Here is a 60948-nt window from a genome sequence, read left to right on the forward strand (position 1 = left end):
AACGTCAGCTGACATGCTTACAATGACAATGCTAACATGCTGATGTTAAGCACGTACAATGTTTACCATCTTCTCCATCTTGGTTTATTGTGTTAGCATGCTAATTAGCTGTAAACACAAGGTATACCTGAGGCTGAGGGGAAGGTTATCAGTTTTGCAAGAATTTGGTCACAAACCAAAATACTGGACAAATTATCATTTTGACCGGATGATGACACTAGATAAAATGTCAGAGGATCACAATTCATCACAAGTCATTACAATTTATTATATTGGGACCATGAATGTCTGTACAAGATTTTGTGGCAATCGATCCGATACTTATTTAGATATTTCAGTCTAGACCAAAGTTTATGACCGACCAACAGACTGATCATAAGGTCCAGCCACCAGCATAAGTAAAAAGCTATATAAATAATATGTAATACTAATACATCATTAAATAATATTCTTCACCATTAGACAGACTTTGGTTCTAAAATCAATTGGAGACATTTTCAGTTACAGTTTTACTTATTCATCTGATTGGCTTTGTAGGCATACATTTGGTTTACACAGTTTAAATGTTATGTTTAGTACTATATATGCACTTTAATTTTAAACATAACCTTGGATAATCCATATTCCCACATATGCACACAACCTGTGGGGTTTTAAACCTATAAAATGCTTTGTCTGGTAGGAATTAACCTTTCAAAATCTGTTGCCGGGGAAACTGGTTAATTCCAGCTTTTTTTTCTTTTTTTTTTCTTTTTTTTTTTTAGATTTTTGGATTATTATCTTTTTTTATTTTTTACTCTCAAACAAACACATACAATAAACATAAAGCACCCAGTACCATTACACAAAATAGCAGACAGACAGGGGAGTCAAACCCAGAACTCCCAAAAACAATCCAAAACTGCCCATCGACAACAATACATGAAAAACAGACGAAATACGAGACTGCCCCTTCTGCCAGTAGAGTCAAGGGTACAAAAAAAAAGGAAAAAAGAATGCCAGAATATCAGTCAGTATGCAAGATAAATTTCCACAGAATAAAGATACGACATAGCAGCAAAACTCATGAGTTATATAGTAAGGTCTCATCAAGCAAAGTCAGAAACGGCTTCCACACCTTCTTGAAATAGTTTTGTGAATTCCATTTGCTCTAACGAATCTGTTCTATCTTGGCAACAGAAAGCATCTTTTTGAGCCACCTCTTGAAACATGCCTACTTTGAGAGCTTGCTTTTGATGAGAGGGGAGGGCCCTTGTTCTGTCAGACGAAGCAAATATTACCAAAATACAGTCTGGCCGAGGGCTCGTTCCATATTGAGTTTTTTTTTTCTTTTAATAATATGTTATATTAAACATTGGTTAAATTTTGTTTCTAACCATGTCCCAGCACAGCACACAGAGAGTTGGAATAATTAAAAATCTCATAAATTTTTACTTCTTTTCCCCCATCAAACACATGACATCTTCCATGTAGACTGAAGTACCATAGATATGTTGGGCAAATGTTCACAAAATAATTAAGTTGACAAAAAGTTTTCTGGCATAGAGTCATACTACACAAGTATCTCAAGGCAAACAAAACCAAAACTGAAAAACTGAACTTCCCTGACCATACTGTTTATAAACACTCGTGAAAATCTCCAGTGAATTGTCATTTTCTCTCAAAACTTTCAAAATTTTGTTTATATTTTACTCTTAAACTTTTTTTTGGAAAGCACAATATGTATAAAATCAATAATGAATGTTTCACGACAAACCATCCAATAGTTGTTGAGATATTTCACAAACCACAAATGTCCTGATGGTGACACGAAAGAAAAAGTCAAGGGACCACCAGAGTCATTAGGATTCAAGATCTGGGAACCACGAATGTCTGTAGAAACATTGCGCCAAAGCATACAATAGTTTTATTTCAGAAATGGGTGGAAAGACATTGGTTTCCCTAGAGCTGTGCCACTAGCATGGCTAAAAACTAATATCAGTTGAACTGTAGACTATGAGTTATGTCTCACAGATCAAGTCAATGGAGGGAGTGCAAGCAAAGCCTTGAACTCTCCAGATATGCAGGGAGACAAGTGGAGGTTCAGGGTGGTCTGAGCTACTCTGAAAAAGCACTTAAACCATCATCCATCACATTCATCTGTCAACAAGCCCCTCATATCTCTGCAGATGAGGCTTCAACTGGCATGTCAGACTGATGGATTTTCAACAATTGAGACACATCTTATTAAACAAGTGCAGATTTATGTCTTGTGTATTTTGCAAAGAAAGAGGAAACTGCTGGGAGCTTATAGGTGTTTTCTCTATTGTATTTGTGGTTGTCTGATGAGTAAAGTATCATTCTGCTATTTTCAGTCTGTTTACTTTGAAACTTTTTCACCATACTGTCCAAAATACTGAAGTTTCCTTCCCTTTGCTTAACTTTGTGTGCATTCTGGATATCTTGGGATGTTAGTGTGTAACTTTGCAGGCTCACAATAGGTCCAGCTGGGACATTCACTTGCCATCTCAGGGGTCCAAAGATCTAATCTCCACAGAGAGATATGAACTTTCCCTGTTTTTGCTCTCAGTTCCCCTCTGAATTAGCCTCTCTGAAGATTCAAAACAAATGTAAAGACAAAAATGTGGAAGTATCAAGATGCAGTTGCCCCAAAAGGGCCAGAGTGTATCCGTATACAGATTAACTTTTTAAATATTTAGATCCATCAGTCCAGACACTTAATCCCTTCAGTGTGGGTCATTTGTTTTAATGCGAACAGAAAACAGATTATAGGTGGGATGAACTCTCACTCTCACACCAAAAATGGATGTGAAATGGAAAGAGAACTCAGCTAATCACAGTGACCTGTGAAGACTTCTCACTATTATTTTCATTATGCGATTTTTATAGCCTTCAATCCAGTTTGACCTGCAGAATTACTCCACATCCAATCAAAACACTATGTTTTTATATTATTATTATTATTATTATTACTATTACTATTATTATTATTAAATTGTGATTTAAATACTTTTGAATGACTGTGGTTTAAATCTGATTATGTTCAGAATAACACACACAAAATCACATCACATACAGTAAGCTCATGAAAATGAAAACCTACTCTACATAATGATAGGTTAAGTAGTACACTCATAGTATTAGGTTCACCTTAATAATTCTGTTTGTTTTTGGCTGGCTGGCATTAGGTAGCGCTTATCAATTAACTAAGAGGCCCAGGTCCTCATTTATAGCAGGGGGTCAACTTTGTTGAGCCATAGCTATTTTAACTTGTCATAGTATGAATAGCACATTAAGCGTCCCAATAAGCCATGCCAGTAAGCCGGGTTGCACAATACCACGCCACTGGAACTAGCTCCCCTATCCTGTCATATATAATGTTATTAATTACACCTGTTCCTGCTATGACATGCCAAAATGTCTGCTGTGAAAAAGGTCTAGTGTTGGACTGAGACAAAGCCCACACCTGTTTGCCTATTTTTCCTTTGCTGAGAACCATTAAACTAACCACCTTCTCACCTGTTTTTTTTTTTTGGGCCAACCATAAAAAGCAAAACTAGAACAAGACCAGCTGCCCCCAGCTGTTTTTTGGAACCCTTTTGTGTCTGAGTCATGAATTTGAGTCCCTGCTTTGTGGTTTAAGTTGTGATAGAGTGAACTGGCAACAATGGACTCAGCCAACTCTGTTTCTCTGCAAGCTGCCATCCGCTCTCAGGGAAGAGAGGTTAATCAACACAAAGACCAACTCACCTCTGTTGCCAGGGGATAAGAGAGCTCAACATTTGCCACATCTTATTACCAGTGGCAGACTTCCTCCTCATAATTCCCCGCCTCGTCACTCACCCTCATCAGCCACTCCAGCGCCCCTGCTGTGCTGGAGGAGCTCATGCAGCTGGGACGATCCAGGCTAATACTGGAAGAGCATCATCACCGTCTTCAGGAGGGTTGGCGCATCTACTGTGCTCAACTAGGTCACTTCATGGCTTCTTGTCCAGTAAAAACTAATTCCTCTAATTCTCCTTCTTGACCCATAACTCAGAGGACTGAATGACATCAAAAACGTGCACTCCCTCCCTCTCATTTCTTCCACATTTGAACTGTTACAAGGGGCTAAGATCTTTACTAAATCTGATTTAAGAAATGCTTACCATTTAGTCAGGATAAGGGAGGGAGACGATTGGAAAACTGTATTTAACACTCTAAGCGACCATTACGAGTACCTTGCTTTTGCTGCCGCACCCCTACATGCATTAACCTCTGCTAATGTTAAGTGTCAGTGGTCCCTCACTAAGACTGAAGAGGAGTTTCACCTCCACTCCTATCCTAACTCTCCCTGACCCTCACCTCCAGTTTGTGGTAGAAGTGGATGCTTCGGACATTGGTGTGGGGGCAGTTCTCTCCCAAAATTCCCCAGGGGACAACAAATTACATCCCTGCTCCTTCCTTTCACCGAAATTTTCCCTTGCTGAGACAAACTATGATGTGCCGCCACCTGATGAAGTGGCAGCACTGACTGGAGGCTACACCCATTCTTGGTGTGGACTGATCACAAAAACCTGAAGTAGATTCAGACCACCAAGAGATTTAACTCCAAGCAAGCTGATGCCTCATGTGAGTCCCCCTCCAACATTCTGCCCTCTACTTGTGTGGTGGGGGCAGTCACATGGGGAATTGAGTAGGTCATTGAGGCCTGTGTTGACACTCCAGTGCAGGATTGTTGCCCTCCAAACCAGCTGTTTGTTCCTGTCCCCCTCTGTTCGTCATCCACTGGGCCCACACATCTCGGCTTTCCTGTCATCCTAGAGGGAGACGATCCTCCTTCCTCATCAAACAGCACTTTTGGTGGCCTTCCATGGAGAAGGAGATGAACAAATACTTGGCAGCCTGTCCAGTGTCTTCCCAGAATAAGACTTTTTGGCACTTGCCTCCTGGTCTCCTACATCCCCTACCTGTTCCTCATCACGCCTCATCAGCCATCTCGCTGGACTTTGTCACCAGTGTGCCTGCTACAAAAGGTTGGCACAGGACAGATTCTCTAAGATGGTGCACTTTATTCCATTTCCTTCCATTTCACAAGTTCCCCTTGTGCAAAGCGACAGCAGAGGTTACATGGTGCCATATGTTCCACTTGAATGGATTTCCCAGGTATTTGGTGTCTGACCGGGAACCTCAGTTCATCTCACAGTTTTGGAAGGCATTCTACTCCATGATTAGGGCCAGAGTCAGCCTCCCCTCCGGGTAACATCCCCAATCCAATGGACAGATGTAGAGGATGAATCAAGAGCTGGAAACCTGCCTAAGCTGCCTGGGTTCCCACAATCCCCCCACCTGGAGTAAACATCTTATATAGACTGAGTTTGCGCATAACACCTTAACCTGCTCTGCTTGTGGTCTCACACCATTCCAATGTGCTTATGGTTACCAGCCTCCTCTGTTCCCTGAGTTGGTGGCCAATATGGGAGTTCCCTCAGCTCTGGCCCCTTATCCGCCCATGGCACTGCATCTGGAGCTGGACCAGGCATCAGCTGAGTCTTACAATTAAGACTCACCTGTGCTTAATTTTCAGTGCTCACATGATCTGTTTGAACCAATTAATGATGTTTTTACTGCATAAAAAGGTCCTGATTTTTTCCAGTTTCTTTTTCTCATTGGTGAGGACAACAGAGCTGTCTGTGAGCATCAGAAGTGCTGTTATCAAAAAACATGACAATTTCAAACGGCTACAGGGCAATCGCCAAAGATCTTGAAATCCCTATTTCAACAGTTTGTAATGTAACCAAGAAGTTTCACAGTCATAAAACTCTTAAGCAGCAATCTGGAGTGGTGGTTTCAGCCCGTACCACACGCCGCACAGAAAACCAAGTAGGGCTTCATAAGCGAAGACCAAGGAGAGCACCACTATTGACAGAAAGGCAAAAAAAGGCAAGACTAATATTGCAAAAACTTTCACAGAAAAGCCAGAGTTTTTTCTGGAATAATGTTCTATGGACAGATGAAACCAACGTAGAGCTTTTTCAGTATGCAGTGCATCAGTTTGTTTATAGACGACAACTTTAAGCCTATAAGAAAAAGTACACCCTACCTACAATAAAATATGGTGGAGGTTCTATCATATTGTGGGTCTGCTTTGCTGCCTCTGGTACAGGAGGCACTGAATGTATCAAAGGAATGAAGAAATCTGTCAATTCTGACTTTTGTTACTTTTGGGGAAAATTTCAGACTAAAGGCCAGTTAAACGGGCAAGGCCTGTTCAACTAGGGACAAAAGCCGTGTCCCCCATTGGAAAAAAGCTGATTTTGGATCAGTGGTTAAGGTTAGGGTTTGGATTTGGGTTGGGCAAGTAGTGGTTATGGTTAGGGTTAGAAATTAATGCAAGTCTATGTAATTTCCCCGAAAGTGAAAAAAGTAAACATGATGATGGTGTGTGTGTTTGTATGTTTGTGTGTATCTGCCGTCCTGTTAGGAAGAAGAATGGACTGCATTTATATAGCTCTTTTCTAGTCTTATCAACCACTCAAAGCCCTATACACTACAAGCCACATTCACCCATTCACACAAACATTCATACATCCCATTCACACACACACACTCACATATACTGGGGTTCAGTATCTTGTCCAAGGACACTTCGACATGCGGACTGGAGAAGCAAGGTCAAACCACCGACCTTACAATTAGTGGATGAACCGCTCTACCTCCTGAGCCGCAGCCACCCAAAAGATATGCCCCAAAAATGCGACGTAGCTCAAAGGTTTTGCTTCATTTCTGGCCTTGTACTAGTCAGATATTTAATACGTTGTATATCCACAGTAATATATGATAATGTGCTGATAATCTGTGCTGCCTGCTGGGTATGTGATAAGACAGTGAGGATTTTGAGGAAACATCTGGAGCAATTTAGTCTGACACACTTTGATTAACATCCTGATAATCAGGAAGCTGTAGTTTATCAAAAGATCACCGGTTTGGTTCTGCTAGCAGAGCATCTTCTGATAAGACTTCAAGCATCTTTTTCTCAGTTTATACAATTCCTGCTTTCATGTGAATGTCCTGAATAATTTTTCCATTACAAAACATAAATGTGGCTGCAGCTCTGAAGTGGTGACCTTTCAGAAAATACTTTGATAAAAAACCCCAGAAGTGTTGTTGCTCTACTTAGGAATTTAGTTGTTTATGCATAATGTTGATTCCATTTCCGAATGTCTATGGCATGTGTCAGATGTCAATAGATAAATGGTTCTAGATAAATATGTCTTCATGTTCCATTTTTGAAACATTACAATGCAAATAGTATTGTGTCATCTTGTTTGAATCTTTATCCAAGTGTTATTTACAATATAGAATAAATAAATCTTTTGTAAATATTGCCATATGTGACTTATTGGTTAAAGATGAGAGTTATTTTGGTGGTATTTAACTTTTCTTGTATGGCAGCCTTGTTTTTTGTTCAGTACAGCCCCTTTTTTGTGTGCTCAAGGTGTGTGCATATTGGCTGGCAGTCAGAGTGCAACATCTGCAGCTGCCCCCACATGATGCAGTTTTTCTCTTTTTGTTTAAATCCAACCCAAAAAACAAATTACAATGTGAATAACCCCTTTTTAATTTAACCATGAAACATTTCTACTATTTTTTTCCAAAGAACTCTGTCCTTTCATTTGTCATCAAACACCTGTTGGGAACTGCCCTGGACATTGGCAGGAACATTTTCTGCGGGTGCCACCATTGGTTCAAATAGCAGAGCAGAATTACAAAATAAAGAAAACCACAGAAATATTTTCCGCATGACTTAAAGAAAAGGTGTTGAGTTTTGAACGAACCAAGTAATTTTGACAATTTACTGTAAAGACTACAATTCAGAAAGGATGCTGGAGAATTTTTTTTTTTAAATTTGCTCAGATACACAACAGTGGTATGTTGTACTTGGACTTTGAAGCAATTAACTTACTGTATCTGTGGCTTAGGTCTTGAACTCACTCAGAGCCTCCTCTCCCTTCCACATACTGTTATCTTAGTGAGTTTCCCATCACTGAATGAACTGAAGGGAATAAAAAAAATGTGATCCACACAGATGTTCTCAGGAACACAAGGACAGTATTGTCCACTTGGATGAGTGTGGGAGCTGCACATCTAAGTAGAAAAATATGGAAAGTGCATTTTATTTCCCTGGATATTTTCAGTCACAGGAATCATCTACACAAGCTGTAAACCTAATTCAAACATATTTTGACAGAATAAAAGCCTGAAGGATATGAGGTCTTGGAATCTGCTGCCAATGCACAGGTCTTCAAACATTCAACTCTTCTGAGCCAATTTTGGAGAACTCATTAACCTCATAATTGATCAGATTTATTGCTTTTACTTGAAGACACAAGTCAGGTTAATAAGAATTGATCTAGAAAGTGGTATCCGGGGTTACTATATAAGGGAACTGGTTTCATAAAACATGAATTAATTAAAGTCTGTCTGTCATATAGGTTAATTTGTCTCTTCCTGAGTTTAAGGATTCTTCTTCCACATCATTGAATCTGAGCTTATGGCAGCTATGATAAATATTTTTATATGAATTATCACGACTACTTGTATTTTAAAGGAGTGGCTCCTGGTGACAAACTCACTGAGAATTATCGTCTGAACCTGTAGTTTCCTTCAGCACTACAGCACTTTCAGTGTCTTTCAGCTCATTGTTTTATTTTCTGACCCACAATTTTACTGTTGTGGTTTACTCTCATCGCTCTTATAGCGTAATTTTCAGCCATAGCAGAAAGCTATTTTCAGTGAAAAAACACTTAATACTGAACTCTAAAAACCCAGTGTACAATACCTGTCCCACAGCTAGACTAAGTTAGTGACTAGCTGATGAAACATTTAGCAGCTACACAACCAGATCAAAAACAGCTAAAAGAGAGTGCTTATTGCGCTTACATTTATCAGGTGACAAGAAACACAACTCCAAAGGAATGATAATATTGCTATGTGACTGTTGGATGTGTATATAAGCAACTGTTTCACCATATCACCTCAAAAGGTGTCTTTGCTTCCCCCAAGTGGCCAGAAAAATCTGTTATTCCAGGTTTAAAGAACAACTGCCTGTTTTAAACCTCTGTATTTGTCATAAAATGCTTATACACATTATTTATTTGGAAGGACTTGCTAATCATTCACATGGTGACAGAAGCAAATGTCAAGCAGTATAAAAAAAACCTGAAAAGCTCTGATTATTCTCTCTTTATAAGATAAAAGTCAAGAGTCCTTGACGAAAGGAAAGCCAGTATAAGCCAGTAAAGCATGAGAAGAAATCAGCTGTCCGATCTGAGGTAGGGAAAAGATGTTGTCCACACTATACAGAAACTGTAATTGTGTGTATAGAGGCATGTCAATCGATGAACAGTAGAAGAAGAAAAGAAGACTTAAATAAATCTGGCTAACTACCAGTCACTTCAACATTCCTCACCCAAATGTGTCTCCTTCTCCATTGGGTTATGGAACTGCAAGTCTGACTTAACAAAGCTGATTTTGATGCTGCCTATGGTAACCAGCTATCCCTTGAGCTACTGGCATTCACTGAGGTTTGAATCAAACCAGAAATCACTACTACCCTGGCTGTGCTCTCCCTAACTACACATTCTCTCATACCTCCTGTTCGTGGCCTCTGGCAAGGAGGTGAGACTGGCCTCCTATTTTTCAACTAACTGAAATTCACACAACTGCTGACTGGATGAGCTAGACACACTGTTGTCTTCCATTCCCAAATATGGCTGTCCTCTACTCATCCTAGGTGATATGAACATCCATTTAGACATTCCGAGCTCTGCGTACTTCCTGTCCCTGATATACTCGTTTGACATAAAACGGATTTACATTCCTCCGACACACAACCCCCTGTTGATCTCAAGGGTTATCAGTTGCTCCTATCATCCTTCTCAAACTAGCATAGTGCTACTCAATCCTCCACCACTTCAACCAGAAACAGGCAAGATATCTTTGCCTCCTTAAACAGTCTCCCCCGGTTAAGAGCAAAACACTCTGTATGTTAAGCCCTCTCATTGAAGGCAGCACATCAGCAGCCAAAGATGTAGCAATCCCTCTCTGCTCTCATGCCCTTGTCTGGTCAGTGGCTCGCCACCTCCAGCACTCTGACCTTACTGAGGGCAAAGCACCAAAAATTAAGACATGTAGTAGTCCTACTAAATGTCCTTCTCTCTCTCCTCAGGTCAATGGCGCATCACTTCTCTCATTCAACCCTGACTGAGACTGAGGTATCAAAACTCCTGACTTGTACCAATGCTACTACATGTGTGCTGGACCCCATTCCCACCAACCTCCTCCAAGCCATATCTCACAACATTGTGCCATAAATCACACACTTGATAAATGTTTCACTGGTTTCGGGAACATTTCCAATTGCCTTGGGTAACATCTCTCTTCAAAAAGCCTTCACTCGACCTTGCTTGTTGAGAACTACTGACCAGTTTTGTTACTTCCATTCTTATCTAAGGCTATCGAAGGGGTGAAAGTCAGGTCTCAGAATTCCTCTAACAGATTGCCCTCCAAATCAGTCAGGCTTTAAGACTGGCCACTCCACTGAAACAGCTCTGTTGTCCGTGAAGCTCTAAGGGCATCCAGAGCTGCAGCTTAGTCCTCTTAGTCCATATCTTGCTGGACCTATCAGCAGCCTTTGACACAGTGAATCACCGCATCTTGATTTGTACTCTCCGATATCTCTGCTTTCTTGGTTTCAATCCTATCTCACTGGTTGTTCCTTTAATGTGTGATTGCAAGGACATAGGTCTTATTCCATCCCCTCCTCACAGGGGTGCCCCAAGGCTCTGTGCTGGGGACCCTTCTCTTTGGAATAATCACTAGCTTCTTGGATCAATATCCGTTTGCATGGCTTCTCATATCACTGCTACACAGATGACACCCAACTATAACTTTCATTCCCACCAGATGACCCCTTGGCTTGATCTCAGCTTTTCTCTCAGACATATCCACATGGATGAAGGAATGCCACCCACAACTAAACTTCTGATCCAGGCCAACAAAGCTCTCCATCACAATACCAATATCAAAATCGCCTCTTCATCTCTCCCCCCAACCAAGGTCGCATGAAACCTGGGTGTCATGTTTGATGACCATCTATCCTTCTCCGGTGGTCCAGAATTCAGAGGCGCATCTGGTTTTCAATCAGCCCAAAAGTGTACATGTCACTCCGCTGCTCATTGATGACCACTGGCTACCCATGGCTGCCCAAATCAAATTCATGTGACAAATGCTTGCCTACAAAATGACTTCTGGGTCTGCACCCATCTACTTGAACTCAATCATATAGGCTTGTTTTTGGCCACTGCGTTCCCCCAAGGAACGTCATCTGTCATTCCCATTCCCTGCACACAAGGCAATCACAGTCGAGACTGTTCTCGTTTGGGGTGTAACAAGCTACCAAATGTTATCAGAGAAGGGGCGTCCCTTTCTATCTACAAGAATCTCTTTAAGACTCATCTCTTTTGAGAGCACCTCCTCTCTTGAGAGCACCTCTAACACCCTAATATGTCTAACTAGCACTTACTGTGCAATTTCGGTGCACTTCTTTACCTGATCTCCTTGAACTCCCTCTTATTGAGCAGATTTAGTACTTAGTACTTACTACAAGGTCTCCTACTGCGCTTAAGCTTTAGTTTTGTCCCTCACTTTTAAGTCGCTTTGGCCAAAAGCCAAATGAGTAAATGTAAATGTAAATGTGATTGTTATCCGGTACATCAAAGACAACATCCCAGCCAGCCTGAACCCTCACCAATTTGCTTTCAGAACCAACAGATCCACAGAAGATGCCATCTCCACTGCCCTCCACTCAGATCTCACACAAGTTGAAAATAACACCTACATCAGAATGCTGTTTTTTTTAATTCAGCTCAGCATTCAATAAAATCTCCCCCATGAAACTAAGTGCAAACTTAGCACTCTGGTCTTAATTACCGCAGTCTGCAATTGGATATTGGACTTTCTCACAAGCAGCCCCCAGAAAGTTCGGATTGGCAGTGCACCTGCTCCATTCAAGTGTTCCACACTGGAGCCCGCTCAGGGTTGTGTGCTCAATCAACATCACAGAGAACCTGTCATGATCATTGCACAACCCCAACCTGTTAAAGAAAGCTCCAAAATGACTGTACTTCTTAAGGAAGTCAAGTTTTTGTTAACAGAGGAGGTTTATCAATTGAAAGCATCCTAACTGGAAACATCACAAACTGGCATGGGATGTGCACAGCCCAGGACAGGAAGGCTCTGCAGGGGGTGATTAAAACTGCCCAGAACATCATCGGTACCCATCTTTCAAGCATCAGTGATATTGGTGAGGTGAGGTGCCTGTGCATAGACCAAAGAATACTAAAAACCAAAAACCCACCCCAGCCACAGCCTGTTCACCCTGCTGCTGTCTGTCAAGCAATACAGAAGTATCCGCTGCTGTACCACCAGACTTCAGAGCAGTTTCTTTCCTCAGGCTGGGAGACTACTGAGTTCATCCTTGAAACTCCACCATGAAAATAGTATAATTTTTATGACTTGATTATTTTTTCATTCAATAATATAACTTTTGTCTTTTGTGAGTGGTATAAAGAGATTACATTTGCAATTTTGTCATACAGTCTTGTGTTGCATAATGATAATTAAATTGAATCGTGGATCTTGAAAGTACCTTTGGCAGCGATTACAGCCTCGAGTCTTGTGTATGACGCTACAAGCTTTGCACACCTTGCACACTTCTCCCTATCCCTCATGCAGAAGAACACCCCTTTGATGTTTAGAAGGCCAAACAGTTCCATCTTGGTTTCATCAGACCAGATAATCTTGTTTCTCACAGTCTGACAGTCGTTCAGGTGTTTTTTTGCAAACTCCAAGCGGGCTTTCATGTGTCTTTCACTGAGGTGAGGCTTCTGTCACTCTGCCATTACGTCCAAATTGGTGGAGTGCTGCAGCGACGGTTGTCCTGCTGGAAGCATCTCTAATCTCAACACAGCATCTCTGTAACTCAGCCAGAGTGACTATCAGGTTCTTAGTAACCTCTCTTACCGAGGCCCTTCTCCCTTGATTGCTCAGTTTGGCTGGACGGCCAGCTCCAGGAAGAGTCCTCCTTGTTCCAAACCTCTTCCATTTAAGAATTATGGAGAGAAAGAAATGGGAGGTACCAGAGTTAAATTTAAAGTGTCATAGCTAAGGGTAGGAATACTTCTGTCAATGTGTAATGTCAATTTTTCGTTTTTGATAAATTTGAAAAAAATTTCAAAATGCTGTTTTCACTCTGTCATTATGGGATATTGAGTGTAGATTGATGAGGGAAAAAATGAGTTTAAACAATTTTAGCATAAAGTTGCAACATAACAAAACGTGAAAAAAGTGAATACTGAATATTTTCTGAATGCACTGTATTTACACATCTAGCACTCACTGCATAACATTAACATTGATTTGGAGTCATGTCAATGACTGATAAATTAAAGTTCAATATTAGCTCTCCTTTTAGCTCTGTTTTGGTCTCCACCAACAAATATAAATGCATATAGTGTAAAATATTGTATTTTTTATTTTCTAACATGGTCATATGGTATAGAAAACTTAATGTTAGGATGAAGAAACTGCAGAGAGTGGTTAATATAGCCAGTAAAAATATAAGGGTTTTTAAACACAAAGAACAAATCTCTTCACATTGTAAGTGACTCCATTGTAAGTGAGTTGTACTGTGTGGTTTAGTAGAAGACAATTTCCACATTGCAGTCAATTAAATTCTGAATTAAGGTTTATTTTCCCTGCCTTTTTAGTTTGTATTCAAGTCAAATCTGCTTGGAATTAACTATGAAAAATTATGCTTGTATTGTGCTTCCCCCTAGTGGTCAAAAACCATTACAACCAAAGAGTTGGCACACAAAGTTGGACATTACCAACAATTGTTCTCAGATCAAGGTGCACATATAGGTGATGTGCTATAATGTAACAATAAAGGATACAATGCAGTGTCTGATATTGAAATCACATTTATTGTTTGTTCTGGAGTTGATTCACTTAAAACTTAACCCTTTGTGTACAGTACAGTTCTTTCCACAACTGCATCTTTTTCTTCTTAATTCTCATTATCATCTTACTGTCTTTTTACACACTCATACACTCACTCACTCACTCACTCACTCACTCACACACACACACACACACACACACACACACACACACACACACACACACACACACACACACACACACACACACACACACACACACACACACACACACACACACACACACACACACACAAAACAGCCAGTTACACCAGCTGAGGCTTATTCAGGTAATCTTAAAAGGGAACTCTAATGCACCAGCCTCTTAATTCACATCTCACACAGTAATGCAGCCACAGACCTGTGAGAGGCTATACTTTCTATTATTCTGTGAATGCAGAGAGAGGATCATATCTCACCCTGCGAAATGGTCCCCTTTAAGGCCTGCTTATTAGAGTCTTTTGATACCAGGACGTGACAGTCACATTAAAATGTTTTCCTCACGTTCAGTCACTCGCCGTCTCGCTGACCTGCGACATTCTCACCAGCACCAGTTTCAGCTTGGAGAGACTAACAGATAAAAATAAAAAATACTCTAAGATTCACCTTGCAGGACTGCAAATACAGAAATGCACAGAGCAATAAAAAAAGCATAGCATCAAAGGTTGAAAACAAATCACACTAGAGGAATTAAGATCTTTTTTTTTTTTTTTTTTTAACTACTTTGCTATTAGAACTGCTGAAGGCTCTACTAGCATCAACAGTTTCTTAAGTACATGTAGTTATATAGTATGTGTCTATACTCCATAAAAGGGTTAGGGTATCTTTTAGATTGAACAGTCATGTTTCAAACACTGGAACAAACTTAAAAAGGTCATCAGCCTATATGGACCCTTTAGTTATTGCTTCAGTTCTCGGTTGATATGAACACAATCTGAAGCAATGTAGAAAGAAACAGATCGCAAACTTCAGCCTCAGGAGCCCAAGGTCAGATGCGTTTCTGTGTTTGGACTGAGGGCTGACAGTTTTCAAGAGCCCTGCTTGAAATCAAGTTTTATTTGTGTTCATGTTTAATTGGTATAATCTAAACCTACAGTAACAACATGAGTCCCATGAAGCTGCTGCAGTAGCCCGAGTCTTTGAAACTGAGGGAACTCGGCGGTGAATGTAGTGGATACAGATCACCACTGGTTCAGTCAACCGTTCAGTGTGGAGCCTTGGGGAACTTGATAGCTGTGCAGTTTCCCCCACGATCAGGTCCAATGTAAACAGCTGTTACAGAGCCAAGACAAGGAAGTAAACAGACTCTTTGGCACATCCTAACACAGAGATGGATGCATATAAGTCCAGATCAGACTACATACAGACAGGCTCCCAAATTTAGTTCATTTTGAGCTAACAAGTTGTCTTCCTATCAAGCAGTTTTACTTCTGTCTTTCTCTTTAAAATGGGAAAAAAATGCACATTTGCTATGTATGTATACAAACATACAAAATAAACACACTCACATTGTGCACTAGATTAAAAGTGCACCGCTGACCTATTTTCAAACATTCTAAAGATCTACTTTAGCTTTAAAATGACCTAGCTTACCACATTCAGATGCATAATAATAAATAAATAATAATTTGGGTTACATTGAAAAAGGCAGGAAGAAAATGGCAACACTGTGAATGGAGCAACTTGAAATGTGTAACCTTGAACATTTTCTATGGCCCCACTTCTAAAATCTTAAAGATTAAAAAGCAACTGTGCCTTCAACACAACAGCAGCCCTATCTGCTGAAAACAGCAAAATGTGGAGTAGCAACATCACGAAAGGTAAAACTTCAATGGCATAGTAACATGGGGCATATGTTTAATTGTGTTTGAATGTGTGCATATAAAGTATTATTAGGTGCTTTAAGCTACATTCAAGCAAAATGTATATTTTGGGGAAAGTATTACATTACATTATAAAGTTATCTAAGGGGATATCCCTTTTTGGGTGTGCTTCCACTTCTTGCTCCTTTAACCAATCGGAATTAGTCAAATTTCACCCATTTAAATGGGTGTTTTAGTAAGTGCTGAATGACAATGTCACTGTTAAAAGTGCCTTTTTTTAACACTAAGTGTTACCACATGTTTAAAGTCTAAATCACAAGACTACCATGATTATAAATGTCATTTAATCTCAGATAAGTTTGATAAAGGACTACATTAACCCCTAAATCGCCAAGGGAATGGGAGGAGAGGTACAGCAACGGTCCAAATCAACACCTGGACATTCAATTTAAACAAGTCAAACAAAAAACATTAGTTCATCTTTCCTCATAACCTTGGACAGTTCCCACAATCCCCAGTGCGCAGATAAGCCAGGAGAGCTTCATTCCCATGGTAACGGGACTTATTAACAGTCTAGAAAGCTCTTTCAAAGGTGCTTGGGGCTCAGAGGGCTCTTTGGAGGGGAAACACTCCTCCACAACAACACTTTGTGAAGGCCAAAGGAAAGAAATAGATGGACAAAAAGTGTAAAGGCAGGAGAAAACAAGATGGGGGAAAATGACAGTGAGCAATGAATTTGAGGTTACACCATCTGGGTAGGGAGAGGTATAGGAGTCGGAGTTAGGCTGGACTGCTCCTCTGATACGTTTGCTATCTCTGTGGCAGTGACGGTAGGAGCACACTCAGCCAGAGGTGTAGTGGAGCGGCTGTTAGGAGCTGTGGTGCGGGTCAGGGTGGCGGTGAGGGCAGGTGTGGTAGAGGTGGTACTGGAGGTAGAGGTGGAGGCTGGGGCAGAGGCCTGGACTGGTGTTGGGTCATCAGCTGGGGCAGGGGGTTCAGTGGAAGTTGCTTTGGGTGTAGCAGGCTTGCTGTAGTTCATCTTGCGGATGTGCTGCTGGAGGTGTCTGATCCAGTCCTCCTGTACTGACAACGGGCCGTGAAACTCCACCTCGCAGAACCTAATGCAGACAGAAAAACACATTTAAACTGAGAATTACGCAAAAAAAAAATAACACTGAAACTTATCTGTAAAATAATGAAACAACTATTGTGGCTCCAGCAAAGTTTTTGCAGTTATATCAGAACTTAAACACTCATTAGTGTTGACTTAAAAATTCCAAATGTTCACAACTCTCAATATACTGCATTAGCAATAATTACTGCTCAGCAGGGGGTAGGTGTGGTGATTGCTGTTTGGGATTAAGGGACTATTTAAAATTTAGCCAGACAGTTCTATTAATTCTGCTGTCTAACAATTTCTAATTTTAAGGTCCCTGAACATTTTCTCTTGGGCCCTGGGAAGCCCTACTTTAACATAAAGGTTTCACTCACCGGCACTTCAGGGTGTAGAATTTACCCACCAGCTTGACCAGTGGGTAGGAGGGTGGTTTGGGCACAAGGGCTGGGACGGTGCCTGTGCGGGGAGGCTTAGTAGGACCACTGTCTCTTTCTGTTCCGTCTGGACAAGACGGGTGCTTCAAGGGTCGACGCTCAAAACCTTAACAAGAGGAGGAGGTGACAAACAGGATTGGTGCAAAGTGGAACTGCACTCATATACTTGTGAGTGTATCAGTGCCGAATTGCTGGGAAGGTAATTCAATCTTTGAAAGCCAATATGGTGGAGTTTTCCTTTCTAAACACAGATGATATATAATCTGCAATAATTCTCTTTTCTCATTTAATTTTGTACTTGGTTAATTTTGCACAAATATTCTGCAATATATCAAATGTAAAAATGAGTAAAAAACTAAAAACATCATACAAGCCAATTTAATGTAAAAAAAAAAAAAAGATAAAAAGCAACTAGATGTCTCTAGAAACAAAGGCAAGCACGGTGCTGTGCCTTTACTTCAAACATTTCATTTATTTCTCCTGGTTAAACACCTCACTTTCAGCGTTTTTGTTTCTCTTTTAGCATAACTGTTCTTTTGTCTTGCATCTAATAAATCCCACAGTTAACACTGTTATTGTGTAGCTGCGGTCATTCACCTTTTTTAAAACAAGATTCTACAGCCATGCTAGCAGCTCTGTGAGGATGCACTTTGGCAGCAGTGCTGTGACCTAAATGTTAATGTCAGAATGCTAACATTCTCACAATGACAATGCTAAAATGCTACTGTTTAGCAGGTCTATTTTTTAACAATGTTCAACCTTGTTGATCATCTTAGTTTAGGGATATTCATTAGTTTTGCAGTTATTTGGTTATAAACCAAGGTATTGGCCAACTTACAATTGTGACCTGATGACGGTGCTAGCTGAAAAGTTAAAGGATCCCAAAAGTTACTACAATTCATCCTGAGGGGAGCATGAATGTGTACCAAGTTTCACACTAATCCACCCAATAGTTGTCAAGACCATTCACTGAAAAACACAAATATCAGTCTCTTGATGGGACTAGAGGAAGAGTCAGGGAATCACCAAAGTCAAAGAGATACATCTTCTGAGGACCAATAGTGTCATTTCATAGCAATCCATCCAATAGATGTATTTTAGACTGGACCAAAGTAATTGACCAAGCAACCAACATTGCCATCCCCAAAGCAATGTCATTAGCATTGCTAAAGTGTGGCTAAAACAGTCAACTAACCTAAGAATATTTCAATAGTTTAAGATTTCTGGAGTCAAACGGTAGAAATGTTTTCTGAGACTTCACCTCGACACAAATTTGAATCAATTGACAACGTACAAGGTGTACAAACGTGGATATATGATACATGCAGGCATATGTACTTGACTGAGCACATGAGAACCAAAACATATGCTGGATCCTAATATACCTCTGGGCAGGCGGACATTCAGCTCGCTACGTGCCACCTGTGCTTGAAGTGGGAGACTGCTGGCAAGCTGTGAGGGACTGGGACTGCTGCGGCCAGGCCTGATGGCAGCAGCCTGTAGGTTGGTTCCAGCTTCACCTTCTGTGGTCTTGGAAGAGCCCTGGCTGACCTCACGGCTCATTGGTCGCACCAGGCTTACAGCCAAAGAAGAAGACCACTGGGAGGAGGAGGAAGAAGAGGCCTTCTGTGATGAGATGGGGAGGATATAATCAGAATCCGATGATGCAGTCAGAGGTGAGCTGTTCTTCTGAAAGATTGAAAAAGATGAGTAATCTTTATCAGGTTTAAACTAATGACAGACACTTAAGCTGCCATGTCCTGGTGTAATTCCAGTGATACTACATTAAGCACACCTAGTTATAGTAATAAGGTCAAATAATGCGTTACACAGCGAATTTCTCTCTTAAAATATATTAATTCATATAACCCTGATAGCATGTCTGTACAGTAAATATGAAGCTACAGCCAGTAACTAGTAATCTTAGTTTACCACAAAACTACTAACAGGGGGGTAGCCTGTCTCTTTCCAAAGGTATCAAAATCTGCTGAACAGCTCTTCTAAAGCAAATTAATTAACATATTACATTTATTTTTTTATATATTTTGTATACCTGTACAAAAACTAAGTGTAAAAATGATGTGGTTTTAGGATGTGTGCTGGTCTACTTCATTGCTATTGCCTATATTATCAAGGTTATTCATAAAACGGACTGTTTAATTGGGCCTTTTCAATCAACTATTTTATTATCCAAATTTTGCTGCTATATTTAAGGGATTTTAATTGCCCACTTTCTAGTAGAGCATAAAACCTCAATCTGTTCCTTTAAAACAGTAGGCTAAGGAGTTCATGTAGGCACCTTAACATTAAATGCCTAGATCTTGATAACCAGTTGGGCAACTGGTATGGAAAACATTCTCTAGATTTGTCATACCATTAATTTAGAACTATCTGTGTTATAACATACCGTATACAGTCATAGCGGGCGACCTTTCAAGCGTATCTGTTATAAATAAAGCATTACAAGCCCAATTAAGAAAGCTTGGCAATTAAGAGATCCTTATTGTATATGCTGGCTTTATGTTTTAAGTCATCAGTATCAATGAGCTGCTTTAGAAGGCAAATAGATAAGGCTTAAAGGCCACTTACTACCTCTTTCCGGAGCTTTCAACCGCATGTCATGGTCTTCATCAGTGGTAATCTTTGATGATAATAATAATAATACTAATAATAATAATAATAATAAATAAGGCAATAGTTAACTTTCATCTGCTAATGAAAACTGCTCCACAGAAAGCTAGCAAGTGGACCTTGAGTTATAATTATATTTTTCCAAAAAAAAGGCAAGTCATTGTTACTCTGGGGAATAAAAGATTGTTTTACAGAGAAATCTCTGAAAACCTATAAAGCCCCTTCATACCTACAGTCCGCCAGCACAGGTGTCTTTACTCTTGTTTCCTGATTAGACTGAGTCTGATGGACATCTACCATTGACCTGTTAATTTTATCAATGTTATTAGTAGTTAAAAGTTTGGCAATATCACACAATGCGCATCGTAGCTCCACCCAACTTCACCCTGGCCAGGGGTTTAACCATTGTGAATGAAAAATATCTGTCGAGTGTGTGTCAATATGCATCTAAATGAACTGAAATGAACATTTTTTCAAACATAGTTTACATATTTATCACTACACTTATTTCGTTTATTTTTATTTTCTCATTTTGGGGTATTAATACACATGCACATTGCCTGAGATGTAACTAGAAATACTACTAGTACAACTATATATACTGTTCAACAAATTTTTACTGGCAGTGTACTAGAGCTGCAACTCAGCAGCGTGAGTGAGTGAGTCAATCAAATAATTTACTGAAGTGTTTCAGTTTCAATTAATTGATTAGTCAAGCGACAGAAAATTGGCAGCTAATTGATTAATCTGTTAAGTCATTTATCAGGCAAAAATAACAGCTACAAAATGTGAGTATTTTCTACTTTTGTCTGTTTTATATCACTGTAAGCTGAATATCTTTGGGTTTTGGTCTGTTGGTATGAAATCGACAAGACTTTAGACAACAAACAAAACAGTTGCCGATTAATTTCTTTCAATTGACTAATCAATAAATTGTTTATAAAATGGATAAGTACTTTTCTAATCTTGCTACCAGTCATTACTTTGTCCTTAGATGCAGACGTAACAGTCCAACAAATGTAGCTTAGTTGGGTTCAGTTTTTCAGTATGAAAAAAAAAAACAACAACTTTACAATATGATTACAAGGACATTTAAAAAGTAATCCAATCTGTATGTGTGTCAGATTAAAGCTCAGGGAAAAGGTGTGACAGTGACGCGAATACACCTGAAAGTAATTCGGGGGGGGGACTATATTTTCTTCTATCAACAACATGCCATAATTTATCTGAAGATGAAACATAAGCTGCCAGGAACCCTGGTTACTATGGCAACTATCAAGTCAATAGCTGAGTTGTTCTGGCATCTGTCCTCTCAGTGATTTTTGCTGTGTGTAAAGACACAGGATCTACAGTAAGGCTCAAAGCTGTTAGACAACACGTCTGAAGCTTTCCAAGACACAAAATGTCTGTCGAGCCACCAGCTGAGGCATGTTAGATCTCAAACGTGACACCTATTCAAAGACACTGGGAGGAAAGTGAGTGTTCAGAAAAGTAGCACAGTGGGTTATGATCTTTTATTGTATAGCTGCTCAGCTTTGTGGGAGGCAAAAGTTCTTCCACTGATATTTTACATTTTTTCTGTGAAAAAAAAACAAAAAAACATTCATACACGCAACAGTAGACCTTGCTGGAGTAAGAGGCCAAAGATAAATCTATGTAAAGCCTTAGAGTTTGCTATCTTAAAACAACACTTGCACTCACCTGAGTTATTACACTAAAATGAATTATCTGACTACTTCTCCTCACCTTCTTGAGGGCAGAGCGGTTCCCCTGCATGTAGCTACGGTGCATCTCCAACACCTTCTGTGGCCTGCTGCGCATCCAAGCGCTAAGTGTCTCGATAGGGGATCCATTTACACACCACTCAGTCACACCAAACTGCCTCAGGTGGGCTCGTGCGTGGCTGGCCAGAGCCTTACGGTTCTCAAAGTAGAACCCACACAACTCACAGCTGGGATCTGAAAAACGGAAAGGAAGTCAGTGATGGGAGATTAATAATCTGTTCAACATTGGAGAAATACAGAATAACAGTAGAAAAACAAAAACCTAACAATGACTCACCCTGGTGTCCATGCTTGTCTGGGGAGGGTTTTCTTTTGTAGGAGAAATCATGTGGCAGAGGTGAGAAAGTCTTAAGCTGATGTGGTGGTGAATGTGAACTATCCACTGGCTGGGCCTCTTCTGACAGAGGCCTTTTCCCCAGTGAGGACATCCTGAAAAGCTTTCCTGCAGGTGGGGTAGTAGATGGGCCCACAGACCCCAGGCCCTGCTTATGGAGCCTTGACCCTGACTGCAGCAAACTGAGTGGAGATTTACGGAATTTCGACGACTGGTAGCCTGAAACGCCTAAACCCTCTGAACTGCTGGCACCCCCTTTGTTCTCCCATCGGGGACTCTTTGCTCCCTGGCTCGATTCCTTCTTCACTCCCTGAACTGAGTGGGAGGAGCCGCCCACCCCTCTCTTGTGCATAACCTCCCTCAGAGTGTCGATGGGCGAGCCGTTGACAGACCATTCTGTAATGCCCATCTGGCGCAGGTGGGAGCGGGCGTGGCTGGAGAGGCCTTTACGGTTCTCAAAATATTCCCCGCAGAACTCACAGCGAATATCCCTTGTAGGCTCCACTTCATGGGCCATGGCTGAGGAAGGACCACAGGGAGAACATATTAACATATTGTAAACATATTTACTGTACAGACACAATGACACAAGCATATCGAATCAATCTTCTCATCTAATGCTTAACAAGATAGTAAATAAGTGTGTTTCCCAAAATGTTAAACAATGTATTTAAACTGCTAAATAAGCCCTGGAGACAAAACTCAAGGTTTAAGTTACCCAAGTTGAGGGGGAACACATTGTCAGAGCTGCTCCAGCTACAGCTGAGAGGTTCAGTAGAGAAGCCCCCAGATCTCCCCACAGCTCCAGGTGTGGTTACCTCCAGCTGCACTGGCTCAGGCTTCAGCTTGATGATTAGCGCACTAGAAGATGTCTGTGGAGCTGAGCTCAATTTTGATACAGCAGGCGGAGGAGGACTGGAGGGGCGGGCAAAGGCGAAGGGGAGGCGACTGAGGAGGGTGGCTGAAGGAGACGAGGAGGTTGACAGAGGGGAACGAGGGGGTCCTGGAGAGGATGGAGGTGGAGTTTTGAGAGGTTTTAGAGGAAGGGCGCAGGGCAGGCCCCGCCTTGTGATGATCTCCCTCAGGGTGTCAATTGGGGAGCCGTTGACAGACCACTCAGTAATGCCCATCTGGCGCAGGTGGGAGCGGGCATGGCTGGAGAGCCCTTTACGATTCTCAAAATATTCGCCGCAGAACTCACAGCCTATTTCCTTTGGGGGTTCACCTAAGAGTTTGATGTTGTGTTAAACAGAAAAAGCATTACACCTCATCCAACATATATGATTTTTACAGTTAAGAACCATTTTATGTGAAGGATTTATCCTTTTATACAAGAGGCAGCACTTACTGTGTGGCAGGGCCATGAGCTCCCCACTACTCAGGCGGAAGACCTGCATGGAAGAGGACTTGAGACGCTTGGCAGGCGGGCCAAGTAAAGACGAGGCAGAGGAAGAGGTAGCTTTGGATGTTGACCCACCTCCAGCTGTGGTCACCTTATACAGAAGGGAAGAAGGGGAAGAGGAGGAGAGGCTCATCAGGGACTGCTTTGGGGAGGAGAGTGTGGTGGTGAGGCCCCGTGGTTCTGTGTGGCTGTCAAGCTGCAATGCATTGGCTTTGTGCTTGAAGTCATCTGTATCAATGAGCTGGTTAAGGAGGTCAATGGGAGAGCCCTTGGATTCAGAGTACTCCACCCCAAAGTGCCGCAGATGGGCTCGCGCGTGGCTGGATAAGCCTTTCCGTGTCTCAAACCAGGCACCACATAGCTGACAAACAATGTCCTTGTTGGGGTCCATCTCCAGTGCTGCATATGAAGAAGAAATAACTAAATTGAGATTCATAAGAACAATAAACAATATAACTTTTTAAGATTTAAACAGAGATAGACTTCGGTGAGGGCAGTAACACTCACCGAGGTTGAGAGGAGCATCATTCTCCTGTGGTGCCCAGAGGGGTTTGGTTGCGATGGTGGCATGGGCAGAGAGGTTAGAAGTTAAGGTTTTCATTCCCCCAGGCTTGTGCTCCGGGGAGCGCAAGGGGGAAGACACTGGCAGCAGAGAGGAAATGGGGGCTTTCCTCACTACTGAGGAAGGGGAGCCAGAATGAGATGGAGCTGGAGAGGCACCAGGGGAAGGGGTTGGTGTGGAGGAGGAAGAGGGTGGCACTGCTTTTGCTCCTTTGGCCGGGGTGGAGAGAGGGATCGGTTTCTCGTCTAAATCCATATCTTCTAAATCCTCATCTTTCTGAGGGACAGGAGGGGAGGAGTTCTTGGCTGAAAGTGGCTCCAGAAGAGATGAGCTTATTTGGCTGTCTATGTTGCGCTCCCTGGCAATTTGGTAGAGGAGGTCGATGGGTGCCCCGCTGCTCTCTGAGACACCGATGCCCAGCTGGCGCAAGTGAGAGCGGGCGTGACTGGACAGTCCCCGTCTGGTCTCAAACTGAGCTTCACACACCTCACACTTTAAATTGTGGACTGCAAAAGTCAAGAGCAGCTGATGAGACATTATAAGAAATGTGCAGTAAAAAGTGTCATCCTATACACTTCTGAAATATTTCAAAATAACTGTTTCTGTTGACATTGTTAATGTATTAATTCATTATTTCAACCAAGTGGAGGATTAACACAAAGTTTGCAAACAACAGCAGGTGGCTCAGGTTCTTTTAGAGGCCACAGATATCCCAGAGGACATGTCACCTCACTTTACCTTCCTGTCTATATCTTCACCCAGTCTGCAGGAACACTGGCACAGTATTAGAGGTGCTTTTATGAGCCCCTTAATACATTTGTCAACCTTTCAGGATTTCCCAGGGGACAACCCTCTTCTGTGTAGTTTTGTCATGTCTCAACGCTGACCTGAGGTCAGTTTTACAATTTCCTCACTGACAGCTGTGATAAGGCTTTGCTGTAGCAAATCCAATCCCTTGTCAACACTCTGGGGTCAGTGTTCCCATATTTCTCTCTCACCCTTGGTTTCTGCATCCTCCCCGGGAGATAGGCTGTCTGTGTCCACGCTGCACAGTCCTGTTTTTCTGGGGCTGGAGCTTAGACCATCCAGAGCTGGAAGCTGCAGCTCCTCCTCATCGTCTTCCTCAGCTGCTTCCTCCTCATCCCCTGAAACATAAAACACAATATCTATATAAGTGTAAATATGCCATGTTAATTAGGCCAATTAAGTTACTGTGATAATAAATCACCTTAAAACAGATTATGATGTCTGAGGAATGTGTCTCACAACTAGATTTAATTTCTGTCTCTAAAAAAGTCACCCTTTTAAAGCATAAAAAATGTATTTTTTAGTGCCTTGAGAATAAATAAGAGTTGCAAACTGAGGGCAGAAAATTCAACCCAGTCTTGTGAGCTCATTGCCTATAATTTCTCAGTCCTTGCAATAACAGCGCATTATAACGTCTTCTGTGAGGGAATGTACATAAAAACAATTCAAGTAACGAATACCTGTCACAGAGGTAATAATTGTACTACTGTATGATACAAACATGGGTGTCTTGGTTCCCCGCAGTCAGGCTTTCCTGGGATAAAAGTGCCATTTTCTGCGACAAATCAGTAAATCAAAAGGGACGTGGAGACAGACAATGCTTTTTGTCTGGTGGGCGGCTCTGCGCTTGTCAGTTCATCTCTTGACTGTAAAAGAGCGGCGATGTGACACCTCGGAGCGCAGCGTTATAACACCATCTATTATAATAAAGACAGTACTAAATAATCAGCCGAGTATTTATAAAACGGAACAAAGTAGCAAAGCGCTAACTTGACTTTGTATCCACTCAGTCAGGGAAACACTCTGCAACCCGATACTTCCAAGTAAAAGTGATACTTCGATTATACTTCGTTGATACAGATAAGTTGTAATAAGATTATTTACTATGACCGCTTTCAGTCCATAAAGTTCCCGTGTTTCCTGTTCAATCTCACTGTTAGTTTTCTGTAAAAACATGCACAAATGCATGCACTTGAAAGCACAGCGTGTCCTCTATCAAAAATCAAAGCAAAGTAAAATGGCGAGGATTGGGCAACTGTAGGTAATTTTAGAGATCCTGCAGCATTGAAAATTCTGGACGTCATCCCAGACGTGCACAATAAAAACCCCTCAGACATTAAGAAAACACAAACTGTAACAACAATATCTCAACAGCGAAAATCATCACAATTTATCCGCGCGTGCAAGATGGGAGCACCCGAAACAATAACAATGACCAGCTTTATAAGCTTTTGACATGCATGTCATGGGCTACCTGCATGGCTGTGCGCGACATTGGTTTTCTTTACATGGTCTCATATGATAAAGAGTTGGCTGTTGTCTGGCCACAATGTGACAGAAGATGCGGCGCGAGACGCGCAGTGTAACGCCGCCGTGTGATCCGAGGGCACGCGGTGCACAGGGATTATAGCGCGCGGTACTCACCGGTCCGCAACCGCAGTGCATCGGACTCCCGGCAGCTGAAGCCAGACAGTTTTTCCGCTATTGTTTGGGTCTGCGGGGAGGTGGAAGCAGCCATTTTGCCCCCATATGCACCGCTAAGCTAAGGCGTGACCAATCGAGTGAAGGCGGAGGTTGGGATAAATGCACCGAGTGCCACATCAACCACCGGCATCAGTGACTCTCTCACTCTCTCCAACACACACACACACACACACACACACACACACACACACACACACACACACACACACACACACACACACACACACACACACACAGAGAGAGAGAGAGAGAGAGAGAGAGACAGACACACGCACTCTTTCTCTCTGTTAAGGCAGATTTTCTCAACAGCCACCATCCTAATTAAAACACTACAATGGTGTCACCCAAGTCAGTCAGTCCCGTTTTTATTCAGAGTCATCAGTATCAATCAGTATCACCTTTCCCACTTCTTTATGTATTTGTAATAGTCTTCTTCATCCCCCCTGGCATAATTACAGAGGTCTTTATACCCTCTGCCAAGTTCAAACCCTAACAGGATCACCATGTAATAGCTATCAAACACATCAGCAACCCACACAATAACAAAGCAAAAAGTAAGGTCTATGTGGCACACTACTACTTTTAAGGATGAATCAATAATGAAAACTTACCTTCACACTCTTCTCCACCGTGCTCCTCCTTCCAGTGTTGAGGAGATGCTGAAGGCAGCGCATCAGAAATGGCAGCACTCAGCTTCCTTTCACTTGTCTCCCCCTCCAGCTTTACCTGAGTGATTCCCTCCCCTTCCTCCTCTTCCTCCTCACCCTCCTCCTGTGGTGAGCTGAGGCTCCGAGGGGGAGCTGTGGGGATTACAAGGTCGGGCCTGCTGGAAAACAGCTCCCTCAGGATGTGGATCGGTGAGATGGTAACGTCCCAGTTAGTGATGCCAAAGTCGCGGAGGTGGGCCCGGGCATGACTGGACAGACCGGCCCGGGTGTCAAAGCCAGCGCTACAGAACTCACAGTGCATCACACTAAATGTGTCTGGGTCAAAGTTGGCAACTGTGGGGAGGACAGGCAATACGAGAAGTTTACACATGTGACTGAATGTGCAGTATGATACTTTACAGCTGTGAGTCCCAAATTGTTTTGGCTTGTGACCCCTTAAATCAAAGTAATTTCTTTTTACAACTTGGTTGTTGTTACCAGTTTAACTTAAGAGCAATTTTTTAGCCACATTAGCGGCAACACTCTAGGAATGTAAATACTGGTCTGTCCTTCAATTAGTCACTTCACCACTTGGTCCAGAGTGAAATATCTCAACAACTATTTGATGGATTGCCATGAAACTCTGTACAGACATTCATGGTCCCCAGAGGATGAATACTACTGACTTAAGTGGTGCCATGACATTTTCTTTAGTGCCACCAGGAGGTTGACATCTGTCGTTTTAAATGTAATGTCTAAGCACATATTGGATGGATTGACATTATGACAATCTAATGACTTTGGTGATCTTGAACTTTTCATATAGTGCCATTATCAGGTCAAACCTGCAAAATTAATGACACTCCCATCAGTCTGTACTTTGTATTTGGTGGTAATTAACAAATTTTAGCATGCCAACACACTAAACCCAGATGCTGACCATGGTCATCATACCTGATACACATCAATATGCGGGCACTGTCATTTTAGCATGCTCATGTTAACATTAAGCTCAAAGCACCACTGTGCCGAAGTACAGGCTCACAGAGCTATAAGTGTGACTGTAGACTTAGTCTTGTTTTTCTTATGTTATTTTAATATTTGTGGAGTCCTGAAGAAGTGAAATGATCCAGTAACCAACGTGAGAAAAGTAAAGATTAGAGGAAAGTCTGAAAAGACTGATTTAACTTTGTATAGCAGAAACTGTTTTTTTCTTCAGCTTTCTTATTTTGTTAATTCGCTCGTGACCCTTCAGATTAATTTTGTGTCCCTTGTGTATCCAAGGTTGGGAGCCATTGCTTTATGTTAACCACTTTTAAATGCAGGTGACAAGTGTTTCAAACATGTCAGCAAAAAAGTGAGGTTTTTCTTCATCTTGGCTGGTGTTATTTTCATTCACCCTAGATCAGGGTAATTATTCAAAGCATATTTTAAGACAAAGACATAAAAAAAGATTGTCTGCTAGGGTTTCAAAATCTGCTAAGACAACATCTACACAGTCTAAAGAAACTCGTGCAACAAGCTGCTGACCTTTTTTCTTCTTCTTCTGATAGGAGAACTTCTTCTCAATCGCATTGACTTCCTCGGGGGATATGAAGTGACGCACATTGTAGCTGACCCCCACTCGGTTCAGGTGGCCTCTCACGTGATTGGCAAGCCCAATGCCATTATGAAATCTATCCGGGCAGTAGGGGCATTTCCTCTCCACACTCTTAAGCGCCTCTGCGTCTTCATCAGTCTCATCTTTGTCTTCATCCAAGATGCCCTCTGACAGGAAATGTCGAACACGTTCCTCATCAATGTCGTCGTCATCGTCATCACTGTCAGTTTCTGCAGGAGCAGCAGTAACCCGGGTGCTCCTCCTCAAAAAGAAAACCTTTCCCTCTTTCTCCACTTCCTGCTTGCCTTCATCCTTCACACTCTTCTTAGGCGGGAGTGATAACGTAGCACTCTGCTGTGCTGAACAGTCTTCTATAAAGAAAAAAAAAAAAAATCAATCTTGAAAAAACAGACATGTCCTACTCAAACTGAATCAGTATCAGCTGAGGCTACACACCTTAAGCATGAATGTGCATGTAGGGTTTGGGGTGAGAGCTCTTGCAGAGCTCCTTTGAAAAGCACTAAAAGTCTGTCTGACCTAAGTCACCTCTGAAACTATCAACCATATCTACCATATCTCAACACTTTAAAGAATGGTTCTGATTTATTACAACTTGTTTTTATTGTTGTAGTTTTCACCATTAACCATTATTCCTGTTAGTAATTATCACATTATACTCATGAAGTTATTTGCTGGCATATGGGAACACAACAACATTGCTACAAAGAAGTGCGACAGGGCAAGAAGTACTATAATTTTATTTAACGCAGTGTAGCAATCTGACTAATCCCCAGTCATTTATATGATTACACTTTCAGGTAAAGGTATTACAGTTAGATTCAAATTTTGTTGATTTTTGAAGTGAAAAGTAGAAAATGCAACCCCTGGAACAAACAGGCTCATTAGGACTTGCAAGGCCGGGTTTAGAGTTGTCATTAGGAATTGTCAGCTGATGACAGCTCCAGAGCAGGTAAATTATCTGACTCTTCAAACCTTGTGGTGACACTCAGCAACCATGGGCTCCTCTAAACAACTGACTGAGGATCTAAAAGGAACCTAATTGATTCCTAAAAAGTAGGGGAGGCTGTAAAAAGATATCAAAGCGCTTCGAGCTTGCAATTTCCACTGTCCAAAATGTCATCAAGGAATAGGAGTTAAGGGGAACTGTGGAAGTCTTGACAAGATTTTGATGACCAAGAAAACTTTCGGACAAACCTGCACATCTATTGGACAGTGAGGCAGAGCGAAACCCCATATGACAGTAAAGGAGATGTAGAAAAGTTTAACTAACACAGGAGTGGTGGTGCACTGTTCCTCGGTCACATGGAAGAGTCATCAGAAAAAAATCTTACCTGTGAACTCTTGACAAGTCATTGTCTGAAGTCTGCAAAGCAACATCTGGTTGAGCCAGAGCTGTGGGGGTATGAAGTTTCTTGACTTACTGCTTGATATGTGCATCCAGAATTTGCTGATATTCAATGGAGTTCATTCTTCCCTCTATCCATGCAATGCTTCCTATACCACTTGCTGCCGAACAGTTGGTGAGGTGTTCTTTTCATCAAATGCTGCTCCTTTTTTTCCTCCAAACACAACTTTAGTGATTGTGGCTAAAGCGTCCACAGCACTTGTTTCCAAAATGACTCTTGCTTATCCAGATGTTTCTTTACAGACTTCAGATGTTCAGTTTTTTGCTGAGGTTGCAGATAAGATTTCCTTCTGACGACTCTTGCATGTTTGCGCATCAACGCTGTACTGTGGAATGGTGCGCCACCACTCCTGTGTAAGGGAAACCTTCCTGTAACTACTCTGCTGTCATATGGGGGCTTTGCTTTGCCTTTCTGCTCAGCAGATGTGCAGTTTTATCTGAAAGTTTTCTTGGTCGTCCAGATCTTGTCTTGACTTCCACAGTTCCCCTTAACTGCCATTTCTTAGTGATATTTCAGAGTGGAAATTTCAAAGTGGAAGGACTTTGATATCCAGTTATAGCCTCCCCTGCTTTGTAGGAATCAAACAGCTTCATTTCAGATCATCAGTTAGTTGCTTTTAGGAGCCCATGCTTGTTAATCGTCACCACAAGGTTGAAAGAGTCAAATCATTTATTAAACTCTGCAACTTTCATCAGTTGATAATTCCTAATGACAATTCTTGACCTGCCTTATAAATCCAAATGAGTTAATGAAGTTCTTAGACTTTACAAGTAGAAGGGTGTTAAAATTTTCACCACAATTACTGTTTTTTTCCCTGTTGTTTAAGTTCATGAAATAAAAAACATGTGCATCAATATTTGAGGAAAGGCTAATTAATAATGTTTGTTTGCTGCAGGGGTTGTATTTACTTCTTTTCACTTAAAAAATCTGAAAAATATGTAATTTCCCAATGGGTGCTCAAATCTTTGCATACAACTGTATGCTAACGCATCTAGATTTCTTGTAAAGAAAGTTGATTATTTATTGCCTAATTACACATCCACGATTTACAGAACAACATTAGCATTCATTTGTAGTTGTGTTGCTGGCCACCTGACAAATGTCAAATATCCAATATTTACTCTACATCCAGCTGATAAATGCTCCACTAAGTCTGCTGTCTGCTGTTTGGTGTTGGACAGGTTGTGAACAGTAGGTTTATCAAAAGTTTTTTGCTGAAAACAGCTGCCTGCCGGGTCATTGCTGATGAGAGTCGTGAGTGAACCAAAACATTAAAGCTACAGGCAAGTAAACCAAAACAATGAGCTTAGGGATGCTAAGATGTTCCATAGAGCTGAGGGGAACTACAGGGGTAGTTGATAATTATCTATGTTTTCTTCACTACAAGAAGCCCTTTTCTCATTATCCATAGTCATTTTACCGATTGTTATTGCAAATAAATATTGATTACTGCAGCTTCTCTTTCTCAGGTTCTCTGAGTAAGCAGTGCGTAAACTGTGATTTTAGAGAAATCATGCTCAAACCTGAGTACTTCAGTGCAGAGTTGCAAGAGTGGTCTTGTGATACAGAGTCTTTAGTTTGAAACTGAGCCTCACCTATGTTGGATCGTGCTCTGGTGTGCCGTTTCACTCCTCTAGGTAAGTTGGCCTGTTGTTGTGACAGTTCAGTGTCAAGCTCTGTGCTCTGATATTCATCCTCCTCTTCTTCTTCCCTCCGGGGCAGTTTGTCATCATCCAGTCTGGGATGAAACTTGGCCAAATCAGTCCAAGCCTTTCCTCTCCTGCTAAATCTCCTGTTCCTTACACACTTGAAGACCACTTGGCTTGCGGGCCGAAGCGCAGCGCTGTCTGTTGTTGTGCTGTCCTCAGAGGCAGTGACTACTTGCTGGCTTTTGCCTTGACTTGCATTGGGCAGGCATCCAGATCCAGAGAGGTGGTCAGAATCAAGGATGGGTATAGAAATTTGAGCACCCACATTAGCCTTTGAATGCTGGACAGTCTCATCCGCCTGTCCTCCACTAATGGAGAACTGTCCTGGATGAACGAGTTTCTGGTGTTCCCTCAGTACGGTTTGATTTGAGGTTAGGAAGGCACAATGACCGCAGGCCAGGGAAGTGGATGCTAGACATGATGGTGAACCAGGAGGTGGGGAGACAGCCTGGAGAGTGGGTTTTTTTCTATTGTGAGTCTTTGAGTGGTTAGCCAGTGCCTGGGAGGTTCTTGTGCTGAAGTTACACTTGGCGCAGAAAAAGCGACGGCGGTAAGCAGAGACAGCTCGGGCTTGAGCTGGAGATCGAACTGAATTTGGAGGAGTTGCATCTGAGTGAACAACTGCTGGGTCTGCTTCTAGTGAAGAAACTGGGGCTGGGGATAGAGGTGGAGATGTGACTATTTCTGGGTCTGACCCTTTGCCTGGAATCGAGACCGGGCTTGCATCTTGCATAACAGCTGGGTCTGGGCTTATATGCTTCACCACCTTATTGTCCAGTTTCTGAATCTCTCTTGCCTTCCCATTTTCATTCAGTTTCTCAATCTCCTCCAGAATCTTCAGACGGGATTCCTGGTGCCTTTTATGGTGGTCTGCCAGTGCAAGCCGATTTGGCAGGTTCCATCCACACTCAGTACATCGAAAACGACTGCTCTTTCCTAAACGTCTGTCACCCCCTGAACCACTTTGACAGTGCTCAACCATATGCTCCTGCAGGTGGACTTGCTTTTTGAAGTAAATGCTACATTCCACACAGGTGAAAATTTCTTTACCTGGCTCTACCTTACTTTCTTCTTCTTCGTCTCTTTTCCCTCCTCTGTCTCTGAACTTTATTGGCTCTTCCACTGCTCCCTCTCCAAAGCTGCCTTCCTCAAAATCATAAACCCCTCCACCTTGATTCAGCTGTGCCATCTCAGAGGTTTTTGATTTTTGAAGACTCACTTCTGCCTGCTGGCCAGTCTCAGGCAATGTGCGCTTCAACGTGCCAAGTCCAGAGAAAGGCCTGAGTAGCACTCTCTTCTTTCTGCACCGCTGAATGAATGTGCAATGAGCCCAAGGGGCAGGAGGGGGACTCTCGGGGTCTGAGTCTCCAGGGAAGGAGTACACATCTCTCTCAGACTCCTTGGTTTCCTTTCCCTTGAGCCTTTTCTCTCCCTCATCTCCCTCACTGTTGTCTGCCTCCTCCTCCATTTGGCAAACTTCCTTTGGTTTTACTTTGGACAGAAACAGCTCAGCTCCCTCAGATACATTCCAGACTTTGCTGTCTGCCACTGTGAAGAGAAAACAGAGAAATTATGAATTTAGTGAGCCTTTAGATAACAAGACTAAGTCAAAACCTAGTATATGGCTGGAGCGCCTTTTATCTGTTTGCTTCTCTCCTACTCTCTGTGCTCACATATACACTATTTTAATACAGCCAAATTTTCCAATAAAGCTGTTCTCATTAAATGTTTTTCTCTATGTCTGTTGTCAGACAATGGAACAAGTATGAAATACTGAATGAAACGCGCCCCATTAAGACTACATGGTAACGAGCAGTCACTTCCAAACCATTACCAAGCTGCTGCTCTGCACTGCTAAAACCCTGATTTTATAACCAAGACGTCGTCTGACAAAACCACAATACACATAAGTTAACTACAACGGCTGTGCTGTGATTTTGGTTATATTTACTTCTAAAATGGTCAGTCAGGTAAAGTTAGAAGCTCATTCACGTCTTTGTCAGCTGCCGCGAGGTCAACTTCGTAGAGAAGTGTGCCTGCAGAGGGAAAGCCTGACCTCGCATTCACAGGGGAATACTGGTGACTCTCTTCTACGTAAAGTAGCTAAGGTTTTTCCAAAAAGTCGCTAGATTTGTTGCTCGGTGCTTTTGTGAGGAAAAGTCACTAAAGGGTCCTGGGAAGAAGAAAAAAAAATAAAAAAATAAAAAAATCTGTAAATCTAGCAACAAAGCTGCTAAGTTGGCAACAATGCCTGGAAATTCTTACACTCGGCAGGCCATCCAATAGTGTAACTTCAGCACTCAGACACGCCACATTTGGCTGAACAATGGTGTAACTTCATCGCTCACTCACTCACTCACTCACTCACTCACGCACTCACTCACGCACTCACTCACGCACTCAGCAACATTTGCGTTTATGGGGCTGGACGCACTGTTGCGATCCAGCCATAAGAAAGATACTAAGTGTACAGGCAGATTTTGTTTCTTCCTTGTGGCACTTACATTCTGGTAGGCCAAGCTGAGATGTTTTTGGCTCTTCTGTCTTTGCACTCTCATTGTTATCGTTGTGCCCCTCCACAGGGGTAGATGTATCACTTTTACTATGCAAGTGCTGCAGTTTTTCAGGTTCTGGGTCATCTTCACTATCAAGTCTGGCAACATTGGAAGGATAAAAACATTAATGTAATTAACATTTAAATTCTGAACAAGTGAAAAGTTAGCATCTCTGCCTAAAACTAAATCACTTCATAATATTATATTCATTACAGATTGTGTGAGAGTGTTTATTTCTTATAAATTTCTTCGACATAACTACTACAGAGGACACTGAGGTCATGTCCTTGATATTTTTTCAGGGAATTTTGTACGTTTTAGCAAATTGGGTCTAGTGTACTTATAAACATACACATGGTTGGAATGTTTTTTAATGATGCCATAATTTGTAGCATCTTTCTATCTAAGGTTGACTACTTTTAGGCCAACTAAATAAATAAAGAATTTAGTATGTTCCCATCATAATTTTATTGTAGGCAGTGTGGAGAAGGCTTTGAAACTTAATTTAGACCTTCATGTTGGGAAATAAAACAGTAATGCTTTACGGGTCCGTAATTTCCCTAATAAAGAAGAAAACGTTTGCTGATAAAAACTATGTAATCTGGAATTTTGTAGCAGTTGTGGAGTTCAGTTCTTTGAAGCAATAGTTTGATATTTTGGAAAATGCATTTTTCACTTCCAAGAGTTAGATGAAAAGATTGATACCACTGTCATTTCTGTCTGTTTATATATAAGGCTACGGCCAGCTGCCAGTTAGCTGAGCTTAGCATAAAGACTGGAAACATGAGGAAACAGCTGGCCTTACAGCACCTCTAAAACTCACAAATTAACATGTTATATCTGGTTTGCTTAATCTGTACAAAAACCAAAGAGTAAAAGCATCAGGTTGTGGTTTTATGTGTGGAACTATTCATTGGTCAGGAGCTACCACACAAACACACAGACACACTCAGACACACAAACAGCTTTCTAGCTAGCTTGCAGCTAGCCTCTGTACAGTTGATACATTGTCTGTTTGGGTGAATAAACATACTGCACAAATGCTACAGCATTAAAATTCACACAAATGACACAAGAAAATTTACTTCATTTTGTGTTAATTACTGACCCTCAGATGTACTGGTAGACATCTGCTACCTTTTAACAGAGCCAGGCTAGCTGCTTCCCTGTTTCCAGTCTTTATGCAAAGCTACACTAACTGGCTGCTGACTGTAGCTTCAAATCTAACAGACAGATATGAGAGTGGTATCAATCTTTTTACTCAGTTCTCGTAAGGTAAGTGAATAGGCATATTTCTCACAATGTCAACCTATTGCTTTCAGTTTATATGCAGCTGATTCCCAAAGGAATCATGAAATATGAAAAATCATAATAATTAAAAAAAAATATGTGCTGGCTTTTTGTTGTTTGTGGGTGTTGTCTAGGAGGGCACTATGACAAAGTAACTCAGTACTTTTAATATCCTGGCTACTGCCTTGCATAAATGTTTTACAAAAGGTGTAGTGTGCCCTCTGTCTCTCAGGGAGTTTTTTTCTTGCTCATTTCACCACTAAACAAATCATCACCTTTCCTGCTATATCTCCTCCTCACCTGAGTCCAGAAGAAGGAGATCCTGGGCTGTGAGCAGCCAGACCATGAGGGTTAGAAAAGTGCTGCAGCTCCTCCTCTAACACACACAAAACACATTACCACAGGAACATCACTTCACAGCTCAACAGTTAAAATCCACGGTCAATAATACAGCGCATACTCAGGTTATATATATAGAGAGAGAGAGAGATGGGAGACTTCTGACCACAAGCAGACTGAACAACATTTAAAACAATAAGAGGACAACAATGATAGGTACACTGATGGCATCATATATTAGCTAAAATCTGTATTACTTATAGCTTTGCTGCAGATTGTAAACACTACTGTGCTACTCTTGAGAAGTGTGCAACAGGTTTCCAATAGATTTTAAACCATGTGTTACCATCTAGTGTTTCTTTCTCAGAATCAGAGTCCCAGCTTAGGGAGGAAGGAAACGCTGACGACCTGAATCTCCTCTGTGCACTCTTCCCTGGGTCTGCACTGGGTTGAGTGCCCTCAGTCTGCATGGAGCCATCATCTCCAGCGTGGCCCCACGAGCATTTGGTAGACATCAGGCCATCTCTCACATTTTGAGAACATGAGGACTAGAAGCGATAATAAAAACATTTGTATTCTTATTGTCGGATGATGGAAATCAGAACAAAAATGATAATGCTTTGATAATATCTTTAACCTGTAAGGTGCAGCTGAGAAAGGTTTGTGCTGAGGTGAAGGTTTGGGGCCCATAACTGGTCCCTGGGGTTAGGGGTCTTTCTGGCTCCATGGTCCCCCAGAGAACAGTATGGAGTCCCACTGGTGACCAGCCTGCCTACATTGTGCAGCCTCCTCTTCTTCTGGAAGCATTTACACATGAACACACAATAAAACAAAAATAAAAGTTTTTAATGGCTTAAAAGTTTCAAACTGCAACTACTTACTGTAGTAATTTGCACAAAAAAAAAAAAAAAAAAATCTTCAAACAGTCAGCTAAATTTAAGTAAGAATCAAAAAGCATACCAGACAGTATGAAAGTCTCAAATCTGCAGTCTATAGGGCTTTGGCTGCCCTCAGTATTTTTTGCCAGCTGCAGTTTTCAGATTCTCTGATCTATTTTCACAATATGTCTGGTCATAAAGAATGAAATGGGGCGCCCAAATGGTTACATAAATAAGTGGCCTTTATATTAAGGCCCATATCCTCTCGTGCTGCCCCTCTAAAAAGCAGGAAAATGTCCGGGTACATCAAGGTGTCCCCCGGGTTGGCCTTTGTTGCTTCAGAGGACGTGTCTGATATCGATCCAGTCGTTCTCAGGTCACTATAAAAACAATGCATCCCTGCACAATGCCTTTTGAACCCCAAACGCCCACAAACTGCATTTTTTATAGTGCAAATACTCACTGAAATCGGCCCTTGTTTGCGAATCGCAGTGTAAGGCTGGCTGTTTAAGCACCGTTCGTCATACTTTCAGGACGGAGCTGAAGCTTTACGCCCCGAGACGATGCTCGCAAGAGGGTTTGACTGCTCCCATGGAGAAACTTCCTCTTTTAATCGCTGCTTAGGTTTTTGCATGGATCCCTTGGAGATGCCAGAAAGACGACTCCATGTTATTTGGCTTGCAGGCACGCCACGGCTGCGTACGTAACGTCGACGGAGAGGGTGACGAGAAGAGTTTCGAGTAACCCAACAGGGCTAAGTTTATTAAGTTGAACTTTTGTGAGTGATTTGTTTTTATCCTTATTTCTATAATGATATGCTTATTTATGTAAAAAGCGTTATGTCCTTTCTGTTCTATCTTAATGACACACTGAAAATACAAGAATGAACAGTGTTCACATGTCATACTTTTAACGTTTATTATCAGTATGACGTGACAGATTATTTTAAGTACAAAGGTACAGTGTTAACTGTCACTTGTGCCTGTTTAGATTCGGTTGGTACCATCTGTTTGGCCTACATATTAACCGCAGTCGTAAATGACTTGTATAAAAAACGTATTACAGATGTATCCCTCGCTATGGGATAAATATAGTTGTATTTAGTTTGTCAATTAGTTTTTCTAACAAAATTCTCTAAATGCTGGAAATCAATAAACGCTTTACTACTGATTATTACATGGTCACCTGGCCCCCTCTACTGGTCAAAATGGAACTATGCGTTTGCATCATTAAGGCCACTTTTAAAGTTGTGGGAGAATTACAGTGTAGAAATACTAAAGTCAAGTTATTAAAAATCAAAAACTTAAATATTTCATTTACAAGAGTAATCAGACTCTTAATTCAACACTTTGAATTACAGCTCAAAGTCCTTTTGGGTAAGTCTCAACAAGCTATGCATGACCTGGATTTGGAAAGTTTATCCCATTCTTCCTGGCAGATCCACTCAAGCTCTTTCAGATTGGACGGGAGGCATCTGTGAACTGCCATCTTCAGGTCAATGACTATAGACGTTCTAAGGGGGTTTAAGTCTGGTCTTGGGCTGGGCCACTCAGTCAGAGACTTGTCCTGAACCCACTCCAGCATTTTTTGGCTGTATGCTTCAGGTCATTGTTGTGTTGAAAGGTGAACTGTCGCCACAGTCTCAGGTTGTGTGCACTCTGGGGCAGGTTTTCTTCAAGGACCTCTGTGTATTTGGCTGCATTCATCCTTCCCTCAATTCTGACCAGTCTCCCTGTCCCTGCCCCTGAGAGGCATCCCCATAACATGATGCTGCCACCACTATGCTTCACTGTAGGGATGGTATTAGCCAGGTGATGAGCAGTGCCTGGTGTTAACCAGACACAGTGTTTGGAGTATCTATGTCCAATAAAGTTCTAGTCATTTCTCAAGGATAATTGAAGCAACCAGGATGCACCTGACCAATATTTGGAGTGCCACAGTAAAGGGTCTGAGTACTACTACTACTAATACTTGTGAATTCCCCCAGGGATTAATAATGTCTTATTTTATCCTATAATAATACATAATAATTTATTTGTTGATTATATTTTGTATTATCGATCTGAATCTGCAAAGTAACTAAAGTTATCAAATAAATGTACTGGAGTAAAAAGCACAATATTGGCCTCTGAGTTGTAGTGGATTAAAACTATAATATAGCAGAAAATGTAATGGTAGTAACACCGCACTATACTAAACACTTCATTACAAGTAATGGTTCTGCATTCAAAATTTTACCCAAGTAAAAAGTACAGAGGTATTAAGAGCAAACTGGCTTAAAGTATCAAAAGTAAAAGTAGTAGTGCAAAAGTGCCCATTTTAGGGTGGTATATATTTACTGTATAACATGAAATTGTTAATTATTACTGATTGTTATTATTTGTAATGAAAAGGGCCCAGTGATAACTTTTAGTTGAATCATATAGTGACAATACAAACATTTTGTATTATTGTTCTACAAGACTGAGTTGATGATTCTGAACATATTTAAATTTTAAACTACCAAAATGATTTACTTAATGAAGAATTATATTAAATGTGGTTTATACAGCTCATAATGCTGAATATCAGTTTCATTGCTTCATATGTGCTTTTACATACATTTGCTATGATGTAACATACATCATTACTGAAAAAACACTCACAGAAACGTCATGACATTGATTTCAACCATGTCACCCAGTGCTACTGATGACTTAGTGTTTAAGCCGCATTTTAAAGCTGGTTGAAGTGGAACTACTTTTTTATCCTCATATTTTAAATGCAGATATGCTTAATGTAAAATCTTAATGTGCCCTTTAACTAGTAAATAAAGCTGTCAAATAAATGTAGTGGCGTAAAAAGTACAATAATTTCCTCTTAATTTTAGTGGAGTAGAAGTATAAAGTAGCATTACATGGAAGTACAAATACCTAACTTTAAGTACTTAAGTAAATGTACTTTACCATCCACCACTGCTTTTCACAGTAACCACACAAGATTTATGCAACACATAGGGTTCATAGTGCTCAAAAGGAAATGGCAACATTCAGAACATAAGAATAAGACAAATATTTATTGTGTGAAGTTCTGGTTATCCGAGACTCTTCCTCTTGTCTAGCAGCTCAATTTGGTATCCCCTAAAAGAAAGGAAATGAAATATGAAGGAAAATACATGAACATGTACACAGTGGTGGAAAAAGTAGTCAGATCATTTATGTAAGTAAAAGTAGCAATACAACAATGTATAAAAAACCCTCTATTATAGGTGAAAGTCCTGCATTCAAAATCTTACTTATATAAAAGTTCACAAGTACAATCAGCAAATAGTACTTATTTATCAAAAGTAAACATACTTGTTCTGTGCCTGATATTATTATGCATCAATGTGTAAGGAACATTTTACTGTTGTAGCTGGTCGAGGTAGAGCTAGTTTTAACTACTTCATATACAGGTTGTTAGTTTAGTACCTCAAAACTGTACTCCAATTAAAAGTAAAAGTTAAAAGTACTGGATAAAAGTCCAGTCCTAAATGTACTGTTACTTCCCCCCTCTGCATTTACACATACCCATGCAACATAAAAAGAACTACAAAGGCACTCAGTAGAGTGCATACCTTTACCAAGGCCAAATATTGACAAAAATGTCCGGAAAATGCAATGTTAAGAAAAGTTATTTTAAAAAATTCCACCAAGGTAATCTCAGATCGGTTCAATACTTTTATCGTAATCCTGCTAACAAATAAACAAACAAACCAACAAACAGACATGAGTGAAAACATAACCTCCTTGGACGAGGTAATCAGAGGACTGTAACCCAGAACTACTGTTAGAGCCATAACTAGATAAGTGAAATAACAATAATAATTTATAAGATTTTGAAATTCTTTACTATTGGATAATATTAACTGTTCTGTAAAACTTAGTAATGAAAAGGCTTTATTTCTATGGTTAATGTTATAGTAGTTGAAATGTTTCCGTTTTTTTGAAATGCTCCTTTACTGCTAATGCTGATGGCAGGGCCAGTAGCTCAAAGTTGGAGTTAATTAGTCTGAGGAGTAACGCAGTTTTTTGACCAAACTGAGTCTAAAAGATGGATCTTCTTAACCTGGAACTTTTAATTTTTTCCAGGGAACCTTTTTAAATTGAGATACACTCTTCTGAATATATATTTCTCTTGAAACCGGCAGCTTTTACAGACTTTAACTCAGTAGTGGTAATTTGGAAAACAGAAAACATTGCCTCTACAAATGCCAAGGTGACATTCCTTGAAATGTCTTGATATGTCCAAAAAGGATGATTAAAAAACACACAAAGATGGATGCTTTACCCTGATGAAAGAAGGCCATAGAGTCTTGCATCCTTGTCTGTGTGATATGCCAAGGCAATCAGTGCATTAAAGGCAAGCTGCAGCACGCTACACAACTTCTATTTTTTTTTTTGATACAATAAATAGTAATGTATATAACACCTGTTGATATATGTCAGTACTCCTACATACCCCAAAGTGTTCCCAGCGTTTGATCTCTTTATAGAGAGCCTCTCCGGGACAGGAAGTGTTCACCACCTGTCTGTGCCCCTGCAGGGTGAAGCTGGCTACCAATCGCCCACCACCAACAGCGCAAGATGCCAGCTGATCTCTCACCAGCCCCATGGAATGCTGGGAGGGCAGACTGTTGATGTAGTCTCCGATGAAGGCGACACCGTAGCCTATGGAGTTGTGTCCGAGGGTGTGTGCTCCTTGCCAGTGCCAACCCCTGCCCTCGTAGATGTATCCGTCAGAGCCTGCAACAAAGCTTTAGGAGCACAGAAGATCTTAATATATTGTAAGTTAGGTGCCAAATTTCATGTAGCATGTTGGTTTTGAAAAAGTGGCCTGAAGTGTGACCGTTTTTACCTATATCCTACATCATCCCAGCCTCTGTCCTCCTGGTGGAAGCGCTGCATGGAGCGCATGTCTGCAGAGCACTGCTGGAAGGTCAGACAGGGCTGGCTTGGTGTGTGGGTGTGGTGGATGTACATGAAGGAGAGAGGTAGAGACAGGTTGGTGGGCGTTCCTCTGTATGGCTCTGCACCCCACATACACCGAGGTATGATGGGTGGGCAATCTGAAACAGATGTTTAACCAGAGCTGGTTAGTAGCTGATTACATGTAATTGGAACTAAGTTAAGGGATAATGATCAGCCTTTTCTGGTCTTTTTTTGGTCTTTTGTTTGAAAAACCAGTTGTTTTAAGAATTCTTTCACTCCCTTTATCCACTCTCATGCTCACCCATGTACATATGGACAAAATCTTTCATTCCCTCCTTCAGCAAAGCCACCAGCTGCTTTTTCTCCTTCACCTCCATCTTTGATTGCCCATTTAGTCTCCGCTGCATCTCTACTGATTTCATCACCTGCCTGACTAGCACTGGAGGGACAAGAAGCCCTCTAAAGTTCTCCCTGCGGCGTCGGCTGATGAGGCGCGGGGCAGCGTCCAGTCGATCTTTGTCCAGCTGGTGGCAGTAGTACTCTGTCAACAGACTGCTGATGTTAAGAGGACGTCTGGTTTTGGCAGAGACTTCCATCCCTAGAACCACACCATCCATGCCTCCGTTGACTTGAGCAGTGGTAAGCAGAGTGGGGTTGTCCAATAGGGTGAAGACTTGAGGAGAGGTTAAACTGTCCCAGCAGCCATCAGGTCCCAGGCGGTGGGTGAGAGGAGAGCTGTGCCTGAGAGAAAGGTTGAGGTCTTTGGCCACAGTGAGCTGGTAAAGGCCCCTAACACGCCCATTAGACTTGGAAAGGAAACCAGCCTCAATGCCCAGGAGGAGTGGCCTGACGGCAACAGTGGTACCATCAGAGGTCAGAACCACACCTTCCTCTCTGGCATCATCAGTCACCCTGTGTTGCACAACTTTGCTGATGTAATCCGAGAGGCCAGCGTCCATTTCAGGACCATTGGAGTCAGCATTACCAAGGTACTGCTGAATGAATGCATCCTTTAGGCCAGCTGCCCTGCGCAGCCTCCTCAACACAACTACTGGCTCTGCACCAGGGTCCCCATCTTCCACCTGCTTCACTGCCTTGATGAAGTCATCCATGTGCCGGGAAAAAGAAGCTGGAAACAGAAAATGTATGCCTGTAAAGCCCTCTGTGATTCATATGAAAACCCATCTCTTCTACCCACATAAACCTTAAATTTGTAAGCCTTAAATTTAAGGTTTGGTTTTATCAGTAATTTTGAAAAGTTTATGTACAGTTGGGTGATAAATTGAAGGGAAAAAAAACGAGTGGGTTTTTCCTTTAATTTGTCACCCGTCTATAATTACCTTTATAAGTACTGTTACTAGAAAGGTGATTGTAATACGAATTACAAACAGTGTCATAGAATGGTTTAATAATAGTACATAATGTGACTAGATATCTAATATTATAATAGCTTGCTGACAAATGAAGCAACATTGCCTTCAGTTTGACAAACAGCCACAGAGAGTGAACCAGCTGCAGGTCCATCATCACAATGATCTCAGATCACTGACAGTGTCAGATAAACTGTGTTCAAAAAGTGTTTTAATCAGTTTTACTATTGTAGTTTCATTATGCTACTAATATGTTACAACAGACTGAGCTAGTGCTCGTTGGAAGCAGATTGACCTTAATTCTGCAAATAAAACATGATTCCAGTGAGGTCTCATTTGATTACGTTTTATTACAGTAAAACTGTGATCTTTCTCCCAGTGTAGGGGCCAGAGTTACATGGCTTTCTGCCTTTGCATTATGCCCAGGGTATAATGAAGACCTTAAAAACTGAGACGAAAATAAAGTTCTGGAACTTAATAGTGAAAGCTTCACAGCATGTGGAGAAAAGAAGGCTCAAATCTGCTGAGCTTTCAGATCATGCAGACTTTCTTAAATCTGTCACAAACACTTAATTACTGATTACCCTAATAATCACATGTATTTGTTTCTTAATTGTAAAGGGGGGCCACTGAGGTTGCATATGTACAGGGCCAAGATTTTTGTGCTAATCCACTGGTCTTCACTATGATAAGAAGAATTATCTAATGAATACAGGTTGACATGTCATCTGAAACATGACATATGGGGCTTATAAATGCTATAGATGGACTAAAAGCAAAATATTTTAGCTATTGTTCACGCTCAAAAATATAAAAAATACTAAGAGTCAACTTTGCTGGGTAGATAGACAATTACAAATCTAATCTGAAAATGTATCTGAGCAGTGGTCAGAAAAAAACATAAATTTACCAAAATCAATATCGTTTCTCAATCTTAATACATATATTGCTATTAAAATTACAGTGCATCTCACAAAACTGATGAAAGTGTAAATAAATGTTCTTACCTTCTGTATACGCGCTGGCCAAGACCCCAACAAGGGCCAGGGTCAGTTTCCAGCACCTGTTATTCATCCTGAGCCTCTTAACACCTTCAGCTCCAAGCTTCAAATGTCTGTTACCTTGTTGCCTCTCGCTTTTATAGAAGTTGACATGCAGAGTAAATGGGTGGTTACGTAACAGTCGTACACATACAGTAGATATGTTGTGTTTAATCAGCTGGTGTGGCCAACTGTGCAATGTGTGAAACTGGCACCTGTAGTGTGGGCTGCGTAGAATCATCTGTCCTTTCCGCTCAAGGTTTCCTATGCACCTCACACAGCATCAGTGTGACCAATCTGGACATTTTCGAGAAATTCACAAGTTCTGTAATAAATCTCAGTCATCACGTTTCTGTCGTTAATGTGGCTGTTACTTGTGAAACATACTCTCTGGGAATAATATCAGCTAGCAGCAAACTCTGCATTATTGTACAAATCTTTGGCACTCCTCTCTGAGGCAATAAGCATGCTCTTGTTAATGTTTAGAACACAAAGCCAGGCTGCAAAACAGAGGAAATCCCAAAACCATGAATCATGTGTGTTCTGTGTGGCAGTGATAACATTATATCTGGTTTATTAATCATTGATTTTATGTAAGATTTATATGTGCACACAGACACTGTTGAAAGAGCTATTACATTAATGTCTCCACAGACTGTTGAGATCAAAAAGTCAGAGATCAGTGCTTACAGCAGTCACATGAGGACAAGAAAAGGAAGTGGACATGGGTCTGTGGTTGAGCTGGAAAATACAATGCAGAAGGTCTGGGATGCAAATAACAAAGTTCATAATCTTTTTGCTGTAATCTGTGATAATAAAGACATTTATACGGAAGTACAAGAGAGAGAAGGTGACGCTCACAAGACTAAAAGAAATATATACAGTTTTTCAGGTTGGGGTGCAACGATTGGGGGGAAGAAATTAGATTGAAACTAACTTTGAAAAGACCTTTTTTCACAGCAGATGTTTTGAATCGTCAAAGATAAGTGTAACTAATAACATTAATAACAGATTGTTATCATCATGTTATAAGCTTCACCTATGCTTTTCCTGCCTGCAAACAACAAAGAAACAACAGTACTCTGATGTTAGCAAAACTTGTTTTAGGTTAACAAGATTTATTCAAAAAGAAAAATGGCATCTAAAGTATAAGATGAGCAGGAAAGAAAAACAAGTCAGTGAGTGCACATCAGTCAAATCTAAAATATGATGAATTCTGTGTTGCTCCCAGGTTTACCGCCAGGATTCTTGTAGACTGAATTCTTGTACATTTTGTATGTAAAAAATCTGGCAGTTTGGGCAAAGTTTAACTTGCATTTTTCGTTTGCACAACAGAAACTCAAACATGCTTCAAAATAAAAATGCTGTTCATGTGCAATCCCTGAACTGTACTATTTTGTGCATTTGTATTAATCTGTGTACTGTATATTAATTGTATCAGACATATCAGCTTATTCTAGGTTAAGGTTACCTTTTGGCACATTGACAGGGACAAGAAATGAAAATGACGCTGTAGCCTAACTCTGGTTCGTTTACAGTTCCTCTTTTCTGCTGATCTATGGGCACTGTCCTCGTCTCAGAAAAAACAAAATAAATAAAACCAAATTGAAGGTATATGATGAGATAAGGAAGCACAGTAGATTACTGTAGGTCACTGTATATTACATATTCTCAATATATTTGTAAGTACCACTCCGGTACAGTAGGTGGCGGTATACAATTTAAATTCTAGTTGCCAGTATTAAACCTTAGAGGTGGAGGAAGTAGAAAAAGAAGAAAACTGGACATAAACTGACCTACTTAAAATTAAGGTTCGTTTATCTATGAAGGCCTCACTTATAGAAATCATGGCAATTGATATCACATATTATCCACTCTGTATCTGTGATTTTAAATCGTGTAGGCCCTATGTTTCCGTTCCTGGAAGGGCTCGCATCTTGACAGCAAGAATCAGCTAACATTTGTGGCTAGATAGCTAACAGCCAGTGGTGATCAGCTGTTGGTTGGGTTTGAAGCAATGTGGTTAGATCAGCAAATCCCGTGTGTGTAAAAGCTTACAGAATGTGTAAATTGTATTTGTACTGCGAAATAACACTTGTACAAATGCCGTGGTTTTGGTGTAGGAAACAGGCTAAGTGGAGTGTGTCGATAAGAAGTAGCCACAAATGTTTTCTCAAACTATGAAAGAAGAGACTTCACCATGGAGAACGTGGTGTGAAAGAGAGATTACTGTAGCCTAATATCATTTTATGTCATTACTGGTAATGACTGGCATAATTAATGGAAGTAAATTAGCCCAGTTTTTGCCTCTGATGAGTTACCATTACTGTAGATTCGAGTCGCACAGTTAAGCAGTTTTTCCCCAAACCTCGTAATCTTTGACAAACCCAGGAGTTCCTGATTTCTGTGTGAAACAACATTGATGGATGTGGAGTCAAGTGTGCCACCAGGGAGTAAGAGGCTTCAGTCACCACTGTCGAATTTTATTTAAATTCTGGTTAGTGTGGCAAGATTAAACCACCAACGTTGCACAGTAGAAATCGTCTTGTTTTAACAGGTAACTTACTGTATAGGGGTGTTTTTTTGCTTGTTTGTTTTCTACTTGAACTGGGAGGCAGAATGTCATCATTTTATATCTCAGTCATTGTACCGTTGATTTGGTGATTTTACACTATATAAAAGGAAATGATATTTCTCAAAAGTGAGATTTTTTTTACCATACTGTTTATATCATGGTGGTATCAATTGATCATAAAATTAATGAAATAACTATATAAAAGGGGATATTTTTGTAGTATTTTATTCATACAAGTAAACTGTCATTGTTTATGTTGGTTTGGTTAAGTTTGCATTCATTCTGCCACTTGTGGCAGAAGTTGGACACCTTAATTGTTTATCAGTTACTTTTAGCTAGCTTTTTCAACGATGCATTCACCACTTTTATTTTTAGCTAATTAAGTAAACCATTTATCCATTACGTTTAGCTGAGCATTTCAACTTTTTATCCATTACTTTTAGTTAAATATTTCAACCATTAATCCATTACTTTTTAACTACCAATTTCCACTATTTATCCATTACTTGTAGCTAAATAATAAAAAAAAATATTTATCTAACTTTTAGATAACTATTTCTCTTGTTTATACGAAAATTTCAGGTAATTATTTCAGTCGTTTATCAATTACAAATTTTTGTTTGTGTGTGTTTTCAGATCTCTCCTGTTAATATATGAGACTAACTAGGTATTAGTCACCCATACGTGTTTCAATAGATGCTAATCTGTGACTGTCATCACTCTTCAACAGAAAATGGACACACGTTTCACTCGAGGGAAATCCAGCATCTTAGAGCGGCCCCTGACACGACCCAAGACTGAAGTCAGCATGAGTGCCTTTGCTCTCCTGTTCTCGGAGATGGTCCAGTACTGTCAGAGTCGTGTGTACTCTGTGTCCGAGCTGCAGACACGCCTGGCAGACATGGGCCAGAGTGTAGGAGCCAGCATGCTGGATGTGCTGGTGCTGAGAGAGAAGAATGGGAAGAGGGAGACCAAAGTTCTGAACATGCTGCTATTCATCAAAGTAAGCAAATGTAAAATACTGATGGTATTTTTAGGGTACAATACCTTTGTACTTTAGACTTTTTAACTCTGTTTTCTTTCTTTTAGGTTAACGTGTGGAAGTCTTTATTTGGGAAGGAGGCTGACAAGCTGGAGCAGGCCAACGATGATGACAAGACCTATTATATCATAGAGAAGGAACCACTTATCAATGCGTACATCTCTGTGCCCAAAGAGAACAGCAGCCTTAACTGTGCTGCATTTACTGCTGGCATTGTGGAAGCCATTCTCACACACAGTGGTTTCCCTGCCAAGGTCACTGCCCACTGGCACAAAGGCACCACACTCATGATAAAGTTTAACGAATCAGTCATAGCCAGGGACAAGGCTTTGGATGGCAGATAAAAAAGACTGTAGAGGTTGGCTGGTTATGTTAATCAATACAGGATGACCATAAATCGTCCAGATCCAGGTTTGTGTTTGTTCCTGAAGTGTTGGTGACTGTGGCTGAATTTCCTTGTGGTAATTGATGAGATGGCGACTTTATGGATGGATGAATGGATAACTGCAACGTACTGAGCAGAAAAGATGCAGCTAACTGGTTAGTTCAGTCTTCCAGGTTTTCGTGGATCATCTCACTCGTGTTATACCTCATGAAGTGACACAAATTTGTTTGCCGCTGATCATTTTTCATGTGTAGTTTCATGTCACATTTTTACATCACAGATCATTCTGGAAAGATAAACTTATTGAATAATAATTTGACCGAATTATTTCTTAATTATCTGATTTTCAGGCCCAACAGGTATTTAATTAAATAACTTTAAATAAATAACATGGCCTGTGATAGCCCTTTAACACTACTTTTAGACTTTATAGAGACTAAATAATGAATTGATAAATCAAAAAAATAACAGATTATTTTATAATGAAAGTAATTGTTTGTTGCAGCAATTGACTCAAAGGGTGAACATGAAACTGAATAACAAATAACCTACTAAATGGTGGCCAATTATTTTCCTTGGTGTCTATTATGTTGACAAAAAGTACTGTCACAATCCATCTTTACCTGTTTATTTTACATATAGACGTCCAGCCTGATGAAAAGATATTTTTTCTCTATTTCATCCCAGTTCAACTCTAGCTACATGTTTAATCTAAAGTAAAATAGATTCACAGTCAGGGTCGTAGCTACTTGAAGAAACTGAGGTCATGTCCTCACTTTTTTTAGTATATTTGTATTATTTTATGTTATTTGTTGTGTGTAATTGTGTGTGGGAGTTTATATTCTAAAAATAAAAACAACTTAAACATCGTTAGAATTTTTAAGCTGATTCCAGTATTTTGATACTAAATATATTTAAATTTGACTACTTTTAAGGCAAAAACCAAATATAGTACATACATTTTATCCTGGCAGTGTGGACATGGTTTAGATCTAAACATTGGGGAAATAAAACTTACAGAAAATATATTTGAACAGCCAACAGACTACACAAAATATAAAAAATCCAAATGATAAATGAAACACAACTTTTTGGTTTTTGGTGAAAATTATGTGAGGGTGGGGGCATCCTGGTGATGAAGTGGTTAAGATACATTACTTTTTGACTACAATATATCCAGTTTGATTCCAGCTACTGGATTTTTGATGCTCTCACTTACTGTTTCTATATCAAAAAAAAAAAAAAAACCCAAAACTTTAAGGAATTGTTTGTCATTATGGGAAATATGCTTATTTGTATTTTCCGAACTGTGGCAAGCATCAGATGAGAAGATAGATACTACTCTCTTGTCCATAAGATAAATAAGAAGATACAGCCAGCGGCCAGTTAGCTTTGCTTAGCACTAAGACTGTAAATTGGGAAACACCTAGCTCTGTCCAAAGGTAACAAAACCCACCAAACAGCCCCTCTAAAGCTCATTAATTAAAACGTTACAACTTATGTAAAAATGACACATGGTTTTACTGGGAGTAATGAGCCAGGGGAGCTGTTTCCCCGTTTCCAGTCTTTGTGCTAAGCTAACCAGTTACTGGCTGTAGCTTCATAATTACCATACAGATTCGAAAGTGGTCTCAATATACTCATTCTAAATTTCAGCAAGAGAACAGGTAAACGCATTGCCCAAAATGTCGATATATTCCTTTTAAAAAAAAGGTTTCGAGGACAGTGGAGGGTGTGTTGGGGGAGCTTATCATTTTTGGGGTTAAATTTAAAATGGCTCACATTTAGCCGGAGGAGATCACCATGGTAACCTACGCTACCTATGATCTACAGCTTCTTGTTATATTCTAGTTATGTGCTCATATTGTTTACATTTCAACTTGTGGAGTAACAGACTTTACAGGCGAGTAAATCACACTTTCATCTCCAGGACCACATCCGTTTGCTTGTTCGATTACACAGCAGCAGTTCAGAAATTAGTCACGTGGTGCAGTCATGTGGTTATCAGGAAGCTGTGATGTGTTTACCAAGGCGCATCCATACACTACGACACCGAGCATCCTTTATCTAACATGAAACCCGGACACTCTTTATAGACATGAATTCACTGCTTGATGTTTATGTCCATAATGGCCGTCTCCTTCATTCCTCTGTGATTGTCTAAGCGTCACCATGGCATCTTCAAGTTATACTTGCATCCAAGACAGCGCCACAGGTTTGCCAGTACACCATTCCTGTTTTTCTTTCTGGTTTCACGGCACCAGTTAATCTGTGTTTTATCTCTCTGCTCCATGGTTATTCCAGATACTTTTATGGCTGCAGTTTTCACGGGCTCATATCATATCAGGCTCATCTGTTCTTTTCTAAGGGGTGGGGTCTTATGCTTAGATGTGATTTGTATCGGTTTTATGGAACAACAAAGGAAATGTTAACAATCATCGTCATTATTTATTAAATAAGTCAGCGTCATAACAATATCCCAAGCTCAACCCATTTAAACAATAACTAATTTACATGCAAGGGTGAAACAAAGTTCAAAGGTGCACTCCACTGATTTTACAGATGAAGTTTAGTTTCAGCCTGTGTAAGCAGTTTTATGATGTCTTCTGTGATTCTAGAAGGAGCTTTCCAAAGTCTGAAAAAATAACCTTGATGATGTCGTCAGGGTTATCTCGTCATGGATTTAAAAACTTGTTTTAATTTAACTGTTTGCATTACAAACTGGAGGTGTGGAGTTTGAAAGAGGAGGGCATGTAGAAAGCAGATTATTTTTGTAAAAGTTTGGACTATAAAACATCACTAAACATTGAAATATACTCATCACAATTTCCTACAGCCCAAGATGACATCATCAAATGTCCTATTTGCTCTGACCAACAGTCCAAACCCCAAAGATATCCAGTTTACTGTAATGTAAGACAAGGAAAAGCATGGAAGAGAAAAAAAATTGGAACCAGCAAATGTTTGGCATTTTTGCTTGAAAAATGACTTTAACAATGAATCAGTTATCAAAATAGTTTTATATTCATTTTCTCTTGATCGACAAATTGATTAATCAGCTCTGAATGAAAGATGCTATCCAGTTGCAATATGGGAAACGTAGGATGCAGGGTTCTTGGAGCGTGACCCATACTAGAGACTAAAAGTCAGGATATCTCTCTCTCTGCTGCTTCAGTTTTAACCATTCTTTTTTTTAATCTCTTTTATGAATCCCCCAACTTTATTGAAGTGCAATACTATTTCACATGATTGCCCCTTTAACATCTTACTAATGCTGATGTTTAAGGCTCATTCTCTATCCAAAATTCCCTTATTTCTTTGTATTTCCCAGAGAAGGAAAGGCTGCTCTCCTCCGTTGCCAGCTATGGCTCCCAGGACCTTCTCAGGGGTGGGAGCCCCCGTCCCACTAGTCTGGTGGGTTCTGAGCTCCACCAGCAGCAGGAGGAAGAGGAGGAGGAGGCCCTGAGGAGAAAACTCAAATACTTCTTCATGAGCCCTTGTGACAAGTATCACGCCAAAGGGCGCAAGCCTTTCAAACTGGGCCTGCAACTGCTTAAAATCATCATTGTGACCGTGCAGGTGGATGAAGATTTAGGCTATAATTTGACATACAAAATCATATTACCTCAGAACATAATAGATGTTGCAGTCCAACAGTAGTCTGTTTGTTTAATTTTATTCCATTGAAGTGCTGTAGTTCTGACTGTGTTGTAGCTTCTATCCTGCATTTGCCTGATTGTCGAAGCACATGTGTTTGTCCCTGACTTTGCCTTTTAGTTAGTGCTGTTTGGACTGAGCAACCAGATGGTCGTGACATTTAAAGAGGAAAACACTGCAGCATTCAAACACCTTTTCCTAAAGGGTTATGAGGACAGTGTTCCTCAGGCAGTCCACACACAGATCGAGCTGTACAGCCACCTACACTTCGCCATAGAACAGGTAGCCTAATAATAACCGCAACAAGTCATATTTTCTCTTTTATCTTTAGCAGAGTCTAGCCTTACAAATAGTTTTGGTTTTACTTTCTCAGGTTTTCAGATATCATGTCTCTGAGATTTCTAGGTATAAATGGAATTTTGTTTGGTGCTCTGCTTTTCAGAACAGTTTACATTGTCACTATTTTTTAATTAAGAAATAGTCCCTATTAAGACAGTTCTGTAGATCAGTGATTTATAGAGGTGCATACTGTACAAACCCCAGGAAATATGTGGAAAGACTGAGGAGTAGCTCAGCTAATACGAACTAAAAAGTATTTAATTTGTTCAGAAAAAAAATCCATATATTTGTGAGGAAAATAAACACTCAAATAGGATAACTAATTGGTCCAAGGTTGCTCTTCAGTATATTTATTGCCACAACACCCATTAAAGTACAATCTACGATAAGCAGACTGCACATAACACACCTCCTAACACCGCTTGCTGCATTAAAGTGCTTCATAAATGGTTAAAATGTCAGCTTGTACCTCTCAAAGTAGTAGTAATACGAATGCAAACTTGACACACAGAGTTGCACACAGTTGCTAGCTTGGTGAACCAAGCAAGCAACTCTGTGTGGCTGGACATTGGTGCTTTGAGCAAAATGCTAATATGCTCTCAGTGACGGTGCTACCATTCTGGTTAGCTTCTGTGTCTACCATGTTCACCATCTTAGTTTTAGCGTGTTAGCATGCAGACATTTGCTAATTTGCATTAAACAGAAAATACAGCTGAGCCTGATGGGAATATGAGTTTAGAATATGATTTGTTTTGCGGGGATTTAATCATAGAGCAAAGTATTGGACCAATTAAAATTCTGACCTGATGATGAAATAAATGTTTAGGTATTTCAGATTAAAAAGTTGGTAACCCATGCTCCAGAGTAACAGTGACACTGTTCTGCAAAGAGACATTGCTGTTACTTTTTAAAAAAATTTTATTTTGCAATGCTGTCATCACCACAGAAAAGAAATCCCCTTTGCTATATTGGTGTGGACGTTTCTTCTCTTCTCTTTTCCCATCTAGTACATGGTTCTACCTCAAATCTCACTGGGACGGTATGCATACGTGGTGGGTGTCGGTGTAAACGGAAGTGCACTCTCCCTCTGCCAGAGGTACTACAGGAGGGGCACCATAGACCCTGTCAATGACACTTTTGACATCGATCCCTATGTTGTCACCGGTAGGATGACCACAAAAAACACAACATTAAAGCTTTTTTCGGTATACTTTAGTAGCAACACACTGTCTCTGCCTTGGGAAAGTGGTTATTTGCATACACCTGCTGATTTGGCAGAGATGGCTATTGGCAATGCATGATATATCATGTGGAAAAAATAAAGAAAGATAAATAAAAATCACTATTAAGCTCCAAGGAGATGATTATGCATTAAAATGCTTTGAGGATGTGTGTGTGTGGTTTAGGCTTCATGTGATGTGGAAAAAGATGATTTGTATGGTTTTAAAACATTACTTCCCCATGTGATATTTTTAACTTCTATGCTATTTTCTGTTGTTTTTTTTTTTTTTTCCCAGATTGCATTGGACTGAATCCACTGACTTACTGTTCTGGAAACAGTGACTACAAGAATTTCACTCTCAAGTTTTACAAGTTAGATGTTATGTTGTTTTTTAAACAAAATACATAAAAAGTTATTTTTACTTTACAGTTTTAACTCTGCATATTGAATTCTCTGTGTATCTCCAGGCTGATCAATGTCACAATTGACTTCCAGCTGAAGGCCATCAACATTCAGACCATTATAAACAATGAAATCCCTGACTGCTACACCTTTGCTATCACGGTGAACTATCTGTCATATTATTTTTATTCCAGTGAACATCTTGCATTACAGTACAGGACAGATAGAAATCTCCTAATTTCGGCCACACTTGATCAAAACTGTAAATCTGCAGTTTTTCCAAATTGTATCTTAAAACAAGCAAACAGTTGTGTAAAAATTTTCAAACCCAGAGGCTGTATATTTATCCTGGTTCTTGTATGTGCTATCAGATTGTCATGGATAACAGGGCACACAGCGGCAAAGTTAAAATCAGTCTACACAACCAGGCATCCACAAAAGAATGTAAAGACCCCAATGTGTCTGGACATGGTGAGTAACTGACGGTGGATGAGCTGCAGTGGACAGATGATTGATAGAGATATTCATTTTTCATTCTTTTGATATCTGTAATTTCCTCAATTACGTTTGATCCCTCTCATTTCTCTCCTCTATCAGCGGAGAGCTATGCACGAGAGTTCTTTGATGTGCTGGTGGCGATAGTCTGTCTGTTGTCCCTGCTCCTTTGTGGGCGCTCCATCTTCAGAGGCATCCTCCTCCAATATGTAAGAAAGCAGACCAAACATTTATGCAGTATGAAATTTTTCTTTCAGTACTGTTTTATAAAATTTGCTTTACTTGGTGACATACATTCAAAAGGACCGTGCATTATATATTATGGGATTAAGATGCACAGAAATGAAAGGTGCCCTGTGGAGTTTTCTAGTAAACAATGTTTACATTTAGTGTTTCTGACCAAATCACCTTTGTATTCTTGAGGTCTAACAATGTGTCTGACAAATGTGTTGAATTTGTACACTTCTCTTCCTTATAAAACATTTGCAAAACTGACTTGTTTGAAACCCCTTTGATTGTATGGCAACATGTCCAGGGTGTAGCCCACCTCTTGCCCAATGTCATTTTGGAAAGGCTCCTGGTGCAAACAAATGTGGGGAGCCCATCACACAAACATTTTTCTATTGCACTACTAGTGGTCAAACAGCCTGCTAAACAGAAGAGGAAGCATTATGCACACAAGGACCCAGTTTAGTGCCTTCCAGGGTCTTCCATATTACAGGAGTGGAATATCACCTTTAAAGGATAAGACTGCAGTTGTGTTATCAACAGCTTCTCATTGCATTGATAATCTCCCTTCCCAGGAGTACGTGCAGTTTTTTAAACACAGACTTAGCCGTAGTGTGAGCTGGGCAGACAGAATGGAGTTCATCAACGGCTGGTATATTCTGCTCATTATCAGTGATGTGTTCACCATTGTCGGCAGCTTCATCAAAATTGGGATAGAGTCCAAGGTAATATGGCACATGTTATTAGTAAGACTGTTCACTGCCTTGAAGAAATTGTTACAGAAAAATTAACATTTCAAGATGAACTGAAAAAAGGTTTTTAAGCAGCACAATTACTGGTATTTAATGATATCACTGTTATGATGCAGAATTTCTCATCATATGACATATGCGGTATCTTGCTGGGAACCTCCACTCTGCTGGTGTGGGTGGGAGTCATCCGCTACCTCAGCTTCTTTCAGAAATACAATGTACGTGAAAGACACACACACACACACACACAAAGATCATGTTAGCAGGATATCTTTTTTTCCTCTTTGTCTTGTGTGTCTGCCTTGCTGCTCTTTCTTTGAAGTGTAAATAAATTTTGATTATTCCCTCCCTCTCTTTTTTTCCCACAGATCTTGATTGTGACTCTAAGAGCTGCTTTTCCTAATGTTATCCGCTTTTGCTGCTGTGCAGCTGCCATTTATATGGGATATTGCTTCTGTGGATGGATTGTGCTAGGGCCCTATCATGCCAAGGTAGTGAAAACAAACTCAGCAATGTCTCTGAACAGAAATGAACTGGCGTCATTCAGATCAGAAATACTGTACACCTCAGAACAGCTTATCATCTCCGTAGCTATGTATAATTAATGAGAGAAGAAAATTGAAATTTATTAAATATGAATCTAACAGCATTCTGTTGGTATTTTGTTTTTTGCCTGCAATGTTATGTATGTGTAATGTGCACATTACACACACACACATATGCAAAATTAAGAGAAAATTAGAGTTAATTAAAAGGAAACAGTTAAACAAAGACACGACACTACAAAAAATGTTTTAAAAGTTCCCTACATAAATTACCTTGCTAACATTGACCCTATGTACACAGTTTCGCTCCCTGTCCATGGTGTCAGAGTGCCTGTTTTCTCTGATCAACGGGGATGACATGTTTGTAACGTTTGCTGAGATGGAGCAAAGCAGCACACTGGTGTGGATCTTCAGTCAGGTCTACCTTTACACCTTTATCTCACTCTTCATCTACATGGTGCTGTCCCTCTTCATCGCACTCATCACCGGAGCCTACGATACTATTATGGTACAGTCTTTGGTTTGGTTTCATTTAGTTATGCACTTATTTGCTTGCATCTTTATTCATGCTAGCAGCATGGCTCTAGGAATGGCAATGTCAGCCTGTCGGTCAGTCAGCCCACAAATTTGGTCCGGACTGAAATATCTGAATTATTAAATATATTATCATGACATTTTCTACAGACATTCATGGTTCCCAGACAATGAATCATGATGACTTTGGTGATCCCCTCATTGTTCCACTAGTGCCATTATCAGGTCAAAATATCAGTTTGCTTAATACTTTGTTTATGACCAAGTACCTGCAATACTAATGACATCCCCTTCAGCCTCAGTTGTACTTCGTGTTTTGTGCTAATTAGCAAATGTAAGATGGTGAACATGGTAAACATTATACCTTCTAGACATCAGCATATTAGCATGCAAATGTTGGTATTTAGCTCAAAGTACTGCTGTGCCTAAGTACAGTCTCACAGAACCAATAAAAGCAAGTCAAAAAGAACATAAACTGTTCTTTTTGTTCTGAATAGTAGAAAGAAAAGAAGGACAACAGGTGACGGAAACTTCACCTGCTGAATTTGGAATGTTTAAAATGAGTTGTGAATCAGTGATGACATTAATATTTAGAAAATCTTCAGCTTTATGTTTGTTGTCCTACAGGCCCAAACACAGGACCAGGTGTGCGTCACTGACCTGCACGCATTTATCGCAGAGTGCATGGACACGCCCAACTCTGGCAAGTTCCGTGGGTCTGAGAGGTCGTCGTGCTCTTTCCTCTGCTGCTGTGACTGGTGAAGAGGAGAAGGAAGATGCACAGAGGGAGTAAGCGGTGTATGTGTGGATGCAAAATATATATATATATATATTTTTTTTTTTTTTCTGTATTTAAAGCACCAACTTCCTCTCCAGTGACAGCTGACTGCAATTTCATTCTTTTTTCCATAAACCCAGCAGGGATGATAAATGCCTTGAGAGTGAACCTACTACCTTAAGACTGCATTGTCCTCTACGGCCGTGCTTGAATTTTGCATTTAAATTTGTGCTGGAGCAGTAGAAGGCACTGCACAGTCACAGGCCCAATAACCTGTTTGAGCTTTTGTACTAGGGATTTGATGACTAGATGCATAATGCCAGTAAACACATTCATTGCTGTGGAATGGACACAGGGTTCACGAAGTAAAATGGATGCAAATGTTCACTTGAATTATCCACTATGTATAAGGTTTTTATTAATTTATTGTCCACATGGCTACCTAGGATATATTATTTTTGTGACTCTTAATTATGTAAATATGTCATCTGGATCTTCATATCGGAGGTAGAATTGACAGAAGAGACAACCAGGCAAGCTGAAAAAAACAGCAATCATTAGTTGCTGTATGTATGCATTTTTTTCCGCAACATTTTCACTCAAGGCTGTTGATCCGTTCCTATTTTCAATCTTCACTCCTTGTCCTCTTTGTTGATGTCTTCCTGTGACTGAAAGGAGATGATGGCTGCATGAGGAAGGACAAGCCCTGCAGCCAACCAGTTAGTCATCAATATGTATGAGCTTTTTCTGCTTTAAAGAGCCAGGTGCACACTAATGCACTGCAAGATAGGGTATTTTCACCGTTTAGTTTAAAGTGCTCCCTGCAAGGCTGTAAAATAATATTCATATAGAATATCGGGGTTCTAAACATTGTCAAGGGATGTTTAAAGAAAGGTGTGTTCTAGTAGAATATTTTAATAATAATTCTAATTCATCTGGTCTTACTTTTTTTTCTCTTATGATATAAGATTTAGCTACTGTCTTATTAATAGATTATAACAAGCTCAATTACTAAGATGTTAAAGTAGCGAAGTTGAATTTTCAACTCCAGGAAATAGGAAAAAGTGGGTAATTAGCTTTAGGTACAGCTGTTTCACCAGCTAGCCTTAACTAGCCACTGTTTGTTTAGTTTGGTTTTTACTTTTGTTTTCTACTTCTTGTGAATTTTTCACGTGGTTTTTATCCCTGAAAGACATCTCTAAGGTATAATATTTTTTATTGAAAGGTACAATGTCAGAAAGTCCGATTCCTGACTTAGCTAATTTTTGAAAAAATAAGTATCAGATTTGGACACTATCATTACACTGATATTGAAGCAATGTATAAAGGGTTAATAGCTCATTCATTTTATTTGTGAATGACTAAAGGCATCTCCACAAACCAGCAGTTCTTCATTGATGCTTACTATAGAACTGTTACTATAGAAACTAATTGAAATGGTAATGTCATACCAGCATGCTATGTAAGGTCAAATGAAGGGCACTCTTCAGTGGAAGAGGGACATGCACTGCACAAAGTTTGCATCCGGATAAAAGGGAACAAAGGGATTTGAGATGCAACACATATGTTTGATAATTTTGTATTTTTTGATAATTGATTACTGACATGTTTATTTAAATTAATTGATATTGTTTACAATTTCAACAGGTAGAGCGTGTTTTTCTTTTAACAAGTGTTTATGTACAATTTGCATACACTTACTTATTTGCACTTCATGAAAACCAATGTACAACTAAATTTGATTTAAATGTGTCACATGGGAGCCATATAGCACAATGGAGCACTTCTGGGAATGTTCTTTTAAAGCAATTTTGATTTAATGGTAACAGTATTACTGTTCACTATGTTTGTCTACTTGCAGTATATTCTGTATGCTGTCTTAACTATTTTACCTCATTCTAAGAAGAAGCAAGAGATAGCTAAAAGAGGGTTGTCTGTTAATGTGTAGGAGGACGTTGTACAGGTTTTACCCTCATTTGTATTGAATATTTTCTGTGAAGATGCTGCCTTCTGAATGAAAGTAGACATCAGCAAAATAAACTGGAAACATACAGAAATTGTGTCAAGAATACTGAGAAAAGTAGTGAAGGCTAGTGTTCTGGTATCAAGGTTTTTTTTTTTTCTTTTGTATTTTCTGTTCCACAGCAGACACATCTCCATCCACTTTTAGTAGTCAGCTGCTCAAATTCTTAAAGGGAAGTTCAGTTGTCTACAATATTATCAACAACATGTCTACATTTTATTCAGCTAAGTATGGTATCTATTACCACTGATCTGTTTATAAAGTAGTGTAAAAATAAATGCATTAATTAAGCCAGGAAAAAATCACTTTTTCTTCACGTGCCACTAACCAGTGGTCCGGTCCAATGGTGCAGAGGTACCTTTGGGACACATTTTACACCAGAGTGCAGATTAGCATTTGACATTTTCAAATACGGTATAGAGCCCCAAAAATTTATGACGTAATAATATGAATAAATAAATATATATGATAATATTTATGATATTTGAATTATCATTCTCATTTTCATAGTACCATACTTTTATTGGATATAATTTTATTTAATGATTACATATTTATATATTACATATTTGTTGGCTAGAGCGAGCACAGAACAAGTTGTGTGACTTCTTTAGAACTGAAATGCTACCAGGGTAACTCTGAATTAACCAGCTAACTGGCTAAATTTGATAGCAGTTGCTGAGCTTGCTTGCTTAACAGAGGCAGCAGGCACTACCACTGCCATAAAAAGTGAAATAAAAACACAAAAACTCATAAAAACTGTTACTATGAAAATAAGGACATTGAAGTAGCATTTCATAAGAAGTAGTTGAGTTTTAATTATTTCTTAAAATATTTCACAATTGTATTGTTTCATTTATATGTTTTATGCATTTCAATAATTTGATTATTTACTTCATAATGTCTTTATTTATTTAAAGTTAAAAAAAGAGACACTCTGGGGCTCTATATCACTATGGGAACAAAAAGGCCTAAAACCTATGGGATGTTGAAATCACCCACTGCATATTTACATTTTTCATGAACTGTCCAGCGTATGGTGTGATAGATTAAGAAAATGGATAGATGCAATACAAAGCTTGGATCTCAGGAGGAGAGGTGGAGTGAAACATTCAGAAAGAGAGGGGTTTTCTGCCTTCATTTAAGATAAATAATGCTGAGAGTATAATTAAAGTACTTAACCTTCAAGTTTATTATAGGGGATAACTTAGGGGACAGACAAGATCAAGGCTGATATGCGTACACTCAGTCCTTAGTGCAGTGGAGTGGTATAGTTGTCTAATATCCTTAGTACCTACATGCATTATTTACTCAGGAAAGCTACCAGGGCTGAGTTGAGGCTCTTAAAATCAGACTGCCAGGAACTGTCCAGCCTGCTCTGGACATCATCAGGTTTCAGGGTAAAGCTGATTAAACAGTCCCATAGAGAAAACACACTGTGGAGCAGGGCCTTTCAGCTTGTTTCTACCTTTTTAACTGCATTAACATGGCAACTCACAACCAATCCTTGATGAAATGACTACAATA

At 40.2% G+C, this 60948-nt stretch overlaps 4 protein-coding genes across 7 annotated transcripts; 2 read left to right on the forward strand and 2 right to left on the reverse strand.

Moving 5' to 3' along the window:
- Nucleotides 1-14230: 14230 nt before the first annotated feature.
- On the reverse strand, nucleotides 14231-37820 carry si:ch211-194b1.1 (protein Wiz). Of its 3 annotated transcripts, none has more exons than XM_040157829.1 (17): nucleotides 37549-37820; nucleotides 36845-37004; nucleotides 36554-36755; nucleotides 36169-36244; nucleotides 34528-34676; nucleotides 31910-33571; nucleotides 28818-29258; nucleotides 27252-27641; nucleotides 25128-25274; nucleotides 24075-24635; nucleotides 23514-23966; nucleotides 22884-23390; nucleotides 22109-22684; nucleotides 21794-22005; nucleotides 18802-19105; nucleotides 17357-17522; nucleotides 14231-16983 (listed from the first exon to the last, which is right to left on the reverse strand). In XM_040157829.1, exons 2-17 carry the CDS (start codon nucleotides 36932-36934, stop codon nucleotides 16608-16610), a joined length of 6312 nt encoding a protein of 2103 aa, XP_040013763.1. In that variant the 5' UTR covers nucleotides 36935-37004; nucleotides 37549-37820; the 3' UTR covers nucleotides 14231-16607. The 3 variants fall into 3 exon arrangements, with proteins under 3 accessions (XP_040013763.1, XP_040013772.1, XP_040013755.1); XM_040157838.1 differs by having other exon boundaries at nucleotides 18802-19042; nucleotides 25128-25295; XM_040157821.1 differs by having other exon boundaries at nucleotides 25128-25295.
- Nucleotides 37821-39892: 2072 nt separating this feature from the next.
- On the reverse strand, nucleotides 39893-44599 carry pglyrp6 (peptidoglycan recognition protein 6). The gene is made up of 5 exons (XM_040157851.1): nucleotides 44412-44599; nucleotides 42336-43163; nucleotides 41961-42171; nucleotides 41565-41859; nucleotides 39893-40204 (listed from the first exon to the last, which is right to left on the reverse strand). Exons 1-5 carry the CDS (start codon nucleotides 44476-44478, stop codon nucleotides 40190-40192), a joined length of 1416 nt encoding a protein of 471 aa, XP_040013785.1. The 5' UTR covers nucleotides 44479-44599; the 3' UTR covers nucleotides 39893-40189.
- A 1541-nt stretch (nucleotides 44600-46140) lies between these two features.
- On the forward strand, nucleotides 46141-49275 carry LOC120806562 (trafficking protein particle complex subunit 5-like). 2 transcript variants are annotated; one of them, XM_040157863.1, is made up of 3 exons: nucleotides 46141-46255; nucleotides 47750-48022; nucleotides 48109-49275. In XM_040157863.1, exons 2-3 carry the CDS (start codon nucleotides 47753-47755, stop codon nucleotides 48403-48405), a joined length of 567 nt encoding a protein of 188 aa, XP_040013797.1. In that variant the 5' UTR covers nucleotides 46141-46255; nucleotides 47750-47752; the 3' UTR covers nucleotides 48406-49275. The 2 variants fall into 2 exon arrangements, with proteins under 2 accessions (XP_040013797.1, XP_040013805.1); XM_040157871.1 differs by lacking the exon at nucleotides 46141-46255 and adding an exon at nucleotides 46273-47001.
- Nucleotides 49276-50347: 1072 nt separating this feature from the next.
- On the forward strand, nucleotides 50348-59454 carry mcoln1b (mucolipin TRP cation channel 1b). Its single transcript, XM_040123886.1, has 13 exons — nucleotides 50348-50661; nucleotides 51778-52025; nucleotides 52224-52385; nucleotides 53450-53606; nucleotides 53960-54035; nucleotides 54132-54228; nucleotides 54438-54537; nucleotides 54664-54770; nucleotides 55365-55514; nucleotides 55658-55759; nucleotides 55910-56032; nucleotides 56388-56594; nucleotides 57248-59454. The coding sequence occupies exons 1-13, from the start codon at nucleotides 50619-50621 to the stop codon at nucleotides 57380-57382; spliced, it is 1707 nt and encodes a 568-aa protein (XP_039979820.1). The 5' UTR covers nucleotides 50348-50618; the 3' UTR covers nucleotides 57383-59454.
- Nucleotides 59455-60948: the final 1494 nt, after the last annotated feature.

The sequence above is a fragment of the Xiphias gladius genome, chromosome 3, assembly GCF_016859285.1.
Source record: "Xiphias gladius isolate SHS-SW01 ecotype Sanya breed wild chromosome 3, ASM1685928v1, whole genome shotgun sequence".
NCBI lineage: Eukaryota > Metazoa > Chordata > Actinopteri > Istiophoriformes > Xiphiidae > Xiphias > Xiphias gladius.

Excerpts from the sequence above, each read along its gene's own strand:
- si:ch211-194b1.1 (XM_040157821.1), bottom strand. The coding sequence starts at position 36,934 with ATGGAGCCAGAAAGACCCCTAACCCCAGGGACCAGTTATGGGCCCCAA. Across the intron at positions 24,636-25,127 it reads GGAGGATGCAGAAACCAAGG|TCCACAATTTAAAGTGTGAG; the intron begins GTGAGAGAGAAA and ends TGACTTTTGCAG. Across the intron at positions 23,967-24,074 it reads TGATGCTCCTCTCAACCTCG|CACTGGAGATGGACCCCAAC; the intron begins GTGAGTGTTACT and ends CTTCATATGCAG.
- mcoln1b (XM_040123886.1), top strand. The coding sequence starts at position 50,619 with ATGGCATCTTCAAGTTATACTTGCATCCAAGACAGCGCCACAG. Across the intron at positions 52,386-53,449 it reads TACACTTCGCCATAGAACAG|TACATGGTTCTACCTCAAAT; the intron begins GTAGCCTAATAA and ends TTTCCCATCTAG. Across the intron at positions 54,036-54,131 it reads TTCACTCTCAAGTTTTACAA|GCTGATCAATGTCACAATTG; the intron begins GTTAGATGTTAT and ends GTGTATCTCCAG.
- pglyrp6 (XM_040157851.1), bottom strand. The coding sequence starts at position 44,478 with ATGAATAACAGGTGCTGGAAACTGACCCTGGCCCTTGTTGGGGTCTTG. Across the intron at positions 43,164-44,411 it reads GGCCAGCGCGTATACAGAAG|CTTCTTTTTCCCGGCACATG; the intron begins GTAAGAACATTT and ends TTCTGTTTCCAG. Across the intron at positions 41,860-41,960 it reads TGGGATGATGTAGGATATAG|CTTTGTTGCAGGCTCTGACG; the intron begins GTAAAAACGGTC and ends GTGCTCCTAAAG.
- LOC120806562 (XM_040157863.1), top strand. The coding sequence starts at position 47,753 with ATGGACACACGTTTCACTCGAGGGAAATCCAGCATCTTAGAGCGGCCC. Across the intron at positions 48,023-48,108 it reads ACATGCTGCTATTCATCAAA|GTTAACGTGTGGAAGTCTTT; the intron begins GTAAGCAAATGT and ends TCTTTCTTTTAG.